Source organism: Argopecten irradians, chromosome 7, assembly GCF_041381155.1.
Source record: "Argopecten irradians isolate NY chromosome 7, Ai_NY, whole genome shotgun sequence".
In the NCBI taxonomy this organism is placed as follows: Eukaryota; Metazoa; Mollusca; class Bivalvia; order Pectinida; family Pectinidae; genus Argopecten; species Argopecten irradians.
Window position 1 is genome coordinate 44,231,936 of NC_091140.1, and position 72,089 is coordinate 44,304,024.

Below are 72,089 nucleotides of genomic sequence, written 5' to 3' on the forward strand. Positions count from 1 at the left end.
CAAGTTTGAATTTATTGCATAGTTAGATAGATACATTTGGTATATGCAAGACTGTTTCTGTAATATTCATATTCATTCCCATCAGGATTTCGTCTTTTGGTGCTTTGTATATGTCGAAATGGTTGGAACATACAACCAGAGATTAACAATGAATCAACTTAATATGAAACAATGCTGTAGACATATATATAGCGAAACCTGATCCTGTACATGTGTAATTGGGTTGAGGCCAGTGTAGCCCGCCTGTGTGATAACGAGAAGGATTTATTATAGATATAAATGCTGAGACACGTTCACTTTTAAGATTATTTAAGGAGTACTCTAGTGACGCTCTGGTAGGGGATACAATCACCCACTGTAACCTAAACTCCATTATCTTTGTTGTTACGAGGGCGTTTCTGACACAGTTTACATATAAGGTGGATGTTTGCCATGTTTACCTTTGAATATTTAAAAAAAATGTAAAAGGATACAGTTAAACGTAATAGTAGCGAACACACGTAAACTGATTTTAAATAATCTAGTAGTCTTGAATGTATGAATATACTAATATTAACAATACATTACGCCTTGTATCTTTATATAAAATTGATTCAGTTATCTTAGGAGTTCTATAGAGATTTATAGAAGATGCATTAATAATAGTAATTTTAAACAATTGAAACGCACAATTACCACCAAATCAACGTATTCAGTTAGGGTATATATTTTCAGGAATTTTGAATAACCTTAGTAAGAATGATTTACACGATATATTATTTTAGTTTTATCTATAGATTCAGAATAAAATAGATATCCCGCAAAATCCTTCCCCCCTGTCATGTTATAGGAGTAAATGTGCAAATTTTATTTCCATGTCTATATGCTAATAATATTTACGAAATTAATGACTTACGCAGAGATGTCCCTCTGGCCTTGTCCTGCTACAACCCTATTACATGGCGTGACAGTTTGTAAGCGGGGGGAGTATCAGGTACTGCTATGTACACACATAGAGGTAAATACCTCTACCTTTAAGGACCACAGCAGATAAGTGTTCATATACACGACGGTATGTGACCGTACGTAACAGTTTATAAAACATCAAATCTTAGTTGGAGGACGTCAACATCAACAGGTATGTTTATTGAATCATAATTATTTGTAATTGCAAAAAAGCAAGCAAAATAATCATAGATTTATGACGAAATTGTAAATCAATATTTGCTAAGTTATATTGTATACGTACATTGCGTTTGATGTATTCTTCAACTGCTAACACCATACAATTGTGGTTGACCTGTGACCCCAGTTATTTATTCTTGATATCTTTATAGCTTTCTTGTATTTTTAACTGCATGTTTCTCTCTGCTGTATATTATATGTATACTTACATAGTAAAGATTGATTTTCAACGAGAGGCTAGACGCATTACCGCACCTAGTCGCCTCAGGTGTTGGCTGTTTCTTTATGCAGTCTGATGTTAAGTTTTAAGACAGACATAAGCTCGTTAATTAGTGGGATGAGCTGTTAGTTGACAACTGTTGTGAAACAGCTGCTTACACCTTTCTTTGGTCAATTGAACAAGCTAGACGCCATCAATGATTTACCTTAAGGAAAGTGTATTTATCATACGAAATTACACATACTAAGTAAATCTCTATATTGTTACATATATATGATCAAGCAAAATTAACATGTTGTTACATATATATGAGAAGGGGTTATCCAATATCCGGTTTGTTTGCTGTTTTTAAAAAATTTCGTGTTTCACATTTTACACAAAAAAGCATTACGATAGTAATAGCGAAGTTCGAACGAAGCGTTGAACCAATACAAACTAAACGTTTGTAGAATTCGTTTTAAATGTATTGTTTATGTTACAGTAATAAATAACCCGTTACTACATTTTGTATACAAACGACCACATTCTGTAAAATCCCCGCAACGCTATCTTTTTTTTCTCAAATCGGCCTGTATTATGTAAATAAATTGTTTACTCAAAGGAAAAAAATGTATTGATGTATATATATATATATATATATTGCTATTTCATCCAAAAATTACTTTAAAAGGAAAAATATCATGATAAATTATCAGATTGTGCTGTTATATCTTTGATATTTATGCTAAAATCATTAGCGTGATGCTAACTTCACAACAAAGTCTTAAATATTTTTTTTTTATTTTCATAGCTGTGTGTTGATTGGTACTGTCTGTCTATGGATTAAATAATTTTGTTAATGTTTCTAAATATAAGATCATAGCACATTAACCTGGTAGAAAACTATGGTTAAGTTTACTTAAGACAATATTGTCCGAGAAAATGACCGATAGATCCTTAAACTCAATTTGATATCAATTTATATATGTCCTGAATTACATTTTGTATTATGATATGGCTGATAGCATTATAAATGTCCGCTACTATCACAATCGGTCGTGAAATTTTGTCCTTACACGGTTTCAAAGCCGTTATAACGTTTTCCTGCATGACAGTTTATCCATGTAAACATTTTATCTGACTAGGTTAAGTTTTAGGGTCACACATTGGCAGTATGTTTGTAAACAACAAAGAAGCTTATCTAAATAATTTACTTAGTGTTGACATCACTATACATAATATTCAGATTAATGTTGTGTTATCTAAGGTTCAACGAAATCTTAAACCATAATGATACTCCGCGTGGCAAAGAGATATACTGTATACTAAACAATTTGTAGAGTTCGCTTTTCTGTTAATATGATGTTCTCCCGAAATATTCACTAAGAAAACTATTTAAGACTATTGGGTTTCTTGTATCTGTTGTAATGTATATAATACATCTCATCTTTAAATTCTCATTTGTTTATTAATTTGAATAATTCCCGCAAATCTTCATTAATCTTGATTTTAAACAAAGAATGACTCACTCCTATTTTCATGGATTTTCCTATCATTTTTCCTGTAACTTTATCGGTGTCTTTTATCTTTAACTTTTCTTTTAAATATGCTGATAAAACCTTTACTGCATCTACGATTTCACTTTAACCCTTTCTTTACCTCTTTTCCGTATTAAAATCAACCTACTTAGTATTGAGATCACGTATCTTATTCTCATCGGCGATTTTATAAATGTATTGTGACTATCCATTTCAAAAGTGTCCGTGTTAGCTATCTGTACGACCTATTGTGTTTCAGCCCGCTTTGCACTGTCCATAACAAAGCTGTAGTCTATATGACCTACGAAATATGATTCCCTTAATGTCCAGTTATGATTCCCTTAATGTCCAGTTCTTAAAACATGTTTTCAATTTAAGCATTCTCTAGCTCTACGGCAGTGTCCACCTCATTATCATAAAGTAGAATGCCGACACGGAAGTAGTATTAGCCCGTTGAATACTTTGTACCTGTTCATGGTCACAATGATGATCCTATTAGGCAACTGCTAACAAGACATTTCTTCTCGTCAAGTAGAATATTACACAATTATTGACCTGCTTTCTGGTGCATAGGATACATTATTAACGTGAAACAAGACATTTATCTATAAGAAGGGTCGTATATTTACACAGTCGTCTGTCATTTTGACTTCAGTTATTCAGTGATGAAAAAGCGTTTCTTTTACATCATAACGTAGCGCAGCTCATTAGATATAGGATCTTTGATTGGTTTAACTTGTCTTAACGTGTTGTTAAACTGGCGATCTAAACCTAGAGTATGCGTTTCTTAGATATTTACAAACATATGCATATATGTATACTTGCTAGGCTTGGTCACTATACGCTAATACTAGCCGATTTTGTTTACCATAACTGCATGGTAACATTGAACTTTGAACTTGCGTATGAAAATGTTCTGTGCAACGTAAAAGGACTACTTTTTTTTAAAAGAAACACATGGCTTTGTTTACATTTTGACGCAACATTACGTGTATATTGTTGTTTTTCATAGAATTTTGGAAAAATGTAAACAATATATACATGTTTTATATTTATATATGATTCAAACAATTTTTAAATTAACAATTGTATAAAGAAACGGAAAAAAATATCCCGACCGGGGCGACGTGCTTTCATTTTTGTTAAAAATGATGGGTGTCAAATATAAACATTACCTCTGTGCCTATGTTCGTCCTACGATCGAGCCTTTTGGGGTGGACGGGTGTGAGACCCTCTGATAGAGGTCATTTATAAACATATCCTCTTGTCTTTGTTCTTTGAGTATTTAATCATGTGTATTATAAAACATGCACCGCTAGTAATCCACGTGTTGGCAGTTCCGCGTCACCACAAATACATTGTATCCATCGAACACAAGTGGATTTGTTTCATCTATCGATGGCGATATGGATCTAAGCGTAGATTATATAATCACATATATGGCTCCCAAGGATGTAATATCGTCAAGTCAGACGACATCTCAAACACATTGAGCTACTTGAAAATCGGTGTTTTGACAACTTCGGCAAACTAAAGTGTGTAAGCGTGCTTCAGCTTCGCCTCGCTGCACAATAACGGTCACCGAGTTAACACATGTGGCCGTGAACAAATTCTTTATGTTATTACGCTATATAATAACTTTTAGCAAAATTGAATATATATTTAAAGTTCTGATCTGATTAAATAAAAATTATCTCTGAAATTTACTTTGTTCGTCATGTTTATTTTACACTAAAATATTGATTTTTTTGACGTCGCGGATGAATAATTCTACCTTACTTGAAGCGTCACCATTCGCTGTTCAATTGAGTAAGCTCCTCCCACTTTTGACCGACTTTTATTGAATAATTACGTCACTTTCAAATGACGATTTTATTGCATAAAATATAAATAAAAAGTCGTGTGAGTGTAAATATAGGGATTGGATTTCGTTTTTATGTTAACCATGCTCGTATGGAGCAATTCCTCTAAGAATATATTCAATATGGGGCGCTAACGCCCCATAGAATATATTCTTAGAGGAATTGCTCCATACACGCATGGTTAACATAAGAACGAAATCCAATCCCTATATATGCATACTCTGAAATGGAAAGGAATATTTTTTTTTTAAAATAAAAATACAATTCGTGTCTGCACCAAGGCTATAAGTGTTCGATGACACATTCCCCTTTATGCGTCATAGAAGGATATGGCCGAGTGGTTATGATGTCCTGACATATTACCACAAACCTTCCTTCCCTGCGGTGTGAGTTGGAATCCTATATGTGACAGTTGCCATGTACAGGTCGCTGGTCGGTGGTTATTTTCCTTGTATTCCAGCTTTCCTCCGTCAACAAACCTCCCACGTCATCAAATTATCCTGCTCCTGGCAATGGATAGGACGTTAAACTAATATAACCAAATTTCCCCTTTATGTACTATATATACATTGACATTATTTTATTCATGGTAAATATATTTATTTTTCAGACGTTCGACCATGGGTATCAAGACTGTTCTAGGTGTGATGGTGGTTTTTATTCCAGTCGTTATGGGAGATAATATTAAAGTAGAATACTACAACACAACAACGCTCGCGTGCGATAACAATGATCTAAATATTACAACAGTACCCAGCAATGCCGATAACATAAAAGCCAAATACTGGATTCTCCCTTCTGGTGAAAGAATTGACAATACTTCAACGGCTAAAATGAAGAAAGGAGAATTATCCTGGAGCATTTCTGATTGGTCAAATTACAACCTCATCGTCAGAAATGTCGACGATGAAGATTTCGGTTTTTATTATTGTGTTATAGTGCGAGACAACTACCACGTGGATGTAGTACAGAAAGGATTAAACATAGACGGACCAGACTACTCTAAGTTACTGAAACGTTACAGACACAATGCAATGATTGGCGGAATAGCTGCAGCGGTACTCTTTGTCGTCATTTGTGGAGCATGCCTAATAGACCACTTCCGGTATAGTTCGAAGAAAGGAAGGGATCGGAAGGAGGGATTGGAACTTGATGGAGGTTATTACGACAATGCCGCAGTTGACGGGGTTAATGGTCAAATTGAGGCGACAGAAAAGCTTTAAATAGCAAAATGTTAGTGCTAATAATGTTAAAATGCAGCGCTTTGGCTCATAAACTCATTGAAATTTCTACTTTCTATTTTCCATTGCGATATACACGTATTTCAGTTTGTGTTATATTCAGAGCTATTGTGCTTCTCTGCACTATATAAAATAAGTATATTGAAAAAAAATCGTGAGAATGGTGATCGTTATTTGAGTAAAAAAAACTTAAAGTCATTATACGTAAGTAAATAATTGCGACGTTACCAATACTCTCCTCTTGTTATTTTTGTGACTTGATATTTTCCGGGTATAGGGTCGATGAAAGCCAAATGAAAAAGACCAATTTAGATAATGTATCACACAGATTGTAAATGTAAAGCTTTGGTAGTGTAGGTATTCTGGTATGCAAGAGCAATAAACATTTATATATAATAATGTATAATGATTTTCTATTGAATTAGGTTGAATATTAAATTGCAATAATAGATTCATCATGATATAATATATGTATTACTAACTAATTTCATTTTCCTGTATTTAGAGAAAAAAGTGCAGTTACAAAGCCATATAGTCAGAATATCTTTGTTAAATATTGCGATTATCTCCCTTCGTCTTCCTTTATAATAATAATACGTGTATTTTTATCCATAAATATTTTTGAAAAATTATATACATATTTCAACAAAACAATTGGTAAATATATACGGTTAAACATACAAAAGATATTTATGCATACATTTGCACATATCATTTACACAACATTATAGGAAATTAAGTAAGAAAGTAAAATCCAATAATAACAATATAGATAATAGTAATGTTTGTTTGTTACATATATATTACGCAGTATGTAGTTAAAATATACGAAAGTGTACTAAAGCGTTGCGTGATCAACAATAAGATGCGCTTAATTATTATCTAACACGTGAATTAGAAGTTGAGTGTTTGTTACTGTTAAAAGTTACTGTAAGGTCATTTTCGCATATTTGGTATCCTTTGATGTGACAGTTCAAGGATTCTTCAAACAAAAAGAATAATGTAAAGCATTTAAACTGTAAATTGCTATTTAGATTGACAAAAAAAATTATCGTTAGGCATGAACGCGAAAATATGTCAATGTGAAAAAATGGTTTAAATCCCTTATCAACGGTGATGGAATTAATTATATTCGATATGGATATTAATTGTATATCTATACAATGTTGAATAAATGAAAACTTCTCCTATATCAATAAATATTTTACAAAAGGTACAAATAATAATACACGTTTCCACTTTATCATTTTTTATTTGATTTAACATGAGATACGTAGAAAGGACATTGGGAACGACTGGTAATACATTGCAAGTGTCGTCGCTTCATTTCATTTATAGCATGCTCGATATTATCGACATTAATCTTATCCACATTTTAAACAAAGGAAAACAATATTAAAATCACAATGTAACACTCCAAATATCCGTCACTCTAGTAAATATCAATATACCATTGCATAATATTGATAGTTATTTAGTATAAACACTAGATGAAATGAAACTCCAATCATTCAGGTACTTGTATTCGAGCACGGGTAATACACAACAAATCTAAGGCTTGAAAACCGTTTTCGATACTGTGAAAATAGAATCATTCGCTCATTATTTCTCCGTTCTAAAATAGTTTTAATTATCATGTGAATATTATCACTCCAGATGCACGACCTTAAAACACCACTATCGCATTGCGACCAGCTTCAATGCAGTCTTGTCAAAAATCAGCACATTCAAATGTATCCCCATTCTCAGTATTAGATAATCCAAAAACATGATAATAATTTCTTTTGCCATTTTCTTATGCAAAATTTGTCGAATGATATACCATTTTAAGTTGAAATTGTTCTTCAAATATGTTAAAACGCATTGATCATTTACACATCTTGATTATATGTCTATATCTTATAAGAGTTAGTTTCCCTTGCTCAAAGAATATTTCAATTAGTAATGCAGCAAATAGCCAAATAGAAAAAAACATTTCTTTATGCTCCATAAACGAATAACCCAATAAGATGGTGAATATATGATAAGACCATTTTCAATAATTTTACGATAAATATCTATATATGACGCTAAGTGTATGGCTGTCAAAGTATGCGAAGATGACCATATGCATATCATTACAAAAATAGAAACTACTAAACCGTAAAGACTATTATGCTCACGGGTCGACGTTTACGCGATTTTGACCTATTTTGAAATAGAGAAATGAAATTGTAAATGAAATGTAAATTTCGCTGTCTGTTTATAGAATTAAAGGGTGTTTCAGAAAACATGTACCGACTTTAAACTGTTTAAAACTATTATTTCATGAGAAATCATAATTGCACGAATTTAGATATTGTGGAAAACAATGGAAAACTGTATATACAGTAAAACTCCTCCATTGGTCGACAAGGAAAAGATTGCCTGGATCATAGCAATCTCCCTCGGAATTGCAAAAATAATCTTCACGAAAGAAATGGCTGTACGACATTTGAAGATATGCTCCATTTTAACAATAGTACATCGAAGAAAAAAAAAAGTGGGAGCAAGAATCACACACGACATGGAACATAAGAAACAAAACACAATATTTATTTCGTAACAAATGGTTAGCATATTTTTCAATAGAGTACTGCCAAGGCTGTGCTGAATAATACAATAATCAATAAATTAAAAATTCCATCTGTTGTAATATTAGAATTCGTCATCTATAATTTAAAACACTGTACACATACAAGTAGAAACAAAAAATATAGAAATTTTAGATAACATCTTCAATGATAATCATACAAATGAATTATCCAAACATGAAAGTACATTTTATGTTTCTCAAAATACAAAACTCACCCTTCGTCAGTTTCAAGGCAACATTACGCACAACCATAAAACGCCATTTAATTGGTTTGTAAATGCAAAATACATACTGTAAACGTGAAAGTTTTAGCGGTGTTAATATTTTACCGCTTTTAACGCATGGAATGTTACACTGAAGTTCTATATGAATTTCTGAATGATATTAGTATAACCATTTTTTTAGAATGCACTATTTCATTACTGCACTTCCCTGTTCAAAATCAATATAAAATTTAATGTTCTTGATCACATTAGCATTGACAAGAACCTCAACATTTCATTTACCACATTTAAAGTAAAGTATTAAACCAATGGAAGCCAGGTTTCGGTCTTTTGTTTTGATTCTTTCGAAGTCAAGCTCAGGTTTCATGAACTCTTATAAAACCTTCTGGGCAAACATTTTGATTACCGTCGGAGTGTTCTGTCGTCTGCTCAGGATTTGTCGAGCTGTCGCCGCGGACACCAGCACCAATAATACGCCAGACACGCGAAAATAAAGAACACGTAACAACCTATCAAAGAGTAACATATCAATATCTGATAGAAGGTATACGTGTACAACATTTCCTGACACCAGTTCTTGGGTTCGTGAAGTGGCTGCTCATAATTCGGTGTCCATATTTGATAAAACCAGACATTGCCCATGATGAACCACGTCAGCAGGAACATATTAAGGATAAATCCGGTAAATTTAGTCGACCGTAACATCACTGCGTCATCGTCCATGTCGTCTTCGGCCTCAATGCCGAATCTCTCATAGTTTTTCTTTCTGTTTTTATTCCAGATCATCATGATGATCTTGACTATACCGAAGCAGCCTCCAACCAGAAGATAAATAGGAATCTTCGGCTCCTTTGGACAGTCCCTTCTGTAGGCACTTCCTGCAACAAATAAAGGAATACCTTATAGCAATGCTCAACACCTTGAATATTAAACAACGTAATGATACTATGGTATAAAGCAAATGTAACAATATACAAATCATATTTATGTCTATACTCATTTGACGGACTCGCGAATCTTAGTAAAGTATTTTTTTATATTGTATAAATATATTCAGCAGGAAGCAAGGTCGAAAGACGTTCTTGACCACGTTGATAAATCGGGTAACACAAATCTTCAGTTATTTAATATGTATTATTATATAAAAAATCCTGAATTGTAAGCAATCATGCGGTAACAATTTCCGAACCACAATAAGATTATATTTAACATTTAAGAAATACTAAGATATATCACTTTTCTGATTTCTTCAGGAGTTTTGCATTGGTCATTAATACCGTTGGTTTTCTGTAACGTATTTCAATTTGTCTCATTTTTACACCCATGTGTAAAAGACATGTCAATTCATGAACGTGCAAGTTTCGGGATATTACAAAAAAAAAAAAAAAAAAAAAAAGTACACATAGAAAAATCATTGACCTATGGTCAGTTCCTAACAATGATTTACAAAATGAAGTAAAGGTGCATGTCTAATAATGTAATGCTAGGTATCATTACACTCGAAAAACGCTTTATGTGTTCATATTGTAACAAAATAATCTGAATAAGCATGTTATGTTAGTATATGTTAAACGCTTTGATATAGTTTCATTTATCGTGATTAACATAGTAGTTTTGTGTCACCAGTTATCATTACGAAAACATATTTTATAAAAAAACTAACCACAGAACATTTGCAATTATGTGACATATTGCAATTTCACTATACTACTACACTGGTAGTTAAGCAGTGCTCATTTAAATAGCATTACTAAGTTAATCTGTACAATTGTTATTCCCATTACGAAAAATGTATTCAGCAGCTTCATATGTAAGCTATGATATAAATTATTGACAACTTGTAGGCCATAAAATTGGCTTGATGTTGGAATTATGCAATTTGGAACAAACAATGTACTCAAGACGGGTTAAAGCATATTAAAATGAGTTACGTAGGGATTAACCTAAACTGATAATTGTGTGTTATGATGATATTATATCGAGAAAAATTTTACGATTTTAGTAATTTCTTTTCTATAAAATCGTGATGTCGGTGTGTTAGCCAATCAGATACGACGTTACAAACGGCGATGATTAAATTATATATATTTTGTATATTGACATGTTTCATTAAATTATATGTGATTGTGTTTTTAATTTAGTATCTTATATCAAGGCGTTTGCTCTTTCGCGTCTGAAACATGTCACAGACAAAGGAAACAGTCGTGAATTTCAATTGAATATGACCTTCAGTTTGTAAGTTGTGTGTTTTGCGTACAACATATATAATACCTCCGAGAGTGAAGTTAAAGTATTGTGGCAAAGTTAGTGTCAATTCCATCTAAACATTCTCTGGAGAATGTTACGAAGAGAAGACAAAACAATCCTCAACATATTTACAAGTTTTATCACTTAACAGAAGTAACACTCACCGCCATCAATAAACCTTGTGCGCTAAACAGAATTAGATATTTCTTTTGTACAAAAATAACTAAAATCTAACTTTACAAAGGAAGCATGAACTAAATATCAAAATGTGAGACGGCAACCTGGGAGATATTTGACAGGAGAAAGTTACGTAAAGAAAGCAGACAATAGTGTTTTCTTAACATGTCGTCTCTCTCAGTTATGCAATAGGAACATGAAGGACTTTAATCTGCAAGGATCAGGACTTACCGTTCTCTTAATTAATGTACTTCCTATATTCAGTTCTTACCTACTGCAACGAATATGATACTAAAATCAGACTTACCTTCAGAGATAATGACTTACCGTTCTCTTAACTACTGTACTCCCTTGATGCAGTTCTTACCTACTGCAATTAATGTCATGCTAAAATCAGATTACCATCAGGGATAAGGACTCACTGTTATCTTGATTACTGTGCTTTTATTCAGTTTTTATTTACTGAAATTAATGTGGTACTAAAACCAGCCTTACCTTCAGGGATCAGGCTTACTGTTCTCTTAATTAATGTACTTCCTTTATTCATTTCTTACCTACTGCAATTAATGGATTACTAAAATGCAAACTTACCTGCAGTGGTATCGACTTGCCGTTCTCTTAATTTCTTGACGTACTTTTCCTCAGTACTTACCTACTCCGATCATGGTGATACTAAAGATCAGTAACAGCACCAGGATAACCGTCGCTACAACTAGAAAACAATGGTACATTAGTCATAAGTTAACAACAAGATATAACGCCATAATTACAATTTTCAATGAAATATTTATAATTCAAAACTAACATTCTAACGCTAAAAACGTGTTTGGCTAACTTTTGATTTTCAGAAACCTACCAACTAACAAGAAAAAAAGCAACAAACAAAACAATAAACACAAATTCAAAAATAACCAAACATTCAGGTATGAAAGTATTATGAACTGACATGTTCAAATTGATACAGGTTATGTATATTGTTCTTAAAATGATTATTTTATTGCAATTGATCTCTTTTTTCATTTTTTGTTGCATTGATTTGACAATTTTGATGATGGTAGAAACCATAATGTTACAAGTGTGAATGCATGTTGGCCGTCATGACTACTTAAATGCTGCAGGTAGGGAGTTAGAATTTGTACTGGCGGTCTCTACTGGACGAGTTAAAGGCGACTAAATTTATTACTTGTATTTCTTCTTCTTCCTACTAACGTTCTTCTTTCTAACGTTTCACTTGACAACTTGAGATCTTACCTCTGTGAGATGACCGATATACACCATAGTCTATATAAGCGGTAGTTTCTGCTTAGAGTGGGACGACTGGTTAGCCTGTCAGAATAATGTGATTGGATGTGGTGTCTGACTTTATTGATATAGAACTATAAAAAGGGCAAGGGTTCCACTATACAAGAAGATATAACACAAATATACCCCAGTTTCCCAAAACACGAACCACTCACTTCATACACGCTACACATCGCATACATGGGAGATCGCCCTTACAACGCCTGGCTGTTAGTAGGACGTTAATTCAATCAATCAATCAAGCAAACAAACAATAAAGAGGTCTAGAGTTCTATTTTAATAGAAGATGCAGCACGAATATACATCACCCACACGCACTTCACAGACGCAACACATCCATGGGAAACCATCCTCAAATGACCCTGGCTGTATATAAACACACTGCCACGCGGTCGCATAACCGAAAAAGAAACCCCATTGTATCTAATATCCCAATAGGCTGATCTTATTAAATTGCGTTATAACTTTAAAACGTCTAAAATCACAACATATTGATTCAACTTAATATAAAATAGATACAATATATTTACCGTTTTCAGTTTAGTATCTGTCTGACAACGTTAACAAATTTCCCTATGACTATTGTCAATTAGAAGGTGACCATAAAGTTATGCCACATTTTCCACCTTTCAGCAAATGATATCGATTGCGCTACAAGGTAATGCTTGCATGAGTTGTCATAACATACATAGAGGAATCGGAAGACGTTTCCTTCCTGTCATCGTATTGAAAAAAACCGTAGACATGGGACACATGATTATACTGAAGATTTGATATTTTAAGTGCATGAGTCCGGAAACCATCAAATTCTGATCGATTCCGCTGCTAATAGTAATTGGGCATGTCTTCTACTGGAAGATCATGATCACGAAATTGAACTTTACTTGTTTAACACGGGGGATGGATTTTTTAGATTGATGTAAACAAGAACTTGTAATTTATTCTGGAAGGAAGTTTTTTCTTATACTTTCAGCGATAAAGAAAATTGTTCCTCCCAATGACATTTATATTTTGAAGGAACCAGTATGGTTCAACTCACTCTCATATTACTATTGATAAAATATACAGTATACTGGAGGGATTGGTATAGCAGATTAATTAAAATTTATAAATCACCAATAAACAATTCTAACAGTAAAATTGGCACCTGACTGGGGATGGGACAAAGATGAGTGGGAGAAAACCCACGTCAATATTTTTAAACAAACACATGATAGAAAGTTAAGATGGCTACAGTATCGTCTTGTCCATCGAATTTTACAAACAAAATTTTTTTTATCTAGGATAAAAGTGTTGGACTCCCCGCTTTGTACTTTATGCGGGATGGATATGAAACGTATTTACACTTATTTTACGAATGTTCAATAATAACCAAGCTTCGTATGGAATTTGAGAAATGGCTTGTGAAAAGACTACTTTTAATGTCAGTGTATCTTCATTATCAATACTGCTTGGCTTACATGGTCGCCATAACAATAGGATTAACATGATGCTATTACTTTCTAAACAATATGTATATCACTGTAGAACTAAGAAAAGCTCTGTTTGTTTTAAAGTTTTTAAATCTCGTACATGCCTATACTGTGAGATTGAAAAGTTTCTATATAAAACAAAAAGTGAATATACTAAGTTCCTTACACGATTGGGTGGATGGCATTCCTTATTGGAAAGGGAGAACAATCTTAAATTGCTTGACAGTTTTTGTGATATACATATTATAACCTAAATGGATATTAGTCGTGTGTTGCATGTGTATTGCTTGTCACCTCTTCTAAACATGTATGTCGAATTCATTATAAACCAATACAGCCAATGCATTGTGATACACATGCAATCATTGTTATGTATAGTGTATGTATTGTAGTGTAAGGTTTAAATTTGTCCAATGTAAAATTGAACTGTGTTATGAAAATCAATAAAATTGAAATGTTAAAAAGAAAAAAGAAAATCCGCTGCTTATAGATTAAATGATTATTATTTCGATATATTTCATAGGAAACAGTGTATCATGATTCAATTTTAGATTTCAGGTTTTTTCAATAGTCAATAAAATAAGACATTAGATTTGACATTACTCTTGACGACGTCATTTGCAATTCGGTTAGCCTAAAATTAATACGGTTTAAAATGAAAGACTTTTTCACGATCTTGTGGCCAATATCTGTCTAGACGAGTCCAACAAATCGCTGTGCTTATTAAATGAAATTCGTATTTCACATATTTGATTTTAAATATTTCAAGAACTGTTTGTCGCGTCATAGGTCACAAAAGGTCACATTGACAGAAGATGCGTCACTATCATCTGATTCGACCCTTTGTGTGTCTTTTGTGTATGGGATGGTAGAATATTCCGGCGTGGTCGATGATACTGTCTTTTGTGTAAACTGACTACAGACAGTTTGCGCAGGGTCGATGGGACAATCAGCTGATTGAAGCTGACAGGAAATTTCGATTACACCTGATAGCAAAGTAAATATTGTATATGATGACAACAGATGCTTACTATTGATTTGTATCATATTACCCACAGCTAAAATATGTAAGCACGGAAGAATTTGTCAATATAAACACGAACCAACAATAAACACGGACTAACAACAATAAACACGGCTAACAACAATAAAGAAACTATAGATTACTGCAGTAAGCAATAAAATATTACAAATTATGCAATAATGTTTTTGTTTTGACATCATACCGCGTCAATCAAAAAATCATATCTACTCCGTAAATGTAACTGACAGACACTTCCTCATTTGATATGCTTTCTATTAATATTGGCACCAAACTGGAAACAGTGACAGTGTCAGCATAAAACCATGTAAATTTTGGCATTCTAATGCTCGTAATTACGTATATAGATTATAGATATCACTTTTAAAATTTGGTTTTCATTTTCGCTTATACCACACATAAAAAACATAGAAAAAAAAGAAAAAAAATACACTCGCGCACAACAAAGCGTACTACGGGTTTAACTAACAATGGGTTTGTTAACCTAACGTTCAACTATTAAGTTATTTTCAGGAATTTGCAGATTCAAAATTAAGAGGTTTTTCATTAATATCGACACCGTTCCTTGAATTAAAGAGCTCGACAGTTAAACTGGCATACAATTGTGATGCAGGTTTATTCATCCATTAGAATACCAATAACATCAACCTAACTAAGAAATAGCAAAACAACCTTGACTTGCAAGATTCTTTAGATAGCATCCAATAATTCTCGCCGTCCACAGGCCTAATATGTTAATGCAGTTCATAGAAAGATCAATACACATTTCTAGGTCATAATTCTTTCTCGTAAGATGAAAACGCTATGAAAGAAAATATCGTATATCTGGCTGTTTTCGCAATTTTGCGGACATTACTCTAATCGCAAAAACGTATTCTGCATATTATTGAGACATGGTTACATCATTTATATTCTGAAAGTAAAATATCAAAATTCGAAAAATGCTAACACAAATTATCGTTTGAGCTTTATAAGTGAAAATTTTGCGGCCTAATTACCGGGCTATATATTATTACCAACGAATTCAGAAAGGCAGAAAGAATCTTGTTTTGCATTCAAAGAATCATTACTTAGTCAATAACTTGTCATGAAATAAAGGTATTTTGAATATTGTTTTAGACATCGGTAGCATGTTTCATGTATATAGCGCTATAAAATGGGCAATACTTCCACTTAACAAAAGGCGCAACATGATTATATCACAATATCCTAAAAATACGCATGGCATGCAATACACTACACACCACATACATAGAAGGCCAACCTAACATGACCATTAATTATTCAAGCAAACAAAACTTATTAATATGAAATGTCTTAACATGAGACATTTGTTGCCCACGTCATAAGCTCTTCATAGCCATTGTTCTAAACCAGACAGGTAAATCAATTCTGTGGGTAGCTATTATTTTAAGTTGTGTGTGTCGATTTTGAACTATTTATTTACCGAATGATTTATTTATCTGTAGTTATATTCAACTCTAGAATCTGATCCTAGAGCATGTCAGTAATTTGAGCTACAATGTTGTTGGATATTATTTTGTTACGATGTAAAATAAAAAAAAATCTACCAGCATCACATGGAAACACATTAACTATTGCATGTGGCAGCAGAGTCTAGTTATTTCTATAGCATTTGATTTATTAATAAGTAACCATAAAAAAGAACGAAAGATTGGTTCTTTGTTTGTTTGATTAATTGACGTCCTATTAACAGCAAGGTTCATGTGGGGACGGCCACTCATGTAAGCGGTGTGTAGCGTGAAAGTAGGGTGCTGTGTGTGTTTTGGGAGACCGCAGTAAAGCCTTCTTGTAAAGTGAACATGTTTCCCTTTTAACAGTGCTATATCATTGAACATGCTGGCGAAGACACTAAGCATTACACCCCACCCGGTCACATTATACTGGCAACGGGCGAACCAGTCGAACCCCTTTATAATGAGAGTTAAGCAGGTGCAGAAACGACCACTTTCATAGACTATGGTGTGTTTTAGACAGGGGACAGAACCAAGAGCCTTCCTCACAGGGGCACTTACCTCAAGGTCAAAATTGAGGTGGTATCGAGAGAACCGTTAGAAAGAAGACAGTCAGAAGACACCATTCTAAATTTAGTCGACTTTTACTATCATGCAATAGAGGCAGCAGGTACAACTCTAACGCCCTATCCATGGGGCATGCCAATGATGAATGCCTGTTTTCGTTTAGTATCATGTTGGGATTCATATGAATCGTCATAAAAGCAAAACCACCTTCTGATGCGGACGATGAAGCAGTTTACAGCAATTGGAGGACACACACCATATATCAGAAAACTTATGATAAATGATTTATAACTTTTGACAGCAGCATAATCATGAACAAAGAACCTATAAATCTCGGAATATTTCAATTCAATTTAAGTTGCTTTGATCATAAATTCATTTTATTTTGCAACTTTTGATGACAGAGAATCCTTTTTAAGAACAAAGTGCCAAAGAAATTTCAAAATAGTTCAACTCAATTTAAGATGATTTAGACAAAAAAGCATTTTGCTTTGGCAATTTGCCATAAAGTAGTTTGTATATGACACCTCGTAGCGCAAGGCAGAAAACACAAAAAGTCCATAATATGGCTTTAGGGATTTCGTTGTAAAACGAAAATTAATCTGATATTTTTTGACACTGTAATGGCAAAACATGCATGATATGCCTTTCACCTGAAGTTTTGAACTAATTCTCTATGGGTGTTGTTGTTGCTAATATGGAATTTATAAGTATTAAAAAATAAAAATATTTTTTGTAAATACCACTTTTTTAGTTAGCAACTAGCGTGTCAAAAATAATTCCGTCACGCCACGTTTAGTAGTATTTAAATATTTATGCAATACAGTAAATTTCAATATGATCACATAACTATGACTAGTTGATCATTGTATCTTTTGCAACCATATAACTAAGTGCACATTTTTGGTTTTGATTTTGTGGTTTAAAAGTAAGTGTAACATGAAAGGTGGACATTTAGCGGCCAGAACGGGGCTAAATTGTCAATTTTGATCGATCTAGTCCAAACCGCAATACTCCCTACTTCGTGAAATTCTACGCCCTCGAAAACACACGGTATCCTAATATTACCACCATGGGTATTTAGTTTGTCTTCAATTCAATTCTCTATAACCGTAAACGAAAACTCTAGTGACCTGAACTCGAACCCAGGACCTCTGAATATCACCTTATGTTCTACCGATTGAGCTACCTTTTTTATCGATGATCAACACAGTCAGGTCTTCATAAGCAAACTGATTTGGAGGACGGCAAAATATTGGATTTTCCGATAAGGTTTTCCTTCAATTCATATTGAACCAAATGTAAAATGGGTCTGCTCTGTTGATTGCGTTGGCATGAATTCTTATCAATGGCAAGTTGAAATCGGAAAGGATTTAATATAGATACTGGGTTCCGGGGCAAGCACGGGTCCATGGCGAACATGATTATCGATTGAGACACCGGTCAATGGCAATTACAATAGTGCGAAAAGTTAATCTGCCGGGACAATAATAAGTCGTTTCCATTCCGCTCTATAAGGAGACCATTGGTTTTTACTAGTGAGCAATGGCTACTCGAGTCGACTTCTGTTGTAGCAATTAGTGACAGAATCATAAAAGAAATCGGCCAGAAATCGTACTCTAATTGATAAATGATTAGGTAAGGCTAATAAAACAATAAGTCAACTATATATTAGGAAAAGACAAGAATTCAAAGGAAGCGGATGTGTCGCCTGCACAGAAGTTTAAAACATCAATAAAATCATTTATTTACAGATGAAAGTATTGTTAATAATTATGTGAATTTAACAAGTTTCGTAACTCTTGCAAATATTGACGGTTTTTAACCAGTATCAAACTCGTCTGAGATCTCATTGATATAAAGTAATGTACATTATTTGATTGGAATCGGAAAATAGATACAAACGTTATTGAGCGGAAACCAAGAAATTATCTGATTTGACGATTTTAAAGTCCGGTAACTCTTGCAAATATTTACAGATTGTCAAGAGTATTGAAGGCATACGAGATCTTAATGTAAAAGTCATATACCAAATTTGTTTGAAATCGGACAATAGATATTAAAGCTATCGAGCTAAAATCATCGATTAATCTTTTTTGTCGATTTTAAAGACACGGAACTATTGAAAATATTGACGGATTTTCATCATTATCAAAATCATATGAGATCTTATCGATACAGCTTATTATTTAGCAAAACTTGCAACGGTAAATAGTTTGGATCCCTTTGATATCCTGCACAGCTCGGCGACAATCAGTTTGCAAAACGTTTTGGATTGGCTGTCCAATCAGGGACCAGTATCAGTGTGAATGGACTTTCATGGACTTGTAGTTTGGGAAGCACTGTATAGTGCTTTTTTTTCTTTTTTTTTTAATTTACTAGTTCAAAGATACAGAAAATTGCACGATAACGGGAAAAATGGTTTGCTGATCTTCTTTCTGCCTACATATAACCTAAATTTTAATCCAGTAGAAAATGTGTTTTGCAAACTGAAATCTGTAATGAAACAGGAACGATATACATGTATATTGAAATTTAATTCGGCAATCTTAAGTAGGAATTTCTGAAGCTTCGTGTGAAATAACATTGGCAGACATACAACATTTCTATCGAAATACTAGATTTATAATGTTTAACGTGCTAAAAACTGTTTGAGAATGTTAAAATTCCAACATCTTTGAATATTCTGAGAGTTACGCATTTGCAATTTTTCAGATCATATACAGTGGCAAAAACTTTGTTGAACAGGTTAAATAAACTTTCTTAAATCATTTATTTTCGCATTGGTGATACAGTCCTATAAACGTTTTTAACTTCTAAGGCTTTAACATTATTACAATTGATACATGAATACGGTAATTAATAAAATATCTTTTTCCTAATTTTTCAATATTAATAAAATTGATTCATGAATAAGGTAATGAAAATTTTTTTCCTAGTTTATGTTACATGTAAAAAAAACTTGGTTACAAAGTGAACGCCGACTTAGCTATGTAAACATTTGAATAGTATCTTTGTTTGTTTGTTTGTTGATTAATTAACAGCTATGGTCATGTAAGGACGGCCTCCCATGCATGCGGTGTGTTGCATGTATGTTGTGCGAGGTGCGTGTTTTGGGAGACTGCGGTATATTTATGTTGTGTCTTCTTGTATAGTGGAACTGTTGCCCTTTTTATAGTGCTATATCACTGAAGCATGCCACAGAAGACACCAAGCAACAACTCCACCGGTCACATTATACTGACAACGGGTGAACCAGTCGTCCCACTCCCTGTTGCTGAGCGCTAAGCAGGAGCAGAAACTACCACTTTTATAGACTTTGGTGTGTCTCGGCCAGGGGACAGAACCCAGAGCCTTCCTCACAGGGGCGAACGCTCAACTCAAGGCCAAAAGTGAGGCGGTGCCAAGGGAGGCATTAGGAAAGATAAAGTCAGTTAGGAAGAAAAGAAAAGAAAAGATCCTAAATTTAGTCGCCTTTTACGATCATGCAATAGGGGTATCTAAACAATTGCAAAGCAAATTGGTAAATATAGTTTTTTTACCGACAAGCATTGGTCCCGCCTACTAGCAAAACTTCTAGTCAATCATAGTGTTACACTCTCTTCGATACTGTTACCTGTTTGGTCAGCCAATCGAAAACGTTTTGCAAACTGATCGTCGCTGAGCTGTGTGGGAGATCAAAGGGACCCAAACTATTTACCGTTACAAGTTTTGCTAAATAATAAGCGGTATGGCTGTAAAGCAATATTCCAAATTAAATTGAAATCGGACAGTGAATACTAAGGTTATGGAGCGGAAACCATCGATTTATCAGTTTTGACGATTTTTATGTCCCGTAATTTTTCCGGATTTGGACCATTATCGAACTCATTTGAGATAACATTGATATGAAGCTACATACTAAATTTGGTTTAAATCGTACCATAAGTACTAAAGTAATCGCAAGGAAATCTTTTCCCGGACGCCGACACCGACATAGTGATTCCTATGTGTCGCCCTTGCGTTACAGGCAACATAAACACTAGAGGAAGGTAAGAGTAAACCTACCTCATACAAAACAACGTTACCACTAACCATGTCAATATCGATTACGTCCTTGCAACTCTGTTCTCAAAATCAGACCAATTGTCAACCAAACACGATTTACTATATATTGTGCCATAATCAATTTATTATCTATTAAACATTATTGTTTGTAATCCGACTGGACCATACTCTATAATAATGCTTTATATTTTCTTGTCACTGAGCTATTTTAGTATTTATGGTTTTTGGAAAATGGGACTTGGACAACAGGCAACACATCCTCTTCCTTTATTTTCGTGTCGTTTGATACTCACGTGAGCTCCAGAGCACGCGGATCACCCGCGCGACAAACTCCAGAGGTCCTTCCGAGTCTGTCGATACCTCCTGAATCTGTGAGAAGAGTGTTCCGTATGACCCCGAGTCAAACTGAGACGTATCCGAGAGGTAACTAGCACTCCTACAAAGGCTTCGTTCATCTTCGTATTTCTGAAAAGAGAAGAGGTATTTATATACAACATTTCTTAACTAGAGTCGAACATCAGCGATCTGGCAATTATTTAGCGTGCCAGGGTCAAATTCCATTTCAGCCGTGCATTTTCGGTGATTTGAATTTGTTCAGATTTGAGATAAAAGAAAGTGGCCTTATTAAAAGTTATTTATTATAAAAAAGTGCTTACTAAAGTAGGTTTAATATTATATCTTCGAAAAAACGTGGCAGTTACTTTTACGTTTCAAAATATATATTAAGCTATTGGAGCTAAGCATAAATGTATTTCTATTTGTTCATTAGATTGTTCACAATCCAATCCACAAAAAACCCAAGTGGTCAAATGATGGTTTATTCTCACTCGTTTCTGATCATGTTATTACGCATATCACTGATGCATTATTATATATATGTTCTGGATAGGAAAATCTCCTTTTTGTTATGGTTAAGACACACAAAAAAAATCAAATGATCCGATTTAAAACAAAACGAACTAACTTTATTAACATTTAATTGATAGTGTTTCTCCATCGATTGTATTTATTACGTTATTGCTCGTAACATAATTACACGTTAGATATTTACTGTCCTTTACAAACGGAAGCGATATCAATATAAGTGATGAAATCCTTTTATGTAGAAATAACACGCACCACGCACATCACACCACATACATAGAAGGCAAGCCATGACCTTGGCTGTTAGTGGAGCGTAATAAAACAAACAAATAAACATGGCTTATATCTTTAGTTAATAATTACATAATATAATAACGAGTTGTGGTTAAAAAATTCCCAGACCGTGGAAGAATAAGAGGAGTAAGCCTTAGGCCATTGGCTCTTAGAGACATGAAACACGTATTTTAAAAATCTCAAACATGAAAGAACTTCTTTCTACAATTCACTATAAGTGACTGGTTTTAGCAGGGAGTGATTTTCTCGTCAACCCATATTAAAGGTATGATAGATTGTGCGCCTTTGGCCCCTAACTAACTTGAAAATACTTTATTACTTCATCAATACATCTGACGTAACCTTAGCGGAGTTTGTCGATGACGTCATCAACGTTATAACGTCAAGTCGGCTGACGCATACTTATTTTGCGTAGCAATTACATTCTATCCATTTTTGTTAGCGATGCTTTGTGCTTTCATTTAGGCACACATATAACCCTATCTGCTTTAAAGGTCCATGCAGCATTATCATATAGCCGTTATTGTTAATCAATAGCTATGTTCTAAGGTAAAGTCGATTGTTATTTCAGTCTCCTTAGATACTGATGCCGGGCTTTCAGATCTCACCTAACCCAATAATGTGCCACAACTAGATTTTTCGCACATAATCAGTGCGGAATTATATAACAACAAACCGTGAAGAGAGTTTCCATTGCGATGTGCATTAAGCACTTTTTTATTACAAAAATAATATTTAAGAAAAAAATCCTTAAAAGATCCAACGCATTCTACCGAATCCTACAATAAATTGGTAGTGAAAGCGTCATTTTGATTCAGTGGATTCCTTCACATTTTGAACGCCGTTAAACAGAAAGCATAACTGTTAAGTCCGTTTCTAGTCGTCGAAGAAGACTAACATTAAAATATTAAAATCGGTCATTACACTTTTATGTGCTCTTAATTTGAATTCTATGACATTCATTGCGTTTGAAACGGGTTAATGACGATAATGAACTTGTATTTAAATTAGACAATTTCATGCTGATCATGAAATATTGCTCAATATTGTAACGATGCATGAAAATCAGCATTATAATGAGTTCATAAAAACATCATTGCTATGCTGTATATCAAAATAAACATCATTTCTTGTTCAACCACCATGTGATAATATATAATGGTAAATATCGTTGCTACTGGTTCGCCTAGATAGAAGACACACGATGGTATATACAATGTACGTAGATAGAAACATAAGTATCTGTAGAAAGTCTTCACAGTCCAATAAGCCATTACCTGTACCTTATTTACTTTCGGTAATTGGATCCCAAGACATCTTGGTAAAAGATAAGTATATTAACGGACCTGAAGTGGTCGTTAAGGATGTTCCAGAGACAAATACAATTTTGAATAATGCATTACTGTTAGCCGATTGAATTGGATCCTGTTCATGTCGTGCATCTGGAATTTGCATTTTGTATCCAAATACTCGTGAAAGCACCTCAGATCTTCCATAGCAATATTCGCTACATAAGAAATGTATAAAGCATGTTTGGGGATTCCCTCGAAAATAATGTTTTGTTTTGATAAACATTTCTAGATGTCTTCATATACTGTAATTGTGTATATTTTAGCGGTAGGTACATTGTAGCTTATTCAGATACAATACTTTATATGTTTGTTTGTTTGATTAATTAACGTCCTATTAACAGCTATGGTCATGTAAGGACGGCCTCCCGTGTATGCACCATGTTGCGTGTATGTTGTGCGTGATGCATGTTTTGGGAGACTGCGGTATATTCATGTTGTGTCTTCTTGTATAGTGGAACTGTTGCCCTTTTTATAGTGCTATATCACTGAAGTATGCCGCCGAAGACACCAAGCAACACACCCCACTCGGTCACATTATACTGACAACGGACGAACCAGTCGTCCCACTCCCTGTATGCTGAGCGCTAAGCAGGAGCAGAAACTACCACTTGAAAGGGTCTTTCCGTTATTGAACGACTGATCTGTGATAATTTTCATCCACGTTAATAAATTTGACTGTGCTAAAACAAGTAATTTTAACAGTATATATATTATGTAACACAATAATTTGTCAGTAAGCGGGGATTTTAATTTTCAAGAAATTCGTTTATACAATACATACCGTATGGAAATGTGGGTTAGCTTTTATGAGGAGTCTTTTGCCTGTCAATTTTGCCCAAACATTTATAAAAAAAGTGACGCTTTACTGACTTGCAATGTAAGGGACCTTGAAAAATTGGAGTTAAATATATTTTTTCTGTCAATCATAATGCAAAAGGTACAAGTACAAATAACAACACACTTAATATCGTATTTAGACGACAATCTGTGATGCTTCAATACCTCTTTATGTTATGATAAATTGAAAGCATGAAAAGGAATCTTCATTCATTATTCCGAAATCAATAATAAATGAACTTTAGTTACAAGATGCATCGATGCGTCCAAAAATGGACATATTTTTATGACCAACACATTACGCAACACTGTTGAATGGTATCAACAGTCAACTACAGTCAACAATTAAATCAGTAGAAATAAAATACCAAGATAACACTTAAAAAACAAACCAAAACCACGAAATCCGCAAGGTTATTTTGTGACTTATGGTGAGCGTATTAAAAACTACAGCGCGAAAAGTTCTTAAACTAGAAATATATAAATAGCTACACTCATTTGATTTATTTTTCTAGTAAAATCAATAATTACCAATTAATGTTTCAAGTTTAGTCAAATATTTGCTTTGATGAATAAACAGCTGAACATTTCTGGTTTGTCTCGATACAACTTATGTAACTGTTGTAACAATACAATTTAAAAATTGCCTCACATAAGGTATCTAGTATTTGAACAAAATTAATTTCCATACATATATCTGACAAAATGATTTATAGAAGTATATAAGTAATCGATATTAATTGATATTTCTCACCTGACCCCGAATTGCGGATAACATCTTTAATCCCAGGTCGTCCATAGTATAGATTTTCTGAGTACAAGGCAACAGAGATGATCTGTGTTTGTCCGTCATGGTCGAACGTTAGAAGTCTACTTGTAAAATATGTTCCGTTCCAGCTACTAGCTAATTACTTAACTTGTCAATACTCAATCTTAGCCGACGTGAATCTTTTTACGGTTACATTTCCTTCTATAATAATGAAATCGTCCATATTATATGCTTGGACGGGTCTATTGATAAAGCCCAAGGGGGGCAGATACGTTGTTGTTGTTGTTTCCTCGAGCACTTTATATAGCATATAAGTCTTTGTTGACATTCTGCAGAAGAAGCATTACACCAGGAATTAGGTCCAACTTGGAAGAGCCATCAGCATTCCTCATCGATCAAACTGCTCCAGTGTTCTAAATATATCGCGTTTAAAACAAGTCGTGGGTTTGAACTTTCGGCTGAATTGCGCCGCAGGTGTTAATGGAAGAAACAGAAGCAATATCACTAGCCATGCTATTCTCTCCGACAGATTAAAACTAAAGTGTTTAACGATAAAAATACTTCCACTATTGTTAAATTCTAAATTTCTGAATGTTGAAATTAGGATGTACGAGTGACAGAATCAAATGTCAAGAAGAACAGTATGCTACGGTCTCTGCGATGCCATTGGTTAAACGGTAAATTCTATCTCCCGTGAAAAGCCATCTTTGCAGCAATAACTTCAGTAGCAAGGGACTCGTGAAATGAATGTGTCTTTTTTATGTATCAAGATTCCAAATATTTTTCTCATAACACAATAAACCGAAATTCTATGCGCTCAGATCTTACTCAGATTAAACAAGGATTGCTTAGATAAACAAATTCTCTATGTAAAGCTAAAATGTTCTGATCATTTCTATATTTTGATGTTCTTCTCTTGTTGACCGATATTGATTTCTTGTTTTTGTTAGACTATTATTGTTCTTCGTCATGACATGAAATGTCAAGCAGGAAACTGCAATGTTTGCATAATATTAAATGCAACTAAATTGGAATTTTTCTACTTCCTTAACTATTATCTTTCTATATATCCCTTTATATGTCATTGAGTTTTGTATTTGAGTTTATCGTTCCTCCCTATTAGCATGGCTCACGATTATGTTCTCTGGTCGAGTCTCACTATTGTCAAATGTCCAAGTGGCAACGACTGATTATACCCAACATTAACCATAAACTGTCGACATTGTTTTTTAAATTGTCAGTATAAATGACTGTTTTGGGTCTTTGATTCAGACTCTTAACAGTACAATGAAGACAATATCTAAGGTCATCCGGGGATGGTTTAAAGTGTGAGTAGGAATTCAAACAGTATCTAACCTGAACAACGACCAATATAAGTGTTTAAAGAGTAATTATTTGACGTAAAAGGGCTGACATATTGTGTTATGGCTTGGAAGTGCCTGGACCAGTGTTCCAAAAAAATCAGTTGAATATGGTATGATATTGCAGAATATCACAAAGTTATATAAAGTGAAACTCATCCGAACCGAAATTTGTGCCGATGTTGCTGCAATTGCTACTTGTATCCAACATTTAGTTGTTAGTTTTCTATAGGAAATCGGAAGCATCTGAATTCTAGACAAAACGTTCTACCGATTTAGAAAGGCAGTCGCTAACAATCAACCTTGTAGAACTTTAAGACACCCTTCCCTCAAGGACACTGACACTATGTTATCGACATAGATCTTTCCCGGGGTTACAATGTAAATGCTAAAGCAGGAACATAGCACCCTACAAATGTTAGACAAGGTTATATCTGTTATGCCTATCTGACTGGTCCTCTCAAATGTACTGCGTCACTGTTCATACTCTTATTTATGACCGGACAAACAGGAAAAAATCAATGACATATTTAAATGATACAGCGATCAACGTGGACATTTTAGATCATATGTAACATGTAAAAACATGTTACAAAAAGTGACAGCAAAATAACCCTAACTTAAAAGAAAATTGTAATCAATTTATACAAAAATGTACGAATCCAAACGTTTTTGTTGATAATGTTCATGATATTCGTTTGTTTGATTAATTCACGTCCTAATAACAGCCAAGGTCATGTAAGGACGGCCTCCCATGTATGCGCTGGGGGTTGTGTGTATGTTTTGAGTGGTGCGTGTTTTGGGAGACTGCGGTATATTCATATTGTGTCTTCTTGTATAGTGAACATCTTGCCCTTTTTGTAGTGCTATATCACTGAAGCATGCCGTCGAAGACACCAAGCAACACACCCCATCCGGTCACATTATACTGACAACGGGCGAATCAGACGTCCAACTCCCTGTATCCTGAGCGCTGAGCAGGAATAGAAAATACCACTTTTATAGACTTTGGTGTGTCTCGGCCAGGGGACAGAACCCAGAGCCTTCCTAAATGGGGCGAATGCTCAACTTACGGCCAAAAGTGAGGCAATGCCAAGGGAGGCATTAGGAAAGATAAAGTCAGTTAGAGAGAAGAGAAAAGATCAGATCCTAAAAAATATTCGCATTTTACGATCATGCAATAGGGACAGCAGGTACAATTCTAACGCCCTACCTGCAGGGCAAAATCAACAGCAAAACAACAATCAAAAACAACGTAAACATTGTACGTTTAAATAATAAAACCAATGAAGATAAAACAAAATAGAACGATATTTTCCATTAATATATTTTTGTAACCGGAACATCTGATGAATTTGCAAAGTAAAGTCAAAATCATTTCGTAAAGATGTCTAGAAATATTTCTTTTACAATATCCTATTATTTTTAGTAATGCAGCGTAATTTAGTTTAAATCCAAAATTTACTTTATCATTCTTTAAAGTCGAAAATAGAAACAAACCATAAATTTACATTCGTCATTGAATATCGATATTGCAAAAAAAAACTTGATATGCTTGAGTCTGTAAGGGTAACGATGACTCAAACGACATTAATCAATAGACACACCTCGATATAATTATGTATAGTATCTTTCGCCAGGTGTTGCATTATTTATATTGTTGTCTACTTCAGGACTAATTGATATCATCTATTGTTAATTAAGAAGTCCACTAATTGAAGGTTAATGTATAATGTAATATATATCAGATATGATTGAAGTCAGATTCGGGAAGATAATATCGTTATTTCCTTCGTCTTACGTTAAGCTTTCTTCGTGAAGAAACACCAATAAGTAGCAAGTCTCATTAGTGTCTTATGGGGCCTGATCATTAGCGGATGACAACGTCTCACAATACTGCTTGGTACAACCAGAACATCACAAAAAATCAGAATGCATCCTTGTTCTAAATGCGTGTCTCGAGATGCAATCTTTAAAATTTATTGGAAAATCTGGTGTCGTTTTTGCCACGTGATGAATATTTTTAATAGTTGATCACTTAAGTCGCGCGTGAAAGGCCTACATGAAGCCATTGTCAGACATATTGTAGGGCCATGTTTATTTTTGAACTGGCACGTTTTTAACTTTCCGTACATAAAGGTTAAGCAAAATCTTCTTAAAAACAAACTTGTGTTGCAGATATACTAAAAGCTGTGTCATTTTAGACGTAAGTTAAATTAACGCATATCCGTGACCGGCAACTGTTTGTCGGGCAAGTATTTTTTACCATGTAGCTGGTCCTTTGACTGGCAACTTTTGGTCCAGATAGAAGATATACAAAACAATATGCAGATATATTGTGATAGTAAAACTATGACTTTGCTAGTAATTATGTAAACTACAAGAATGAATTATAACTTTGCATGGACCAGTTAGTTTCAGTCAAGACCAGTAACTTTTTAAGGTCAGCCAGTCCTTAGGACCAGTAGAAAAAAACCACATTATTTTACATAAATAGAAGGCTGTACGGTAATCGTACGGCGTTTGTTTCGAATGATATTTTTGGGGGAACCGGTGGGGAAATGAATACCGACCGAACACATAATGCTAATCATACGATCATCACGATGCCCGGGCGATAAGCGGCCTTTTCACTGGACATCGTACGAATATCGCTCGAGTATCTTACGGACAACGAACGATGATTGTACCAGACACGGCCGAATGTCGGGCGGTATGATTCCCGGCCGAATATCGGAGGGACGAAACTAAACGATGCGCGAAGGATATGTTGCCGGTAAAGAAAATCTACGGGACACCCGAGAAATTTCAATTTAGAGTTCAAACTCTTCGGGCATCTACCTGATTATGCCTGAAAGACTCGGCAACCGGTCGGCCATGTCTAGTGTCCGGCCGGAAACTAGACTAAAATGACTAAAAACCATGCCTGGAGTACATCCTCAGTCTTATCGGAAGGAGTTGTGAACAAAGCATTAGTCGATGCTAAAATCCGTTTCTGATATTTCAATCCGGATTGTGAGTTTCCTGGACTATCGACATCGGGATTATCGCGGGTCCACTGTAGTTCAATAACAAATGTGTTTTAGTATATAAGTACTGAACAATATAATCCTCGATTCTAGAAAGCTTATGGGAAAGACTAGAAAGAATATATCATCCAGTTTCAAGACTTACTAGATGAGTTCAAACAAACCACATTATGAACCTATTTAGTCTTTGTTATGTAGTTATCAGGCCATATCGTTTGAGTAAAGTAGTAATCAATAGACGCCCTAACGTGATCCTTGCTGTTAAAAGGACATTATTTAAATAATGAAACAAACAAACAAAGAAATTGCAAATTAATACTGAATGTAATGATGAATTATTTTGTGTGAATTATTTCCAAACTCATCTATTGTGTGAGCTGGTTTACTTCCACACCCTTTGTACCTTTTCTATTGCATTATATATTATTTTGTTGAGCATGGGTTAGCTTCGATAAGTCATAATTTTAGAAATCGTCATTACTGTTGGCAAATAATGATAAAACGTCAACGAGTATTCAGGTTCTTAAACCCTATTATAGCTGTTCTAATACCGTTACTGAAAAAAATTCTCAGTCTGAAAATATAATAGATGCATCTGAATTTTACTGTCACTTTTGTCTATTGAAAACATTATGTACTTTAGAGATTCAATGCAATTAACGCTTGCTGGTGTATTACTGTAAAGTTATTAATATTCATGGGACTTTAAGTATCGTAGATTCATCCCGATTCGCGAAATTTAGTGCCTTACGAAATTGATCAAAACCCTGGTTTTACATATCATAGTCTGCCGTGTGAATGCTGCTATCAATATTTACAAAGACTGTTCGCATAAATAAATTTCAAATAGTATATCGCGAAAGATTACATCCATGAAATTTAAAAACTATACAATGTTCGCCGGTGTCTTTTAATTATTTTGTTGATCCAGGATCAGTAGAAGTGATGCTGAGGAGGAAGAAAATTAAAAAGTAATAAATGAATAATAACATTGAAAAGGGGTTCCATCCAAAACTAAAACGAAAACATGGGTTGAGCAATTAAAAACTAAAATAGGTCTCACACGTAAGAAAAAAGCAGTTGCACATGTCAAAATTATTAAGTTGTTACGTGTATCCGTTACAGTAGCTGCGCTGTGTTTCTAAAGCGCCGAAATAACGAAATAAATTTCATTGAAAACAACTCTTTGCGCAACCCTCAAACAAAATATTCAAATTAACGCCCTATAATAAGCAATTATTGTGCTGAAGAATGCAAGAAAGCTAATATGCATATAACAGTAGCTTTACCTTACTCATTGCTGATGGTAGGAGTCGTAAACGTTTACAAAAGAACAGCGCCTATTAGGGAATGGTGATGGTCCCTGATTTATATCCAGCGTTATCCGGACCGCGTAACCCTGTCCTTCACTAACAGCAAGCTGGTATACCATCGCTATGTACACAAACGGGTATCGCTCTTCATCAACAATATAGACCGACAGATCATTGTCAATATTGTATGAAGCACAAATTATGTCTGCACCACCTGGCTACCACACGTGTTCACACAACAGTGAATTACGTAGTCATCATTCAATTCAATTCAACCAATTCAACCTGCAATTGACGTGTTTCACATCACAATTAACTGGTTTGCGAAGAACACACTTTATAATTATTCCGCCAAAGCCTTCCTTATACAGACGATAGTTTGGCCCACATTTCCATCTTGAAGGTTGCCGAAAATTTACGACATTCCATCTCCTGTTTTTCTTTTAAGGTAATGGAAGCACATCACGCTACCTAGCACGTTACGTAATCTTCCCAATTATTTCATCGGAACAAGCAAAATAAAAGCAACAAATAAATATAAATCATTCCAGTGCACTTTCCTCCCTTAAACATAATTTTCAGATTTGGCAAAAAATCTTTGATAGAATGTCACATAATATTATTTATTAAACGCTAATTTTGTATCTAACTACGAATAAATGAAGACTATATCACATGGCTTCCATCAGAATCAGCGCTGATTTCTTTGAATTCCCGTATACTGTCGGCACAGGAACCTCATCAAAATCTTGTATATCTCAGTTCGCGGTCTTTTAGTAACCGTTCCTTCTTTTATGAATGCAGAAACATCAATTATTGCATAGGCTTGGGTTTTTAACCCTTTTTGTGCAATGTTCAGAAATAAAAATATGTTTCGTTTATCATTCAAATATTCTAGGGCCAATTGCTAAATATGCATGCACAAAATGGTATACGAATATCTCCATATATGAAAGAGTGTAATCTATACCAGGAATATGTGTATATAATACCGCAATCGATTTCAAACACAATATTCTATTTCACAGAAAAAGACATAAAAAGTCAACATATAATATCGATATTTATTGTATCATTGGGGTAAGGGGAGCTTTATATGACAGCAGATCGATGAGTGACGGTACTTTTTCAATGGAAATGCTTTACAATTAGGTATTGTGCATACTGACATTTGATCAAAGTCCTTTTTATTATTATATGAATATGAACATATATACACCATGATTTAATTATTAATTAATATGAAGAAGTGTGTTTAAAATGTATACGTAAATGGTTACACATACTAATGTTCCATCTTAACAAACTATCTTTTTACATAAAACTATTTTTCTATATTCCTTTTGAAAAATAAAAACCCTAAATATTGATGAAATCTACGGTATTGTTCATGTGTTGCAATTTTATTGATGCCGTTGTATTCCCTGACCGTATAGCTATACGATTAGGCGGACCTGAATGTGTACGCTATACCAATAACCAAACCGGACTCCCTTATAATTAGCAAATACAACGAATCGCTACAGTGTACATGTGGACAAATCGCAAATTGTCTACTAAAAAGAAAAATACTTTTCACACTTTGTTATGCATCTCAAAAGGTAAAATACACTACTGTTAGAGCAAATAATTATAGACAACTTTTTTAATATCCACTAGCGTAGGTGCGTAGTCAGCGCACTGACGCTTAACGGGGAGTGCGAGCGAGCATTACTTACCGGCAGATCACAATACTAGTAATTACAACTATGTACTACGACTTTGATTAGAATAGGTTTAGTTCCTATACGAATCGATATTTTAATACACCTTTTAATTATTCCTTTAAGTAAATATAAGTAAATGCAAGATTATGATGAAACAATACTTTATGCATGTATGATGCGTTACGGCAAGGAAGGTGTTTTTTTTTCAACAATGGCTGCTAACACTGTTGGTTTCTAACGAAGCTGGTTGTGGATTAAAAAGGGAAAATTTGAACAGGATTTTATAGAGTTTTTACAGAGTTTTATACAATATCATCTGGACCATGCAGGTAGGGCGTTAGAATTGTACCTGCTGCCCCCTATTGCATGATCGTCAAAGGCGACTAAATTTAAGATGTGATCTTTTCCCTTACTGACCTTATTCTTCCTAACGTCTATATGGTGTAGATTCAGTCTCCTGGCCGAGACACACCAAAGTCTTTATAAAAGTGGTAGTTTTTGTTCCTGCTTAGCGCACAGCATGCTGGGAGTAGGACGACTGGTTCGCCCGTTGTCAGTATAATGTGATCTGAGGGTGTGTGTTCGGCAACATGGCCGTCCTCACATGACTCTGGCTGATATGACGTTAATTATCATACCTGAGCAGGAAAGACACTGGTCTCGCATGAGTTAACGTCATCATTCAAATTTTCTAATGCTTTACGTAGTACTATTCAATGTTAGATAGACTCTGATTTCCCTCTATCCTCATTGGCTAATACATTTTCACGTGGGCTTCAATACTATAAGACTCTTTCATAAGTGGATATGAAGGATAGGGATATTCTACCCGAGGGTCACAAAGTGTAGTAAAACCCGAGGCTCATACTTCGACATTTTATTGCAATTGTACAACTATACGATCTCGCCATTTTAAGATAAATTCGATGAAATCCACGACATGAAGTCAATTTTTCATACATGAAAAATAACGTGATATTTTCAACACAAATTCCGTTATCTGCATCTTTTATAGTAAAACCAGTCATATTTGTGAAGTAAATGTGAAAATTTTACTGAGGAAAAAGAGATTTTGTTGACGCCGTGAAGTCATAAGGCTTTATTGCATAGGTAGCCATGCAATACAGCCGCAGGCAGAGTGTATTGCCCTGGACCAGCTAGTATTACACCCGTGGTTATAAAAGAAATAACATATATATGTATAGAGTCTGTGTTTCCAGTTTTAGAAACACCGAGTTGATATTCGTTCTTTGACGTCATTACCCAAACGTTGACTTCTTCTGGGTGACGTCCTATGGCCATCGTTGTTCTTGTAATTATTATATGTATTATCAAAATATTTGATTCGGTCCATATGGTGTTATACCGCCTTAGTACAGTCTTAAATAATAATTATTTAATTATACCAAGGCGGTATAACACTAGAGGAACCTTAACAAAGGTTCATCATTAGTAATTATACTTATTTCTGCGATGAGTATCCGCTAAATTTAGATAATAACCCATTGTAGTGTTAAGGGAATATCTAAACAATACAATAACGATGAATGATGAATATACATTGTAATTTAAGGTCGTACAAATTGTATTTTAGGAGCCATTAGTATTATTTTAATTGGTTTGTAATAAATGACCGGAGTATGTCATGCGGAAACATTCTGGTAATTCATTAATTAACAGTGACATTAACCGGCTAGCAAATTAATAATACATGTGAAACGAAATGAGCTGCACTGTTATTGATTAAAAGTATATAAAGAATATTCCTTGTTTCTTGATGAATACCAGTTATATTCTACCTCACAAGTTACCGTATTCATCAAGATACAAGGACTCACAGGGACCTGGCACGAAAATTTTTAACCCTTAGTATACATCTATATATTAGAGAATCAAGGGTATGAACTCGGCGGTCGGGAAAAACGGACCTATTTTTTAAAAACCGTGATTGTTTTAATAAACTGGTTCTATACAACATTGACAGATATTTTACCTTAAAGAGAAATATTTTATCTTTCCATTGAGTGCTTGATGAATAAAATTGGCCAAGTATTGACGAAGTTATGGCTTGTTGAATCGGGAAATTAACGAAAAATATGCTAGGTTGACATTTCCCTGTCCGGTCGAAATGTCGTCTCGGCTCTAACGGGTACTATAAAAACTAAGTCAAAATCACAAAATCTACGCTTGTGGTGGTAAACAGTACCCATAACTGTGTTCCTCCATAATCTCCTTTGGAGGTGTCATTACCCGTGCTTTGTAGAAACTCCATTTAAACATCGTGTAGCTCACTTACTTTAACCGTCACCGCCATGTTCATTTTTCTCTCGGAACACTTCTCGACTTTACATATCGTGACTACACTATGCAAATTATGAAATGTTGTGCTTGTGTGTAAACTTGAGAAGCGTTCCGAAGAACAAATGAACATGGCGGTAACGGTTAAAGTAAGTGAACTTTGCCTAAGATTAACACGAAATGCCAGAGAGCTTTTATAAATCTATTTATCAGTTCTTTGTCCGTGTGCTCTATTCTATGATTCGTCAAAAAATATTAATAGTGCTATGATAAAGCAATTTAAATGGTACTTAAGATAGTTTGAACTTTTCAAAGTAAACTTATCAGTTGTTACTAGGTATCTTTACCCGATTGACATTTAAGGCGAAGAATATCTTCAATTTACTTTTTCCCAAACTGTTAAAATAAAACTACAAAATATCTCAAGGGATATACAGCTGCGATAAGACATAACATTTGGAGCTTGAAAAGTAGCGTTTTCGGTGGTAATATAAAATCAAAAAGAAGATAGACGCTGTATGAAAGATTTCTTGTCAGACTTGCAATGTCTTAAGAATTACACGAGTTCAGCACATAGAGTACACATATCCACCTGTCATACCTATATAATCGAGAGAAGAACACTTGTTGGTGTTTTTTAGAAGTATCATTGGGTGCATTAGCAGTTTTCGAAACGTTTTCGAGGCGCCATATTTTCGCGATTCTTCATCGCCCGTGACAGTAAGTTCATTTACAGCATATTACGATTATGAGAGGAATCCCGACACCTTGCTACATCATGCAATTGTAAACGTCATTCGTCCCAGTATTCACAATTATAAAGTTTATTGTGCTCTTTGGGCGAGTTGACTACGTACATGAAAAAAAATCTATCAGCTTTTTGAAACTACTTCGTCCCCGAAATTCACTTTCAAGAGTCTGGAGGGATCAAAGTTGATTGGCCATTACAAAAGGTCAACAAAGCGTGACCCCTTATTGGATTGTCAGATCCTCTATCAATCGTAGTGATGATAAGGATGTGTATTATAAGAAGATTTAGTGTTATGATTCATTGAGTAAGCACAAAATCTTAAAATCCTGCGTTTGTACCGAAAGTATGATTCAGTGAAAGCATTGTGAATAATTCCACGATGTGTCAGGTATTGAGGGTAGATGATATCCAACTTCAAAGAGAACAAATTTGTCTGTTCCATAAAGACACTAGTAGCACATTTCACGGGTTTAAGATAAAACCTTATGTGAGAATATGGAAGTAACAAAGAAACCACAAAGAGTTTCTAGATATTCTGCAAATGTCTTTACTTAACGCAACATTGAGTTGAGCGTTCGCCCCTGTGAGGAAGGCTCTGGGTTCTGTCCCCTGGCCGAGACACACCAAAGTCTATAAAAGTGGTAGTTTCTGCTCCGCTTAGCGTTCAGCATACAGGGAGTGGGACGACTGGTTCGCCCGTTGTCAGTATAATGTGACCGGGTGGGGTGTGTTGCTTGGTGTCTTCGGCGGCATGCTTCAGTGATATAGCACTATAAAAAGGGCAACAGTTCCACTATACAAGAAGACACAACACGAACATACCGCAGTCTCCCAGTACACTCACCTCGCACAACATACACGCAACACACCGCATACATGGGAGGCCGTCCTTACATGACCATAGCTGTTAATAGGACGTTAATAAATCAAACAAACAAACAAACAAACTTAACGCAACAGTTTTATCTATATCCGAATTACGAAAAACGATTAAGTGCAAACTTTTTTCTCTCTAAAATTTGACATGACAATATTATAAATATTATTCTAATGATGCTCTTAATATGGCTATTGTTGCTCTTAAAGGCTGCTCTTTCTAGTTTAAAATCCATATCACTGAATTCTGAAGGAATCTTGACATAATTAGAAAATACCGCATAAATCACTCCGTTTTCTCCCACCAGACAGACTGGTTCGCCCGTTGTCACTATATGTCCGGTGTTAGGTGTACTGGTTGACGTCCTTGGCGGCATTTCTACATTAGATAACACTTTAAAAAAGCAGGAGCCCCACTTTTTAAAAGATAAAAATTAAAAAACCCAATATACCTTAATCTCCTAAAGTAAACAAACGTTCACACAAGTCACACATTGTATAAAATATTTCAAACTTAAAGTTCTGTTAAAACGCGGCCATCAAAAACAGACCACACAAATTATAAGAATAGCTTAATTTCCGTGTATATAGCCCATTAACCATATAACCTTGATCATTGCTTTACAAAAGGAAACATCCCTGTAACCATCAGCATTATGAATACAACATAATGAATTCTGATTTATATTATATTTATTATTTAACGCATATAATCTGTAAAATTGACAATTCTGACAAGATGTTTATAACCCGGGTACACAGATATTTACTATCACCATACAATCACATGCTATTGTACTGATAACTTGAGTGCAACAGACGCCAGATCGTGATTTGGACATCACATTTATTCTCCTTTATATAATCATAAACTAATTCTATATTGATGTTTCTGTAATCGCTGACGTCGTCTTAGTTATACACTCGATAACAAAATATCGATCATAAAAAAATACATTATCTTCTGATATACCCTTTGTAGTCACGAAACGGACGAATGGTGTTTACCCTTGAATAGATAATGGTAGTCAAAAGACAAACAACCTATGGATCGTGACAGGTTTTTTTAACCCAGATAAAACCACAATCATCGTAAACATAACCAGTCACCACTGAGTCATCCGAGCAATTGCAGTATGCTTATCAATGACCCAGCTAGAAAATCTTATAAAAGCAGTACAGTTGAGGAAATGACATTAACGTAAGAATTTCTGTTGGAACCCTGGAACCCAAATTCTTTGTGATCTTTATATTATTTAAAACAAATACTGATTGGTGTTAAATTATATGAACTAAATCAAGTAAATCAAAATAGTATTTCATAATGATATCTACAAAAATTTAATAGCATGGATTCTGAAAATAATGTATTTCCCGCATTTTATATTTCATAAATTGTATTTTTTTGTCCTTCACACTGTTGTTGTAACGTAATAGGCACATATATGTATGTACTTTGCATGGTAAAAGATTATGTTATCTATATACGATTTTCACGAGGTAAAGTAAGATGAATACCAGGTATAGCCAGCTTATCTTCATAGTTTGATATCATGTAACCTTTAGATAACGCACGTATACAAACAGCCGGAAGGACCCCCAGTTTGTGTCAGGACTTTGAATATACAGAAAACTTGTGACTGTAAGACATTTCATGTTAATCTGGAGGAAATGGTTTCTTAATCTTTAATTACAAATAAGTGATGGGATGTATTTCTCTGTTTGAACGGTTTAACATTGGTGGTTATCCGACTTTTGTACGATGTCTAAGACGTATCTGTCATTGTAAAACATGTTCAAGGATAGTTTATTTATAACTCGGTGGAGATTGTGTATAACTGAATAAACATAATGGCGACATCCCACTACAAAGGTCAGATTCCGGAGCGCCCTGCAGGTCAAACAACATGTATTCATCACAGGGGGAGACAATTGGACTTTTATTGTCAACGATGTGTGGAACTTATTTGCCATAAATGTATTACTAGTATACATTTCAGTCATCCTATATCTGAACTAAGTGAGCATAGTTCTAAGAAGAAACAGGAAATTAAGACGTTCATTGACAAGACTGAAAATGACGACCTGGCACAGATTACCAAGTATGTCACTTCTACTGATAATGCCCTTAAAGAAAATGTCAGCAATTTCAAAAAGCTTTCTAGACAATTGAAGAACCAAACGAACAAACTGAAAGAAGATCTTGACCTGCTTTTAGCCCAGACGTTGTCTCGTTATCAACAGATGGAGGACGAAAATGCTATGCTTCTTAATACCTACAAAAAAGACCTTAACATGTACAGCGAACAGCTAAAACGGAAAGTTCAAGAATGCAAGAGTTTACTTCAGCGCGGTACTGACATACAAATTTATGATATAGATTATTATGTCCCACACCCTGACAAACCTACACTCGATACCCCTAGCTTCATTCCTAACAGGTATCCTCAGAGGCACCTGGCACAAGCTCTTGGAGTGATGGACACTTCAAATAAAGGTCAGAGTCAAACATCACCAGATTGTCTTCACTCTGTGATATCACATGAAGCAAAAGGATCATATGTCCAAGCAAATACGAAATCTAATGTTGGAAAAGACTCCCGACCACAGCAGTCTGCTAAGAAAGGGAGTGTTTCTAGTCGGACATATCTGCTTCCTCAGGCCAAAGTATTAGACGAACAGGACTATGATTTGTATACATATATTCCGTTATAAACAATGGAATTATCCTTACGTTAACATACAACTCCATAGCGCCAGCTTGGAAAGCATTTTGCACTTTTCATTCATGTTCATGCAGTGGATGTGATGTTGCGGCATTTGCTAAATGGGGACACTTTGTTCACATTTTATTTGCTTTTATTCTATCGTGAAAGACATTTCGGTCTGCGGTAAAGTTAACAATAAAATGTTAATTATGATTGTCATTTCATCAGGTTAACAGAACGCAAATACGTAACGCAATACTGTTATCTGATTGAACGATTTGAAATAAAACAAAACATTTGTTGCAGAAAGTTGTATGTTATGTGAATGAATAATTTAGGCTTTCTCCACATAATTTTGGTTTACATCAACTCAATACAGGGACAGTTTGGGTGCCGCTTCTCGGGACGACCCCGGCAACTCATTGTAGATATATAAAAATATGTATGAAACAATGCAAGTCTCCTGTCCATTTAGGCAAGGTTTTGCCTTAACCTTGACATAGAATTATGAAACACAAATTAACTACAGATTATTTGTAGCCTTCTAGCTATTGAGTAGAATCAATTAAAACGGAATGCATTTTTTTCTAAAAAAGCAAATTTACTTTAACATTTACCGGACAATCATGAAATTCAGATTGCATAAGCAACAGTTACCCTGACTGATCGACACAACCCTGAAACTATGACTTGTTAAGGATAAGTCTATCTTTTTATTGCGTGGTATGTGCTATTTAAATCAATACATCCTAAAGTATTGCTGAGAAACCAAATGTTGACGAAACTAATCTATGTTTTGTAGCAAAGACCTTTACATTTGACCTTTTGCCTCCAAATGCCATCCCAGTATGCGTTACTTACTTAACTTAACTGCTACAGGAGAAAGTTTCAACCGGATTCATCATTCAAGTTATCGTCTTTGAACCTAACGTTCGCCCATAAACCTATTTATAGTTTACATGATCTTTCTAGTTGGCCTTTTAATCCCAGTTTGATTGATTAAAGTTCTAAATTAACAGCCAAGGTCATTGAAGGACGGCCTCCAATATATGCGGTGTGTCGCGTGTGTAAAGTGCGTGGTGCGTGATTTGGGAGGCTGCGGATGTTCGTGTTGCGTCGTCTTATAACATTGATGAAAGTGCCATCTTACTGACTCCAAATTTAATCCCATATTGTGCTCTCATATAACCAAAAATTGCATAAAGTATAAACAAACTACACGTTTTGGTAATGTTACCAAAATCTATTCTAGTAACAGTGACCTTTTGAACCCACTTCAATCCCACACTGTGTGACGTTATATGCTATCATTGCATGACTTTTTAACAAAATCCATTAATTCATCCTCGTTTTCATTCGGAAATAAATGCACATAGACACATTATATAGTCCCATCCGGTTTCAACGGCAAGTAACAAAACAACAAAGGTTTAAAACGAGCACCCTGTAAGACCCAAGCAATCAATTATTACATCAGCTTATCTGAAAAAGTAAACTGGAATTTTACTATTAATAGTATTTATAATTATTAATGCATTAATATTGCCGAAGTTGTCATTTTGTTGAATGGTTGCAGTCTATCATATATAGTAATAGAATGTTTGATATTTTTTACCGGAACAAATCTGAAATAGAATAATCCTGTTATTATTGTCCCGTACACAAAACAGCTACTATACGGGAGCTTACAGTAAGTGTATTGCCTTCAATGATCAGTATATATAGCCAGAATTACTGGCGTAAAGCGCATGAGACTGCAAGGTATCATTTTAACATAATGAGTTACATTTTCAAAGCGGCAGTTTGATACAATGGTTTAATCAATCATTTGATGTTATCATTGTACTTTTCGCAACACTTGCCTTTGTTTTAAGTTTTCGATATGTTACCTAAAGTTGGGGGCTATTCGCCGTAAATATATCGGCAATCTAGCCATTTAAACTATAATTTTACATATTTGTGATTTTTAGCTCGCCTATTCGAAGAATAAGGGGAGCTAATGTTGGGGGGGGGGGGGGGCTAATGTTGTCACCCCGGCGTCGGCGTCAGCGTTGGCGTCCCATTTCACGTTAAAGTTTTTGAGCAAGTTTTTATTTCGTCAATTGTTTAAGCTTAAGTCATCATAAATGTTTTTAGCTCGCTTATTCGAAGAATAGGGGGAGCTAATGTTGTCACCCCGGCGTCGGCGTCGGCGTCAGCGTTGGCGTCCCATTTCACGTTAAATTTTTTGAGCAAGTTTCTGTTTCGTCAATTGTTTAAGCTTAAGTCATCATAACTCGTCCTTTTTAGCTCGCCTATTCGAAGAATAGGGGGAGCTAATGTTGTCACCCCGGCGTCGGCGTCGGCGTCAGCGTTGGCGTCCCATTTCACGTTTTTGAGCAAGTTTCTGTTTCGTCAATTGTTTAAGCTTAAGTCATCAAAGTTCATGTTTTTAGCTCGCCTATTCGAAGAATAGGGGGAGCTAATGTTGTCACCCCGGCGTCGGCGTCAGCGTTGGCGTCCCATTTCACGTTAAAGTTTTTGAGCAAGTTTCTGTTTCGTCAATTGTTTAAGCTTAAGTCATCATAAATGTCTTTAGCTCGCCTATTCGAAGAATAGTGGGAGCTAATGTTGTCACCCCGGCGTCGGCGTCAGCGTTGGCGTCCCATTTCACGTTCAATTTTTTGAGCAAGTTTCTGTTTCGTCAATTGTTTAAGCTTAAGTCATCATAAATGTCTTTAGCTCGCCTATTCGAAGAATAGTGGGAGCTAATGTTGTCACCCCGGGTCGGCGTCAGCGTTGGCGTCCCATTTCACGTTAAAGTTTTTGAGCAAGTTTCTGTTTCGTCAATTGTTTAAGCTTAAGTCATCATAAATGTTTATGATTTTATTTTCCTAATGTGTATGGATGCTGAACGTGATAATACAACCAATTTGGGGCCCTTTAGGTTTTTTTGAGTCTGTTAATTTGTCATATTTCCATGTTTAAATAGCAAATACTTGAATATCAACTTCTTCTGAATAGGCGAGCTTTGCTGTTCTCCAACAGCTCTTGTTTGTAGAAATTGTTCCTAAAGCTAATTGCATAGAACTTACACAATTATTTTATGATATTACACTTTTATTAGATAAAAGAGACAGCTGAAATTAGGATTTTATGTCCAAAGATGATGCTTATCTGAACAAAAATCAATAAAAATAAAATCTATTTCACAACAAAAAATAAGAAAGATTTGATAGCATATGCTAAACAATGATTCTAACGCTGTTTTGTAGGATTAAGCATAAAATTATAAAAAAATGCAAAACAAGGGTCCATAAAACGGAACATGTGTCCTTATAAATAATCAAGGATGATGTACATTTGACGAAAGCATGCTATTGAAGAGAGAATCAGAAGTCAGGCATATATTTTCTTTTCAAATGTCAATTTCTTTGAAAAATATCTGTTACATAATAGTGTACGTAAATGGTAATATGAATGGATAAAGACTCTAAGAATCATTGACTGTCTAGTCATGCTTGAACATGTAATGAAGGCTACTTGAATGAATAGCAGGCAAAGTATTTAACTTTTCAGGCAATCCCAGTGATGAATTTTCCTTCTTAGCGCCTAATTACTCTAGTAACTTGGTTGTGTGACCAGTTAATCAAATTAATAAAGCATAAAAGATAATTCCAATGACATTCAATCTGCCCATATTTTCAATAGTAAATATATTAATATATATTTCAAAGAGGATGGATTTGCTTGTTTCAAGCTGTGGTCTACTAATTAAGATAGAGGACAAAGGAAATACGAGTTTGAACAGAAAATTTTAAATATTGCAATAACAAAAACATATAAATGATATATAACTATAAATTTCGACCGTTTTTATCGATAATTGTTTTGTCGTAAGCATCGAGCCAGGAACAAAAGAAAATAATGAATGTGAATGCCGTTGTCCATGAAATAAAATGATTTTTTTTTAATGGATTTTGAGAATTATTCACAATTTTGTTGCATATACATGTGTTATATTTAGCTATCAATAATATGAATCAATTACTCTTATATTTGTAAATTCGTATACAATTCTACCAGCAAAAGATTGTTTCATGTTCGTGTAATGAAATACATTCGAACTCTGTACTTTGAGACCAGATTTCAAGTTTCACTCGAATGATATGTGTAATGATCTACCATATGTTGCTTTCAGGTTTCAATGATTGTTTTAAAAAGTGTTAGTTATATGACGACGATTGGTTTGTTAAAGAAGCTCCACCGCCGACGAATGGTATTTTTTCTCTATCAAAAACAGGAACAGACGAATTAGTATTTTTTCAATTAATAATATTACTCACTTTGCATCATTACCACCATTGAAAAGGTTTTGCTTCTTATTTTGATTCAAGATAAAAATATTTAAAATAGTTAAATGCATCCGAAAAATCAATGAAAATATGCATTATGCATAAATGAATTATTTCATTCGAATTTTCGTGTAAATATACAAAAATACACAATTAAACATCAGGTATTGCTCAAAAGATGGGTATGGTTTACGCTCTGTCGGCGGTGGAGCATCTTTAAAAAAATAGAGCTGACTTACCATATAAAGTAAATTTGCGGTGACGATATCCATTGTTCAGTGCTTCTAAAATAAAACCAGCACAACCACTGAAGATCAACACCTACATTCTGAAGACGACCTACCCACTGTCTCTCATAATTTAATCCTCATCTGCCAAGTAGCATGCGTTTTTCCTGAAAGAGGATAGCTAAATACCAGCTTAAATTACGACAACATCCGCATCAAGATGATATAAACTGTTATTACGCATAAATCACAATGTCTGTAATTTCCTCTGGGTGAATTTTATGGTGTTTTGTAAAATTTAACTTTGTCGGAAGCACATTTTATATGCTAAAGGTTACGTCTAAATCACTGGCAGGTCTTTTGTGAGCATATTAAGTCCGCGGAAGAAATTCTGGCTCTATTCAGGTCTGGACAGAAATACGTTAATACCAATTTGAAGATAAATTTAATGCCATTGTCACCACGGAGTTCCAGGACTAAACAGAGCGGACATACATGTCAGTAGCAGACATTGACCGATGTGGACTTTCAGTGTGATCGGCCAATTTAACGAGCAACTCTCAGCAGCACCTTTAAAAGACAATGTGGTAACTTCCGGTGGAAGTGATGTATCAAAAGAATCACTTCCGGTCGTTGAAAGGTCTCGAGGACAGTTCAGACAGACAGCGACTGCGCTAACAGTTAAAGGACGATACTTTATAATGGATGTGTGTGTTTTATCTAATGATGTCATCGCTATAAATGATGAACTACTGTCTAGAACAGTGTAGGTTCTAGGTAGCAATACAGACAAATGTCCACAGAGAAATCCTGGTCAGACGATGTCACCATGATGGTCACATATATAACTATACCTCAGGGACCAACCTCAGCAGCAGAATGCTCATAATGTCACGAAGGAAACCTGAATCGTCAATTATAGTCATGTATCGATCATGCGCTTCACACAGACATTCATAATATAAGTAAATATTTCACATCACGACCCTTTGATCGCAAGTTCACCATCGATGAACTGCATTCAATCGCTGCAGCAAACATCATTAACTATACCTTAGAACCTCTTATAACACGGTGTCAGGAATGTTATGGCTTGCTGAAACTTTTTAAATCTATAAAACTTTAATTTTCTTTTATTACAAATTACTACGCCTTTATTTATCAAATTAGAAACTACGTTCCAAAAATACAAGTTTATGAAAGATTTGTCACACTTAACACTGAACCAATTTCCGAAAGGACTATGTATGGTTTGGGCTTTTTTTGCCCCAAATCTCTCAAATTTTCAAACCTGTTATTTTGTGATTAATATGTTGTATTTTAAATATTAAGTATATCCCTGATTCAACTATAATGATTGTTTTCTAATTTTGCAGATGTATTTGCCATGGTTACCATCCAAAATATGCATAAATTATGAAAATGTGGAATTTTTGACAATTTTTGCCAGTTTTTGTCTATGAATTTTTAGTGCGCATCCTTAAACAGACTTAATATTTACTGAGAATATGTCTGCACTTTCTATACATATTTAGGAGAAGTATAAAATTTGTTCAAAGATGCGCTTTATGGTTTCTAAAATAAAAACCTATCAAAAATTGCCGAACTTTCCATATGCCATAATTTATGCATATTTCGAGTGGTTATCATAGCAACTGAAGCTGCAAAATTTGAAGAATATCAATACAATTAAATTAGGGACATACTATATAGGTATTCTACAACAATAGATATACCAAATAACAGTTTTTGACGAATTTGGGGGCCAAAAAGGGCCCAAACCATACATAGTCCTTTCTCTTGATTACATATTTGCGGTTCATCTTAAGACTACTTTTTATAGCGTTTTTTTATTTTCTATTGCATTTAAAACTTATTGTTGCTTTTAAATAACTTTAAACAACATGATATTGACTATGTGTTTGGATACTATATTTCGTGGTGAAAATATTTAATTATGCAATGTATGGCGCAAGAAACGATTCCCTGAATGTGACGAGAAAGAACTGATCACCACAACACGGTAGCTAAAGTTATGAGATACACACGGTCCCAACGCGTGATTGTTATCTTAATAATTCTCGTTAGTTCATTTTCAAAATTTCGAATACAATGGAAATTAACTAATAAGAGTTTGATAAACATGATAAAGAACAGTCACCCGTATGGGAGCCTCTATGTAATAACTCCGTTTACCTTAAAGATGCTCCACCGCTGACAAACGGTATTTTTGCTCTATCAAAGTCAGGAGCAGGTGATTTGTCTTCGGTTACAAAAGTTACTTAAAGTACAAAAGTTACCACCATTGAAAAGTTTGAGCTTCTCATTTCACTTCAAGATGAAAATACCAAAAATAATTTTTTGCATCCCGAAAAAATTCAGTGGCACTTTATTCTATATTGAATGAAGTACTGATTGCGCATGCACCAAAAGCAACATAAATCATTTCTTATTTTTTGTGTTAATTAGACATACATATACACGATAAAACATCAATTATGGTTCAAATGATAAGTATCGTTTATGGTTCGTCGGCGGTGGAGCATCTTTAATGTCAGGTTGACTTACTCAGTACTCGACAGGATGTCCCATACCGTCAATAAAATATTATATGAAATCTGAACAGATTATAATTAATTGACATATAGTGATCGTCTGCCAAGCAAAGAATGGTATTGGAAGCGGTGGATTGAACTTATCTTGTGGATTGTTAAGTATCAAGTCTACATTTTGTTTATATTTTCTCCCGATTTACCGAATTTCAATTAAAAAATTGTACGTGTTTCTCTAGTATACTCTCTATATTCGCATGCAGCAGTGAAATTACACTATAAAAGGGACAGGAGTTTCACAATACTTGTAAGAAACACAAATATACCGCAGGTTCTCAAACATACACATATGTTCACTGGCGTTTGATTGTCTGATTACATTAACGTCCTATTGACAGCCAGGGTCATGTAAAGACGGCCTCTCGTGTATGAATGTGGGTGTAAATGACATTTGACTGGTGATGGGACGTTAAACCGAACCAAATATTCGTATGTGATTCCATTTTGTTTTTGGTTAGAATCATTTCCCATCGTCAAGCATGTTTTACTTCTAACAAATCAAGTATTTAAGAAAACGTTTATATTTCAAACAAGACTTCCCATGGTTCGTCTTCACATTGATTCTTTGATATAATGCTATATAAAATGATGTGTCTCCTTGTACTCGACTACGCCACGGAAATATCCCATAAGAATTGTGCGGTTACGTTAACATTGTGACATCACATGTCAAATGATGAGAAATTCCCACGCGATTTCCGACATGATTTAAACTAAGACGAATAATCGATTCTAGGCTATTCGTTAAGATTAATTTGATTTTTTACAGATTCATTCTTCAAGCAAACCACAACAGTAGGAATAATCCATGCGTTTGTAGATCGGAAACATTTCCGCTAATGACGAAATAAATTATAGTTACGTGACGTTTTACTGCCATAACTTGTCATGTATTGGTACAAGTATTCGAAGGCTAGTAGTAAGTGTAGAAATCAATATGTATGGCTGGCTCTATGTAGGTTGTCTTCTACGGGCGTAAGAGAGGCAACTCGTAGAAATTGTGAAGTAAAACAGAATGTGATTGACCAAAATTGAACAACAATCGATATATTCGTAAAATAAAAAGAATGTTAGACATAATTATTTAATGTTTTATTGTAATGTTTTATAGTAATTTGAAATGACTATAATAACTATAAATAACTAAGATAAATCATCTTCGTCTTTTTCCCTTTGAAACTGATTGGTGCATGTACTATATCTTGCATCTGTTAAATGTTTTCACTAAAATTCGTGAGGCATTTTAAATCTGAATGACGAGATTATAATGAAATATTCGTAATTACAAAAACCGTTTTTGACGAAACCGTAACTCTCGTGGCTATATCCTACAGCACACCACGATAGTACTAATACTTTCAGTATAAGTTAATTTCAGCAAATCTCTATGGTACAGAAGTCGTCATTAGTACAGATTAAAAATCACACGTCGATTTCCTTCTGTAATTTGGAAGAGCAAAACACTATCTCTTGTTCGGTCATGTGACCTATCACGCGACATACGTCTACATAAGGTGTTGATGTTATTAGGGGCGTGATACTATGAAGGTGCGGTGTCGAGTTTAGTATCATGAGTTTTGTTGTCATCTAATTTATATAGACTTTGCCTATTATTCAGTTATTTTCACTATAACACCATGTAAACAAAAGTTGTTGAAGTGAAATTAGAACCTGTGGTATCTGATAATTAGATCCGGATGAAATGTAAACAGAAATTTGGTTTAACTATATGACACAATTTTATGTAAAATTGCGATCCGATTATTGGTTTATACATATATTTTTATAAATACGAGATTTATATCTCGGTAAACTTACAAAAAAGATTCAAGCCTCTTCAAAAAGGTTTTTTTTGAACTCGTACTTATATATTCACTTTTTTTTCAAAATAAACATGCCGCATCCCTCCTGAATTCTACTGTATATTTTCGACAAAATATGTTGCAGTTTCATCGATATTAACAACTAAATGGTAATCGATATGTTAAACCGACAGCTTAATTTATATTAACCGCTGCCTTCCCTCATCATATATGAAACTGAATGTTTGATAAATAACTTTCCCACCCCCGCATATAATATGACAGATAGCTATATATGCAATACAATCATCCAAAATGGTTTCAGACCTTCGTCCGGGGAGCACGGTCTTCAAACAAAGCACCAATCAACAACTCTTTTGTATGTAACTTACGCTATTCTGACTGACGAATCCAACAATGCACCTCCAGCATTCAAATGGGTCTTGACGTCATTACTCAGAAATGATAACAATAGTCCATTTCAGGATTAGATCAACTATGCCCTGTACTGCTGAATATACCAGATGTGTTAATGGATGTTACCATTAGTAGTTACCATCATCAGATAATTACATTCGAATATTCTGTAAACAACATACGGCTTCAGTGTGGGTAAGCAAACAATAATTCCTGCTAATGCTTAATGCTAATGAAAGGATTTATTTAAAGCATTTTGGTGCAAAACAAAAAACTATGAAAAGTTTAACAAATACTTTTGGGCGTACATGTAATAACACATGTCGGGTGTTGTGTAAGGAATGGCAATAGCATTTTTGGTTTGGTTTGGTTCATTAGATTTAATATTCAGGCTAATAACAGTTTATTTACGTAGACCTCCTCTGCATTACCTGGCCTGCGTTGAAAAATCTATCTGAAATCCTACCGGTTATATAACAAGAAACCAATTAGACGTTATTAAGGATGGTATTTTAGTATTTGGTACTCTTATTTAACAGATAAGACAACTTGTTTTATTGAAAAAATGAGCTTCAACAGAATCTATATCAACCTTAATGGTATTACGTTGTGAGTAAAAGAAGGCAGTTCTTTTTCTACATATATGTACATCTGAATATGCTTCGAAATGTTCATGGGGTCGATACAAGGACAGTCGTAATGATAAGAAAGCAAGTTTCTCTACTGGCCTCAAGAGGGTTGATGCTAAGAGTAAAAACCAGGAACATCCAACAACACGAGACAGAAAAGACAGTATCATTTACGTAAAGCTCTTTCGGTAATTATTTTAGATACACCAGACGTATCACCCCTCCTACAGACTAAATCTAACAGCATTGTAGTTGATATATAACGAAATAAGATACTGTAAACGTGGGAATTTACACGAGGGGAAATTTCCGCTAATCAAGCGGAGATCGCTTGATCGCGAAAATGTCTAGTGCAAATAATATTTTGTGAATGTATGAACTATTTAGTAAAAAAATGAATTCATGTCTATAGCGAAAATAACACAAGCACGAAAGTATTTTTTTGTTCAATCGCGATATAAAGCACTCGCGAAAATATCCACTACAGTATCCCTTTAAATTTATCATGAATTTCTTGTCCGGTTAGGAAATAGAATTCAATTCTTCAGTTGCGTTAATGGAAACAGAAAATAGAATTATAAATAGAAAATCGTTGATGAAATTTAAGTACTTAGAAAGATTTGAGTAAATAATCAGGCAACAAGTGAACGAAACAATTAATTCTAGATTGCATTGATGGTATCATAGATTAAATGTGGATGATTGTCATGTACGAATCAGCTTAGCATTCGTTTTGCATCACTTTGTGTAATTTCAATATAATAAATTGATTCAATTCTTCTAGTAACGAGTTTTTCATTTGGCTTAATATTGTTTCATTACATCATAGAGGGAATAACGTCACTTCTAATTGACTACTATACCGGCTTAATGATTCAATAGCAATAAAATAGTCCCTTAATACCTATGAAATTTCATGGGATGTTGTGAACCGTGTAATGAATTATAGCTTTATAATTATAACTTATATTTAAATCTGTTTATCAATCGCAAAGTTGTTTATCATGAATAATCTCTGTTTTTTTGCAATAGCTTCATAACATCAGACAATCTACTCAAGTTCATCCGTATATATATATATATGGTAACAAATAATATACAAAACTGCACTAAATTAACCATACACAAGATGATACTAAACGAACCATACGCGAATTGCACTAAACAAAACCACATATAAGATTTTTGAAACAAACCATATAAAAGATTACTAAACAAATCATATACAGGATTGCACTTAAAAACCATGTACAAAATGTGTATCAAAGAAACCATATCCTAGATTGTATTAAACACAACCATATACGATATTGTACTAATAAAACAAGCCATATACAAGATAACTGAAAAAACATATACAGGATTACTAAACAGACCATATGCAAAAAGTTTACTCAAGAAACCATATACAAGATAGTACTTAACAGACCATTAGCAAGATTACTATCCGTGATTGTATTAAACAAAATATATACAAGATTGTACTAAAATCAACCATATACAAGATTGTACTAAAATCAACCATATACAAGATTGTACTAAAATCAACCATATACAAGATTGTACTAAAACAACCATATACAAGATTGTACTAAAATCAACCATATACAAGATTGTACTAAAATCAACCATATACAAGATTGTACTAAAACAACCATATACAAGATTGTACTAAAATCAACCATATACAAGATTGTACTAAAACAACCATATACAAGATTGTACTAAAACAACCATATACAAGATTGTACTAAAATCAACCATATACAAGATTGTACTAAAACAACCATATACAAGATTTACAAAAAAACCATATACAAGATTGTACTAAAAACAACCATATACAAGATTGTACTAAAATCAACCATATACAAGATTGTACTAAAATCAACCATATACAAGATTGTACTAAAACAACCATATACAAGATTGTACTAAAATCAACCATATACAAGATTGTACTAAACAAATCATATACAAGATTGTACTAAAATCAACCATATACAAGATTGTACTAAAACAACCATATACAAGATTGTACTAAAATCAACCATATACAAGATTGTACTAAAACAACCATATACAAGATTGTACTAAACAAACCATATCCAATATTGTTATAAACAAATCCATGTACATTTATATGTACTGCAGTTTTTTTGTAGATTACTAAACAAACCATATTCAAGATTGAATCAAACGAAACCATATACTTAATAAACCTATATTAAGGATTTATCATACAAAAACGTAACATTCAGAGTGTGAGATGTGAGATTATATCGATATTACCCCCACTGTTCTATTACAAGTGGACAAAGTAAACCATCGACCAGCGCTGAGCAGTGAAACTGACTACAGCAATTAATCACTTAAATCATTGTTCGTTACAGTACAAACGCAATTAAATGCTTCAGACGACTATTACAAGTGCTGAACAATTACATTTATGTGTACAACCACTGAAATGTAATTACAATTACTCTTTGATTAAACCGCAGATATACAAATTGATTGTACATCGCATAAGCACTGGGATAAGGTAGAAATGGGTTTACACAATAGCACTGTTAATTCATTTTGTGTTCTTGCAAAAGCTCTTTCACTTCTATCGATTCACATAGCAGACTAGAAAGACAAAATGCAATATTTACATGGACGAAAGTGGGATGGGTGTTTGAAGCTCGTAATTGATTTAAAGGAAAATAAATAACAATTACTTACAGAATGTTTAAATAATTTGAAACACTAATTCGAAGGACGTATCTATAGCGATCGATGTCCCGTTTACGATGATAACATAAAAAAGTTGAACGGATGATGTTCATATATTGTAAGGCTGTTTTGATAGTATCCTCTGTTTGAATATGTAATAAAGGTGCTGTGAAAGTGGGAAGAAGAACATTTAAGGATAAGTGTAAGTTACCTCAATTTTTTACGCAACTCATAGCTAATAGCTAAGCTACTAGAGAGGTTGATTTTTTCAGTGCAAGCTTAAACTGTACAATGACCGTAATACCTGTAGGTACATGGGTGTCAGCTCAAGATTGTTTTTTTTTATTTGTGTTAAAGGATGTGCATTTGATTTGATTATTTCAACGTCACATTGTAAACAAAGTATGTGTCAGGTTTAGATGGTGCATATGAGCTGAACTACTTGGAGAAAAAACGTCGACCAACGGCCAGTTCCTGGCAACTGTCCCACATAGCATTCGCACTCTTGACCTAGAGACGGAGAGCTCTGATCAATGTAATTTTATTCCGTCTTTGCATGTTACATAGTTAGCTCTTGCGGATAGACATCGACTTTTTTGTAAGCGCAATTCACGTCGTTTTCTCCGAATAGTATGACGTTACGCCCGCATACACATGGCGTCACAAACAATACCTACCCGCAATGGCAGATAACTCTGTAACATGCAGAATACCTTACCACAAGGCACTATGTACGTTGATTGAGCTATATATTTTTTTCTGTATGTTAGGTATGTGTCTGTCGCGTGTTGTGTGAATTCCTATTAAAAAATCCACACATATATCGTTTTCTCAGAAAGGAATTATAATTATCTGTAAAACAACAAAAAATACTGAAATTTCTTCGAAACTCCCGCTCTAAATCGATATTACTACAAGAAAATAAAAACTTCAAATATGAATTTTAAAGCAGACTCCTATTTAATCATCAAAGCCTGCTTTTAGATATTTGACAAATTTATAGCAAGCCTCATAAGCAAAGAAGGAAGATGCTGACAATAGGCATTAACAGCAGAACTCTTATCGCAGAAGTAGTCTCCGTATGGAATACTGGTATAAGACACTTAGAAAAGGGAACATTTATTATTTAGAAATATCTGCGATAATTTAAACTTTTGCCAAAAAGATATGAAACATATCGACCTGTTTCGACCTAAAGGGGAGAATTTTCAAAATCTAATAAATATCAAAATATGATATGTAACATATAAATGATATTATTTGCGAAAAACTGCTTTGTTGATTGCAGTACATAATTAATGAAACGGCCGCAAAGTTGCACTATCCTGCTTTTTGTGAATTTTGGAAGGTGATTTCCCCAACTAAAATCCACTTTTAATATAGCATATCAGAGAAACAAATCGTTATATTCTTTGTAGTAAAATTCAACTTTTATCATATTCCTAAAAAATGTTTTTTGATGCTCTCGTAAAGTAAAATGAGAATAACGTAGTTGATAAAATATTCTGATTTAGATCATATAGACAGTGTAGGAATTGAAAATCAGAACAATCCTAAATATGATTTTCATTGGGTCTCCGTAAAATAATTCGATGATTCAGAGTTCGATTTCCACTAAAAGCTACATTTCTTTTTTTTATTTTGAAATATGTTTGGTTATGTTAATACATATGTTCAAATGGTGAATTGTGAAATATGATTGATAATATCAGATAAATTAGATCAAGCAATAGGACGAAATGATTTATCAGAAAAAGAACGTTTTTATATTTATTTTAAAATCACTTGTAAAACACATTGTAACGACATCAACTCCGATAGCAAACGAGAGATAAATTGTATTTCGGAAGCGATATGCTCTTAATTAGGACGTAAAAAGAACAAATAACATTACATTTTAAGGACGGTCATCAATTCCCGCCTAAAAATACATCACATTGCAGATTACATAGGAAATAAACCTGTCATTGTGACCTATGGTTGCTGGTTTCGGCCATGTCACAATATTGCAGTGTGTTTGTCGCATGGCGTATTGTCGCTCTTCACATGGCTCATTATCTTGCTGTCGCATGGCGCATTGTTGCATTGTCGGTCTTCACATGGCGACTGTCGGTCTCTTCTTACATATTTGACGGATTGTCTAGACTAAAATTTTGTCATGTTATTTTATCTTCAGTAAACTACTGAAAACCATACGTTTTAATGAATTAAGCTATAAAAATCATTCAAACAGTTTCAGATGCCATATAAAATGTTGGTTACAACACAGAAAGTATATAATAATAAATAATATACTGTAAAATTGATGTTTTTATGCCTTATGTATGTTAAGATGGAAACAAACTTGCAGAAATCACTTTACAATTACTAATAACACGATAAAAATGTGAAATGAAACCCTTTACTTCGTGTCCTGACCGCATGTACTTATTTCACTTTATTATCGATGTAAATATAATAAATATTGGCAGTACTGTCAAAAATCATTTTCAGCTCTTATTTGTACTTGTAAAATTAAAACCTATATTGATAGTACTGTAATTCTCAAAATGTTGGTAACCTTTAACATATTAAAACATCGTCTTGATTCGTGAGTATGAAAATTACGGCAAATATAACTTTAACCTTATTGTGTTGGGGAAAAGGTACAGTATCGTCCACTTGAATTAAAATTCATTTCTGTGTTAAATGTCCACACAGATGCACAATTATACATTTATACATTATATAAAGCATACATGTCCAGGTACATAAACCAATGATAACCCCCACATTGGCCCTCTTTTTCAATAGAACATAAGTAATAAATCCTAAGTCAGCCTACCTTAGGATGACCTTATTCATGCCCATTAATTTTTTTGTTATCATTGTGCCAGTGTGGACGTAGACGCATACATACTACTTATGTGTATATTCTAATATGATGATGTTTATGATATTAACGTAGTTTTCACGTGTACACGACCCGTTTCTCGTGATGCAAGTAAATTAACACAGGAATCAGAGTTGGCATTATTCATCCTAAATCGTGCACGGCACTGATATTAATTGGAACTGATGACATATTGAACCGAATGATCCCAGCAATGATATGTCACGAAAACCCACTGCCAACAAGTATAATCAATAAACACGATACAATAAAAACGCCGTTTATATTGCACAATACATTGGCGTAGGAACAAGTACTTGTTACAATGATTCAGATATAAGTGTAAAACCGAAGAAAGGAACGGAAAATGCAAGACGGTATTTGTGTTGGTAGTACAAATTAGCAGTCAACAATTTCCCGTTTTCGTATCTGAAATTTATTTGCAGGGTCTTAAATTCCCGCTGCACTGGGTTGAGGGTTTATATATACGGTCGCTGTGTATTAGGTCTCGCCGGGTTTTTGAATTTTTTGCTTTGAAACAAATCGCCAATATATCAAAAATATAAAGCAAAGTGAAATGAAAGCATTTCGCTGTATTTTTATATTTCATTAATTGCTATTTTCAAATTTTTGGCATCATCATTTCCGTTACAATTTCACCTCCATAGCATGCAATCCATGTAGTGCATTTACACTGTTTGTACAACAGATACATGTACAATGAAAACGTGCATTGGGTCTTCGTAAGAAAAAAATGTGTACACATCGGCTATTAAAATGTCACTCAGGTATCCGCGGGTACATTTTTACATTCCCTGACAAATGATAATATATATAATAAATGATGGTGGACGTTTGCTTTTTTCAAATACTTCTAATAACAGTAAGTTATCATTTACATGCTCGAGTTATCTCTGATAAAGCTGTCAAATGAAGGAAGTCATCTAGAATATTTCATATACTGTCACATTTCTCTTGAGGGAAACATAGAGGATCTAAATGTCATTCACATCCTGACAGCGAGACGAGCTATATTTCCAGTCGTCTCGAATAAAAAATACTTTATTCAGCAAACAGTGATCAATACCAATAGGGTATGACTTGTCGGGAGTCAATGATGACAGATTCAGCTGTAGGAAAAACAGAAATGAAATGTTTCTATGTTTGGTTTTAGCATAGCAACATCACACACAGAGAAAAAAAACCAAGGAGATGGTCGTTAAACATGAAAGCCAAGCTAAGAGACAAAATCAAACCTCCGTGTGAACTATGTGTACCAAGACTCCATAATACTACACTCCTACATGTTTGACAAAAGATGGCGGTTAAAACAAAGGCTTTGTATCTCTTCATCCGTTGTCAATTGCAAGGTTGTGTTTCATAATTAAACTATATGAACCTATATTAAGCAAAATATAGCATTATTCGAAAATTAATTGAAATAATTTAATTAACAATAACGAGGCAAACACTAATGTCACTGCATATGGACGCACGTATAAGAATGATCTGGATACCGAATGTAAATATCATAATATGACTATTCTTTTCAATATTCTATGAGGAAGTTGTTTTGGTAACGTTAGAATGAGTAAAATTCTATGAGATTTTCAAAGACAAATTGACTAAGAAACTTTTCGTTGCCTCGTTTACTAAAATAGAATATAAGTCTAAATGAACATTAGTTTTATACATACCTGTAACCGTACTGAGATTTTGTATTATCAGTAGAGGTTTTCGTCCTGAAGCCCTCATCAAATCTAGAACGAGTACGGTAATACATAGTAATTGTTACTATGATGAAATTACGTATACGCATTGTCGTTTATATACATAAACTGTATTCGCCAAATGAATTACCATTATTATGCAATCCCTGTTGCGTATCCACGTCTATAATAAATGAAACCGAGTCGTCTCCAATCTCTTAACCTACGTCGTTTTTCGAATAAACCAGAATGGAATCCACCTTGTGACCGCGAAACATCGATTTTTACACCAGCATCATTTTAGAGAAATGGTGGGAAATTTTGCTGGTCTCTCTCCACTTCTATTATCTGTGTTTATCGTATGTATCAAGCTAGGATAGAGAATAAGCTAGTTTAGGGGTTATTAACGAGAGAGAGAGAGAGAGCGTGGCTGGTTACACTGCTATGATCGATGGAAGTGTTTACAGCAACACGTGTAGGAACTGTGCATCTACGTATGTCAGTCTTATTTAGAAATTGCACGTAGGTGTACAGAAATTGTTGTTATATCATTTATTGAAAAAATGAACCTGACTAACTTATCATTTATTGAGAAATGAACAGGACAAATGTACGTTAGAGAAATTATCTTACAATGTACAAGACTTTGGATGTTTCACAAATTGTATTCAAATAAACAACATTTAGCAACACATAAGAATACAACGTAACGGGTGCCTAGTAATATTTGAAAATTAAATGTAACTGTTGTTGTTTCAGCCCACAGCGAATAATCTACGAGACAAATACACAATAATCAACTCTTGTAAAAGAATAAAGAAAACTCTTCGAAGAGAGACATACGAAAATTATAACAGACTGAGCAGATTACCTCTGGCAGGAGAAGTTCCTTGGTTCCTCTAATCTGTCGACCCTTTCGTCCTGTTGATAAGTATACAGACCTAACCGCTCTCGTACGAGAACCAATACTGGATAAAAAAGACATTCTCCGTCAGCTCATGGTATACGACTGTTTGTCTTTTGTCGGTCGGTGATATCACATCAATATATATAATAATCCATTACGCTCCAAACGTTTATACCATAATCCACGTGTTGACATTATACCATAATACCTTCTACTCGTTATTCTAATAATCCATTTCCATGTGTGGCTGCCGCATTATTTTGAGTATGATGAGTTTTACTCAGGCAGAATGTCACTCTACGTGAGATTTGTTGGTGTATAGTTTGAACAGTCTAATGCAAAGTGTTGTCAATCAGCTTCTCCGCTGGTTACAGTGTACATATCCGCTTCATCAATACCAGTTATCAGCATGTTTACGACACGCAAACAAAAACAGCAATGTCATTTGTTCTATAATATATAATTTGGATTGACAATTGGACATCATTAACTCATGCTGGTATATAAACTCGTGGTTTTGCTGTTACATATTCTGGAGATACAGTAGGCAGAATGATGCTGTCAGATCACGGAAACGTTTGTATCCGCCCTACATCACTGCGGGTTGTTCCTTGCAAACATTCAGGTATACACATCAGTGAAATTCTGTACTATCCTTTCTATTGTCTGGAAGTCCTGGCCATGTGGGGACGAACAGGAAGTAAGGGAGATGTATTAGATTATGTTTGTTACATAGCCTGACTGTTATTGACACACACCATCGACCCGTCCATGTAAACACTTCTGCCTCTCAACTATAGCTCGAGGCCTTCCATCGCCAAACGTCGTCTTGTATGAGAATCGTAAACGTTTGGGACACAGATAGAGCAGACCTGGGGACCGTTGGGAAATCTAAATGTACCTGCGAGTTAGAAAGAACCTTCAGGTGTGCAATATAAAAATCCCTAATTGTTCCTTGCATCTCACAAGGGAACCCATGTCAGCCATTATTACAGTTTGACACACGCCCGGGATTGATGTCCAGGACTTAATTGCCGGTGGCAAAATTACAACGACAGAACGGGTAAATTCAGTGTTATTATTATATATTCCAGCATCATGTCACTTACACGGACGACACGTGTTCTATCTACGTCATGTGCTTGACATTATATTACACACCTTAGTGTTATAGCTGGCATAAATGTCATTACATATTGTGAATAGTGAATTTCGATTCTAAACAACGTTAACGTTACATAACTGCCTATTTGCCGTGATTTTACAGTCATGGAGTTTTATGTTTCATTTATAACGTATTACAGGGAAAATCTTTATCACTGCGTTGAATAGTTTATTATATGACACCAATATTGTAGTATTTTTAATTTTTATGTATGGAAAATAAAGGAGCTCAAACATGTCGATATTTCATTTCTCGCTAATTGTCAATAAGGTTTGTAAAAATAAAGCAACGGTATTAACTTACAAAATATGAAGTTAAACGTCTTAAATATAAATAAATTATCAGGGTTCAGTTTCATGATCATTCCTTAACTTAAAATTCTCCATAGGAAAGCATTTCAAATTTTAAGGAATGCTCCTTAACTTAAGGGGTTTTCCTTAACTTCCGTAATGCTTTCCGATGGATAATTTGAAGTTAAGAAATTCCTTAAAGATAAGGAATTTAAATGAAACTAGACCCAGATACATCTAAGAAACTGTAAAGCACTCTATTTCCTCGTATATTATATTTCGCGTTATTTTCAACATATTTCCGAGTATTTACATGAAACACTCTTTCTGGAATCATGCATTTGTATATGTAGTACTATTTTTCGCGGTTGATAAAGTAATATACTGTTCGTAAATGCGATTTGCGCTTCATACATAATACTAATCTTTATTCACGTGGAATTAATATCTAAGGATTTACAAACACCGCACCGACCATTGTATTATTGAGACTATAGCAACCACAGGTGGAGTGGTTTCCAAACTCTATTCAAAATCCTCTCTCTAAGGCAATCGGGATTGGAACACACAATTAATATGATCATGCGGTCATAAAGCTGTCTACAAAAACCTATTGTACGTCGTAAATATGATTAGTAAGCGGAGTGCAGTTTATAAAATTTGGCGGGTTCATTTTAGATAGAAAATCAAATTACATAAAATGAAATATATTTAAATTCTGATTGACATACTGTAAGTTTGTTGAATTTCACGTTTCACGGATATAAAAAACTTTTTTGCGGTGTACATTTTCGCCAATCATCTTTTACCAGTGGTATTCACAGATCAGGCTGTTAAACGTAAAATCATGATTTTGTTCAATTTCGCGAGGTACTAAATTTGGAAAAAAACACCGAACTTCGTAAAATTAAAATCCCCGCGAATATTAACAATTGTACAGCATAAGGAAATAAGAAGGTAAGATTGAGAGTACTGATTTACCCTGATCTGGCACCATAGTAAAAAATAGCTGAACTTCTGATAAATGTTTTTGAAACTAACTGATCTCAGGTAAACTGGTGAAACATTTTCCTTTTTATGGCCTACCGATAATTTACCAAACCGAAGTCAATGAATATTGAACCGAGAACTATAGAATCTAAGTCGGGATTTCAACTGCGGGTGAAATAAACTAAAATATGATTTCTTTAACCAAAATCAAACGTACTGGAAAAACACACTCTGGGTTTCCCGTCAGAAATTACATAACGATCAACGTTCGAAATGTGCCTTTTCTATATATCAGACAAAGGCAAGCAGAAAGCCGTAAAATTCATTTACCTACACAATATAGCCTTGCAATAGGATTTGCGAACACCATTGAAGGAAAAATATCCTCGATATTGATCAAGTGTATCAATGAGTACGCTGCGTAATCTCCAGGAACCATTATAAGGACACTCTGGCCCAATGTAAGTACCGTATGGCGTGATGTACACCACGACAACGATCCAATAAATGACTCCATTAAAATGATACGATGTGTGGGTAGAGTGATAACTCTATCGATGGCGCGTGCACGATTCTGTAGTTATCCCACACCAGTTATACAGGTTATTATCACAAAGAGAGACAGAAACATCAAGAGAAACTGATTGGTATCTCGTTAATTTAAATCAGAAATATTTTTTTGCTTACCACGAAGGGTGTATTATGCAACCTGTGATAATTATATGTCATGTTTAACGAGAAAAATCTAGCACTACATGACAAATAGTGTAATTAATATAAAACGATTTACAATGTAATTAATTAATTAATTAATTAATAGGAAGTTCACACGAGATCCCCATGGCATTTTTACCTAAATATGTTACTAAATCTTAATTCAGATCTTAAAATTAAAGGGGAAAGTTACTCTTAATTTTTCATATAAATAACCAGGTAAACTGTCAGAATTAGAGAATCTTTGAAGTATCAGTATTGTTTTATGTTTGTCATCCGACAATCAATATTTCTATTAATCCTACAGCTACAGCTGAAATTTAAAGACAGGTATAAAGTAAACGATATACCAATATATTGTTCAAAATGTTATCAACACTCCTCATTTTGCAATAGGCTATTTTATATATATCATCTGTAGTCTAAACGTTTTATGTATATATATTTGTACAATATAAATATAATCTGTCTTTATTTAAAAAAATCGAACTTGTGCAGCATGTTAAGGGTTTGCATGATACGGGGGTTTCGAGATCACAAAACGACGTGGGTAAAGTACAATTTACCATCGATAAGTCCCATCATCCGGTGACTATGACGTCTTCATTTGATGTGAGTTTCGTGACGTCATAATAACCTGAAGTTCAGAATAATCGACGTCGTTTAGGGATCTCGAAACCCCCGTATTGATTAAGATTTCCTTCGGCGTTCATTTTACTTTAAAGACTTCTGCAATGGTAACAGAAGTTAAGCATTTCGACATTAACATGGAAAATTATGATGATGGATTTGGGCGTAACGTACAGGATAACCTTCAATGATGATTAATATTATAACATAGAGTATCGTTAGCGTTATGTATATGTCGTATCGTATTCATAAAAAATGTCATTGGTACATTACAATAAGTGTATTTTTAAATGTCAATGCAATTATCGTATAAAATGCAAAAACATTACATTTTATTGAAAAATGTCATCAAGTCATGTAGTAAAATATGCTTCGCTTTAAACGATAGTATATTTTATCGATAAGTTTCAATATTGCCAAATCAATCTTTTTATTCTATTATTTTCTGCACATTTAGTGGATACCAAATGCATATCTATATCCATGTCGTCAATTCATAAAAAAGTGTACTTAAAAGCTTTTTAATAGCAGTCATCAACCTCCTACTTGTGAAAGAGAAAGAAACAAAAGGACAATTCTATACTAACATGAGTGACTTCCAAAAGTCTTGTTAACATCGATGAACATCTAAAACAAAGGAGACGAAATTCAAATTTGCGCTCTGAAAATGCTGGATTTTTATTTTATATTTTATTGGTAGTAGTTTGGATGATTAGCTAAACGTCCTATAAACTGCTAAAGTCATGTAAGGACGAACTCGCATATATGCGTGGTGACGCGTGTGTGAAATGGTTGCATGTTATGTGAGACTGGAGTATTTTCGTGTTTTGTAGCGTTGTAAGATAGGAATGACCCTGTTTATAGTGTTATATCACCGACACCAGCCTTCAGAGACACGGAATAAGTAAACCCGATCCGGTCATAATATACCGTCAATGACTGAACCAGTCGTTCCACTCCCTGCATGCGTTGTATTTAACGCTTAGCAGGAGCAGCAACAACCATTTTTACAAATTACGGTTCATCTCAGGCAGGTGTCAGGGGAGATGTTTGTCAGTTACTGCGAATAGAAATTATGCCAAATTAGCCCTTTTACGGTCTTGCAATGAGGACAGCAGGTTCAAAAGAAAAAAAAGAACAAAAATTAATATTTGTTTAAGTCTATCAAGAATCTTATCGATAGTGTATCTTGCTTCTGAGTCCATATTTCACCAAAGCTACTTGGATGTCATAATGAGATCTTTGAGCAATATCAATACATCCCTAACCTATTGCGTGTTCTTGATCGTTCAGTTATCTTTGAATTCATCCAATCACGATCCTTACAAATGAAAAATGCTGTTGAAAAAAAAGTATCTTTACAACTCCGAACTATTTTGAGAGAAATTCAATCGATAATACTATTATTATGAGTGTTTTATGCCGATATACATTACATTACCAAGATGATGATGTTTCTTAGCCTGAGTAGATAAACTGTACAATAAGACATAGTACTGGTATCCTCAAACTTCACCTAAGACTGTATGTCTCTTGGCCAGGATTTTGACAAAAACATTGATTTCATGTCCAAATATAATTTACGATAATATACAACGAAGCTATCGACACTCCAATATTATGACGTTTTTTTATAAGTTCAATCTTTCCCCTCATATTTGTAAATTTTCTTTGTCACTATCTACATGTACGCACAACTGGGTACCGTTCCAAACGTTCCAATAGCCTAATGTCTGTACAGAGCGCTAATAATTAAATTTGATACAAAGAACTTTGTAATGAACACAGGAAATATTTCACCTTGGTTCAAAAATAGTTTTAACAGGCACACTTTGTTTCACATTTCTTTAATCAAACCATAATCTAGGATTCTATAAATAATTCATTTAATAAAACTCGATACCTTACCATACATAAGTGTTATATACTATTATCTAAAGATGTACTACCATACTTTATACTAATACCATCATTGAAAAGTTTGAGCTTCTTATTTTAAGTAAAGATGAAAATATTAGAAATAATTAATTGTGTCCCGAAAAAAGTCCATAGCATTGTGATTGTGCATGGACCAAAAGAAAAACAAATATGCTTTTCATATTTATTCGACATATATGAACACGATTAAACATCAGTTATTGTTTAAATGATGAGTATCGTTTATGCTCTGTCATGGGTGGAGCATTTTCAAAAGATGATTTATAACAAAATACACATGATTTTGTAATGTGCTTATGTGTAATTTAAATCACACTACTATGTATCAATATATACTGTAAACAAACTCATTTACGCGCGCAATTCATTTTCTCGTGTTTCGATTGTGATTTTAATTCCCGAAAGAAATTATTACAAACCCAATGGAGCGTTTTACCTGTAAAACGTAGAATTAAATTGCCATGAGCATGGCGTGATAACGCGAAATTAAATTGGAGGGAAAAAATATTGGGTATGAAAACGCGAAATGAAATCGTCATGAAATAGTTATCTGGTATGAGAACGCGAAATTGATTCAACGCGAAAAGTAGTTAGTTTAAAGTATATACTGATGATAAGGTGTGTATTCTTACCTTTGAGCCGTTGTTCTTCTGACAGGTGACAGGCTTTCTAGTCAGATTGATATTGGAGGCATAACGTGATACCATCGACATAATGAGGATTAAAATTTCCTAAATATGCACGAGGTAAAATATCGTTTTGGTTACATTAAAAAATAAAACAAATGTTACTCCTCAACGGTATCTCCGGAAAATGCACCTCACACAAACATGTTGTTTCCTGGACTAAGCGCCATTAGTCTATGCCAGATGTTAAGATAATTTATGGCTAGGAGTTTAATCTAGACCCTGTGGGTACACCCTTATAGATATAAAAAGAGTCCTACTATTTTATGGTTCCCTCGATAAACTCCGTATTGTTTTTAGCAATAGAAACGCACTCTTTTACAATCTTTAACGACCTCAGACTATCCAGTATTTTAAATTCAATTATTATAGTCGAATTAAAATCCTCCCAGTCCGCCCCATTTACGTCATGGTCGTATTTACGAGAATTCAGGGGATACAGATGTATTGTCAACACTACAAGTGCAGAACATTTATAGTTATCCTCTTAACGTCTTCATCAATGACATGTCATGGAACTCGAGCACTACAGAACAACCATTGTTTTGCGTGAAATGTTTATGCCATCTGTGCTCTTTCCACGCAGGATGTCTTACACTGATATGGAAACTGATGTTTTGTAAATTATATCGAATTAATCGCTAACCTAATATATTAATGTAGGTGAACTTAAAACCAAACTTACTTGCGGTGTCCCTGAAGCTAAAATTTGAAAAGTTCATAATTCCTCTCTTGTTACATTGACGATTAAAGTCCCAATATCCGTATCAATCTGATTTTTTGTTGATGTAGAACAAAATGTGAAAAAATCCTGTTGTGATTCATGCATATAGGACTAAATCTAAGTCAAGATAGACAGTAGCGATTCGGAATAAATTGATAAAAATCAAAGTAAATATTGTATATGGCTAAGTGGGTCTCAAATAAACCGAAGTTAGCTGACATTGTAATGTCGTTGCCGAGAACAACATGTGACTACCGTAACAACGTAACCATATTCACTGTATGGTAACGGGATCCGGCCCCGGTTGTTTGGTATCTACTTCCGGAAAAATTGTACCTAAACAAATGAGAGGGGTACGTGCTAAATCGCTTTAAAAACTCGATAGTATTTCATTTGTTTATTGATATCTGTAAAAAATTAGAACAGTGAAAGCTTAAAATTTTAATATATCCAACAATTATATGTGAAAATGAGAATAAAGCCCCTTTATTTGTATTCAAACATGTAACCTGGATGGTATTTCCGTGCAAAACTGGGAAAAATGCGTGAAGATATGATCATATCTCAAGATATCGGATGCATTTCTTTAAGATAAGATGTTGAATGAAGAATTAGGATAGAACAAAAACTATCTACCACTTCAAATTTATCGTAAATACATCCTTTTTGCCATAATCGATGATGTTTAGTGAGCATGTTATGACTAGAGTGTACGTGTTTGGTACGCACAAAATTCCGGTTTGGTATATCCATTAGTGTACGGTTTGGTATAACAACCTAGTAAAATTTGAATCACAAACAGGGAGCCGCAAATAAAGCGTGGCATAATCCCCGCGCTTCACAGTTGGTATGAAAACCCAGATATCAAGCTCAAAGTAAGAGTTATTATAATGCGTGTATTGTAAAACTGAAAAAAAACCAGCTGGTGACAAAAATAAACAGTAATTTGGTATTTTGACTAGTTTCAAAGACTACAAAAAATACCAAAAATTGAAGGTTTGAAATAGCAAAAGGCACAACTAGGGCACTTGTCTGATATATACACAGAAAACGCGTCTTGCAGGGGATAATAAAATCCGATTTACTGAAGGAACGAACAGAAAGAAATCTTTTTTGTTTTTGTTTGACCAGACCACTTTCCTATGAAACACTTCATAATTCTATAATTTTGAATATTTTAGCATTATTAGCAGATAAATATACATTTCTGGTAGATCGTTCACGAATATTACGGACAGTAGTGGGCCCAACACGGATCTTTGAGGGATTCCTGATGATACATGTACGTCTTTCTAAGGATTTCATTTACGTTCTTGTTCTTTTCAATAGGAATGCTGTTTAAATAAATGTTGGGCAGTCGAACAACTGAAATCACACCACGGCCAGTAAATTATGGAGAATTGGATATAAGCTGTTGCATAATAATGAACACTTGAATAAGCATCGTTCGTTTCGCCCTGTACAATGTAGATAACATCACGGGATAGATTATAATGTTAATAAATTGGTTTAAAAATATAAGGACATCAGTATTAATTTTATATGTAATAAAATGCGTATCTGTTAATAGAACACAAAGATAATGTGTCTCCTCCCCTGGGGATGAATAAAATAACATAGTAACCAAAACAATATCATGAGTAAACATTACGCATGAGTATGGAAGTATAAAAGTGTCTAAGACTTGATTTGTATTTACAATGCTTAATTATTAATTGTTGCATACTTGTTATAGCGTGTGGTGTTTTTTCGGCTTTCCCCGAAATATACTTTGATATGACGAAGCTACATACTTTATATATATATAACAACTACCAAACACCAGGATTACAAACTTACACGTATATAAATTTAATTGTTTTCTATGATGGTACATGTAATTATGTATCGGCTCTTGCTGTGTAATATGTTAATTTGACTGCACGAAATGTTGTCCTTAAGTTATCCTATGTTTTTATTTGTGATTCAAATTTTTAACCAGGTTTTTATACCAAACCGTATACTTATGAATACCAAACCGGATTTTTTTACGTACCAAACACGTACACTATAGCCATAACATGCTCACTAAACAGCATCGATTATGGCACACAGGATGTGTTTATGATAAATTTGAATTGATATATAGTTTTTGTTCTATCCTAATTCTTCATTCAACATCTTACCTTAAAGAAATGCATCCGATATCTTGAGATATGTTCATATTCTCACGCATTTTTCTCAGATTTGCATAGAAATACCATCCAGGTTACATGTTTGAATACAAACTGAGATACTTTATTCTCATTTTCACATACAATGGTTGGACATATTAAAATGTTTAGCTTTCTTTGTTCGAATTTTTGATAGGTTTCAATAAACAAATGAAATAATATCTAGTTTTTAAAGCAATTTAGCACGTACCCCTCTCATTTGTTTGGGTGCGATATTTCCGGAAGTAGATACCAAAGAACCGGGGCCGGATCCCGTTACCATACAGTTAGTGGTAACGTCTTTCCGAACTCTTCCGACAGCGGGTTATGATCTTTCCGACTTCCGTTCGGCAATGATCGTAACTGCTAGAGCGACCAGTTTAAAATGAATGTTCATGTTTACAAGCACCGATTTTTAACAACTGCTGTACCAAAGTTATTCAGGAATCGTTATCATTATTCTTTGATTATACATCGTAGCATAATTTTAAAGGTAGGTTTCGCCCAATGAAATATGAAGTTTACAAATTAAATACTCCTCTAAAAATAGAGCGAAGTCAAGCTTTACATAGAACACGGTATTCCATTGACAGATTGTAAAAAGCACTGTATTTAAAAGGATATTTTAGTGCAAAAGAGATATTCTAATCGCCTTTATCCGTCGGGTGTCCGTTAACAATTTAAATTTCGGACTTCTCCAAACATTTTACACTAACCATCTACGGCAAAAGGCCAATTAAGATTGTGGATTATAAGGCGTTAACAACCAGGACTAAAACTTCCAAACTCTTCTCATATCAAAGACATGGAAGAATCACTGGGTAACAGGCAAATTGTATCACACATGTATATGTAAATATTGATACTACTCACCGGCTGCGGTTTGAGAAATATGCTTGTCAGGTATTTAGCCTTGGTAAGCGGCTTGGTATCAGGTCGCCGGTCATACAAACATGAAGTCATGACATTCAGGGATATATTCTGTCTACAGGCCTTTCCTCCAACCGCGCTGTTCATATTCCGTAACAAGATAGGCATCTTTAAACATTAATCTTACGCAACATTAGTATGTACCGTTATAATAAATCCCCACGTTGACTAAAAATATAAATTATCATCAGTGTAGGTAAATGTCCTTTGTTTCTTAATTAGTAATGTGTTTTAATTTACAAATCCTTTACGTATTGTTTAGAAAATTGTGTAACGACATTTCCACTGAATTTTACAACCGATGAACACACTCCAATAATATATAATATATACAGAACATTTATAGTTATCCCCTTAACGTCTTCATCAATGACATGCTATGGAACTCAAGCACTACAGAACAACCATTGTTTTGCGTGAAATGTTTATGCCATCTGTGCTCTTTCCACGGACGATATCCTTCACTGATATGGAAACTGATGTTTTGTAAATTATATCGAATTACTTGCTAACCTAATATATTAATGTAGCTGAACTTAAAACCAAACTTACTGGCGGTGTCCCTGAAGCTAAAATTTGAAAAGTTCATAATTCCTCTCTTGTTACATTGACGATTAAAGTCCCAATATCCGTATCAACCTGTTTTTTTTCTTGATGTAGAACAAAATATGAAAAAATCCTGTTGTGATTCATGCATATAGGACTAAATCTAAGTCAAGATAGACAGTAACGATTCGGAATATATGGATAAAAATCAAACTAAATATTGTATATGGCTAAGTGGGTCTCAAATAAACCGAAGTTAGCCGACATTGTAATGTCGGTGCCGAGAACAACATGTGACTACCGTAACTACGTAACGTCTTTCCGAACTCTTCCGACAGCGGGTTATGATCTTTGCGACTTCCATTCCGCAATGATCGTAACTGCTAGAGCGACCGGTTCATGTTTACATGCATCGGCTTTTAACAACTGCTGTACCAAAGTTATTGAGGAATCGTTATCATTATCATTTGATTATACAGTGTAGCATAATTTTAAAGGTAGGTTTCGCCCAATGAAATATAAAGTTTACAAAATTGAAATTTATCCTGTACATATATATATTCTTCAGATCATTTTCGATGCATACAGCGAACAATATGGGTGGTCAGTTGCCTAGCTTGACCAGGAAAATACTCCTCTAAAAATAGAGCGAAGTCAAGCTTTACATAGAACACGGTATTCCACTGACATTTTGTAAAAAGCACTGTATTTAAAGGGATAATTTAGTGCAAAAGAGATATTCTAATCGCATTTATCCGTCGTGTGTCCGCCGTCGGGTGTCCGTTAACAATTTAAATTCCCGACTTCTCCAAACATTTTACACTAACCTTCTAAGGCAAAAGGCCAATTAAGATTGTGGATTATAAGGCGTTTAACAACCAGGACTAAAACTTCCAAAATCTTCTCAAATCATAGACATTGAAGAACCACTGGGTAACAGGCAAATTGTATCGCACATGTATATGTAAATATTGATACTACTTACCGGCTGTGGTTTGAGAAATATGCTTGTCAGGTATTTAGCCTTGGTAAGCGGTTTGGTATCAGGTCGCCGGTCATACAAACAGGACGTCATGACATTCAGGGATATATTCTGTCTACAGGCCTTTCCTCCAACCGCGCTGTTCATGTTCCGTAACAAGAAAGGCATCTTCAAACATTAATCTTACGCAACATTAGTATGTACCGTTATAATGAATCACTTAATAAATCCCCACGTTCAACAAAAATATTAATAATCATTAGTGTAGGTAAATGTCATTTGTTTCTTAATTAGTAATGTGTTTTAGTTTACAAATCCTTTACGTATTGTTTAGAAAATTGTGTAACGACTTTTCCACTGAATTTTACACCCGATGAACACACTCCAATAATGTATAATGGTGGTTGATTATAATGCTTTGGACAAACTCTCAACGAATCGTCGACATTCAATCCAGTTTATCTTCATTTGATAATAAAACAATTCAGACAAATATTTTCTCCGTATCAAAATAGGATGACCTGGTCAATGTCATGGTAAGTCAGCGTTTTGATTAATACATTCATATTTTGATATTTCAACGAAACATGTTTGGTCAGATATTTTTTTTCTTGTTGAAATCTTAATCTTATAATTTGAATAAACACTGCCTTCATGAACATATGCGCTGAAATCGATTTGATTTCGGAATTGGTCATTTAACCATTTTTTCTTATCTGTTATGAAGCTTTTAAATACATTATTTTCCTGTCAAGATAATGTCATGTCTGAGAACGGTATTTGATTATCATATCATCGATAACATTTCTCAATGAATTAAAAAGTAATGCAAAATATGTTTATCGCTTGAAAGTACCATGGCTAAAAACATTTCTTTCACATTAGAATATTTATCATTTAATGAATAAAACAAATACTTTGAATAGCAATGAATATTTTTAGTCTTAAATTCAGTTTGCTTTCTCAGCTACCATTTTAAATGGACATATTTGTGGTAGGATGTTTTATAAAATGAAGTTATCGTAATCATTGTTGAGTGTAAATGGCATTAATATCATTATACAACTATGCCATTCATACGGTTAATTTGTATCCGTATAGTGCATATAATGCATGACCCATCATCAGTAATAATTCTTACCTTCAAAATCTTATCTGATATCCCGAGTAATAAAAGCAGGAGTGGAAGTAGTGGAAGTGTTTTTAATATTAAAGCTTGATCGAAAGAAATGAAAATCAGAACTAAAGTGAAAATCTTCAACCTGACGCAAAAGCTGGTAAAAGTTATAACTACAACATTAGATTTGAAAGTAAAATCCTTTTAAATGAATAAAACCCGCTGATGCTATCGCGAAGCCTTTCTGACTGCATATTGAAAGGTGCAATTATGGCATTTCCCTTATGTATCATAAACGTAGATGGAATGATGTAGTTTATAGTTCTCTGTAATACGTGTCGCTAATATTAACGGTGACAATATCGAAATTAGTCAAACACCTGAAAAGATTGTCAGAAGAACAACTTTAATTAAATTAACAGAATATTGGTATAAACATCAAGTTCTTAAGTCACGTTATAGTTTCGTAAAAGAGTCATGGATACGCAAACGATAATGATACCGACGGGCACATGCTACCTACGGGAAAACAAATGATATGAATAAAACATAAATGTACAAAATAATCCACTGTATGTTAGTACTGTCTTGACCTTATTTAGGCGTTATTATCATATAATTCATTTTTGCTTGTTACGAGCATTTTCATTGGCTTAAAAATTTACTTTATCAGCCCATAAAGGAAAAAATGGCGTCGCCGTTTGTAACGTCGCTTCTGATTGGCTGAGATGATGGCGTATTAATTTCATAGACAAAAGATTCCCAAAATGAATTTTAAATGTTGAAGAGATTATCTAGTAAATTGAATTATAAAGATTAATTTGAATAGATTTTTTATGTTATGGAGATATAACACAAAAATCTGAGTGTACTCTCATCATAAACCGCTTCGCGGTTTATTTAGAGTACACTCAGATTTTTGTGTTATATCTCCATAATATAAAAAATCTATTCAAGTTAATCCTTAATTAGTCACTCATTCATCCCCGTAGACTCATTTGAACTCTTCTAATTCACAAGCTGGAACAGTCCATTATTAATTGAAGGGGTGAATGAGTTAGAAAATTGTGAAAAGAAAACTAATTTACAAAGAACCATGAAATAAAAGGCACTTTATTAATCTTGTCCTAAAAGGATATTGTATGATTCTTTATTACAGGAAAATATATACTTAAAATCATGTTAAAAACATAGATTTTTTTTCTTGGCGACCTATCAGTATATATGTAGCATGGGTTCCCCAAAATAATAAGGGACGCTGTCTCTTGGTACAAATGTTTATTAATTGGTACGAAGACCTGCAAAGCAGATAAAGTATAAAAGTATAAGTTCTCTCACACGTCATTCACACGGTGATATAAATGGACAGAAATGGACATATTATATTTACATGATGAATACGTTTAATGAACACTTTCATACAGATACTTACCAGGGCTTCTTGGCTCTTTGTGAAAATGGTGATAGCTGGGGTTGAGCTCGACAGGGACGTCCGTTCCTGTCGAGAGGTGAAGTGAGAGTGCGGTGGGGAGAGGCCGGTGATAGAATGTGGACAAGTGGTCCGTGCCGCACGTGCACTTACATACATTTAAATGACGAATGGCGCGATGATTTAAAATGATGTAAACAACA

General features: G+C 34.2%; 2 protein-coding genes across 4 annotated transcripts; one reads left to right on the forward strand and one right to left on the reverse strand.

Annotated features, from left to right (window-relative positions):
• The first annotated feature begins 956 nt into the window (after positions 1 to 956).
• On the forward strand, positions 957 to 8,276 carry LOC138328572 (uncharacterized). Its single transcript, XM_069275445.1, has 2 exons — positions 957 to 1,117; positions 5,374 to 8,276. Exon 2 carries the CDS (start codon positions 5,384 to 5,386, stop codon positions 5,984 to 5,986), a length of 603 nt encoding a protein of 200 aa, XP_069131546.1. The 5' UTR covers positions 957 to 1,117; positions 5,374 to 5,383; the 3' UTR covers positions 5,987 to 8,276.
• Positions 7,237 to 58,297, reverse strand: LOC138328571 (transmembrane protein 272-like). Of its 3 annotated transcripts, none has more exons than XM_069275442.1 (4): positions 57,518 to 58,297; positions 21,465 to 21,636; positions 11,919 to 11,978; positions 7,237 to 9,720 (listed from the first exon to the last, which is right to left on the reverse strand). In XM_069275442.1, exons 1-4 carry the CDS (start codon positions 57,629 to 57,631, stop codon positions 9,272 to 9,274), a joined length of 795 nt encoding a protein of 264 aa, XP_069131543.1. In that variant the 5' UTR covers positions 57,632 to 58,297; the 3' UTR covers positions 7,237 to 9,271. The 3 variants fall into 3 exon arrangements, with proteins under 3 accessions (XP_069131543.1, XP_069131545.1, XP_069131544.1); XM_069275444.1 differs by lacking the exon at positions 57,518 to 58,297 and adding an exon at positions 30,967 to 31,830; XM_069275443.1 differs by lacking the exon at positions 57,518 to 58,297 and adding an exon at positions 25,273 to 25,570.
• Between the last annotated feature and the right edge of the window lie 13,792 nt (positions 58,298 to 72,089).

What these genes read in the sequence shown, in the direction of transcription:
- LOC138328572 (XM_069275445.1), top strand. Translation starts at nt 5,384, where the DNA reads ATGGGTATCAAGACTGTTCTAGGTGTGATGGTGGTTTTTATTCCAGTC.
- LOC138328571 (XM_069275442.1), bottom strand. Translation starts at nt 57,631, where the DNA reads ATGTCTTTTTTATCCAGTATTGGTTCTCGTACGAGAGCGGTTAGGTCT. An exon ending in CCGCGTGCTCTGGAGCTCAC is followed by an intron (nt 11,979 to 21,464) that starts GTGAGTATCAAA and finishes ATTGTTTTCTAG; the next exon opens with TTGTAGCGACGGTTATCCTG. An exon ending in TATCACCATGATCGGAGTAG is followed by an intron (nt 9,721 to 11,918) that starts GTAAGTACTGAG and finishes TATTTGTTGCAG; the next exon opens with GAAGTGCCTACAGAAGGGAC.